We start from the raw sequence: 70,845 nt of genomic DNA on the forward strand, positions 1-70,845 counted from the left end.
GAATCAAAACAGAAAAACTCAAGAAAACACTGTGGGATCCCGGAAGAGAGTCATGAGATGAAGAGGATGCTGGGAGCTTACTTAAAGTTTTTGTCTTTAAATGTAGCAGAGTAAGAGGTTCAGAGGACAGGGACTGGATTCTGGAAGCCCATTGCTGCTGTGCTTCTCTATAAGCCCTGGGCCCAGTGCAGTTGTTATCACAGCCACCTCACTAGTCCTCCAATGTGCCGAAGATGCTCCTACCACAGGGCCTTAGCACATGCTGTACTTGCTATCCATATATCTGCTTGGCTCGCTCTCCTACCTTCTCAGTCTCTAATCCACTCCCTCTTTGAGCATCCCTGAGCAGTCCCTTGTCCCCCTCTATTTCTATTAGTCTCCGTACCAGGGTTCACTCATGACCTGTTGTCTGTTTTGTGAGCACATCCATGAGCAGCCCCAGGGGCGTACAGCAGCTGGAGTCAGATTCTGAGCAATCAGCTCTCACCCCCAGACACAAGCATCATTCTCCACCCGTTAACCTCAATAGCAGCCAAAGATGAAGAGGTCATCGGGCAGGAATGAGGAACCAGCAACAGCTCCTTTTATCCAACCCCTACCTCGTGAGGTCCTACTGTGTGCCAGGCCCAAGCTGGCTGCTGTGGATACAGAACAAACCATGCCTGGAGAGGAGCTGCCCTCCCTCCCAGCCACCCTGGAGCCAAATCTCAGGACAGGGGACAATGGGAGGCGGCAGAGAGGCAGGGTGTTTGCTCCGGGCTCCCTTGCTGACTGCTGCATGACCTTCATCCAGATGCCGGATGTTCAGAGCGACTGTTTCTTACACGTAAAATGGAGAGATTGAGCAACATTTCTGGGAAGTCTGAGGCATGGTGACACATGAGGTGTGCAAAGGCAGCCTTGAGCAATTCCCAGTCTCCCAGCATTGAAGTCACTCCTTTTTCAACCCCGCAAAACCTTTCTACTGCTACAAGGAGAAAGTGTCTGCTCGGTGCTACTCGGTCTTTAACGCTTCTCTCAAACAGGTCAACCTTGTTTTCCAACAGACAGAAAGTCTCGGGCTGGGAGCTTCCATCAGGCAATGGCAGCATTGTCATGCAAGGTGTTTATTTTAGGATCAGGGTAGGACACATTGGTACCTTTCCTCCAGATTCCCTCTGTTCTATTCTATTCTTTGGAGGGAACGCACCAAAACCGCCATGTGACCCCAGCTTAAAATGCATCCAAGAGGCAAAACAGAGTACAAAAGCAGACCCCCACACACACAGTCAAATGATTTCCACCAAGAATGGCTAAGCAATCTCCTTTCTAACAAGGGACTAGAAAGCCTCTTGAACTGCTGGCGCGGAACACCTAGACATTCTAGAAACAAGGAATCCTTACCTTTGCCTTAAACCTAAATCAAAATGTATTGTCAGAAGTTAAACATAAAACCATCAAGCTACTAGGAGCAAGCCTGACCCTAGGGAGGATGCATCTCTTGCCATAAAAGAAACTTGATAAAAGGGACTATGAAATTTTTTGAAATTTTAAAATCTTTGCATTTCAAAAGATCATGACAAAAAGCCACAGTCTGAGAGAAAATTTTTGCAGCAGGTAGAGAAGGGGCTTGTATTAGGCAATGATAAAAGACAAGCAACCAAACTAAAAAAAGGGGGGGGGGGCAAAAGAATTTAACAGACACTTTACGAGAGAAGGCATACAGATAGCAAATATACTCAACATCATTAGGGAAATAAACATCACAGCCACAGTGAGATGTCACTACACTCACTCTACAACGGCTAGAGTTAGAAAGAGATAAAATCTAGTGTTGGCAAGGATACGAAGAGGAACTGGAACTCCCATACATGGCCATTGGGAAGTAGCACAATTTTGAAAAATGGTTTGGCAGTTTCTTTTCTCTCTCTCTCTTTTTCTTTCTTTCTTTCTTTCTTTCTTTCTTTCTTTCTTTCTTTCTTTCTTTCTTTCTTCAGAGGGAGTGAGAGAAGGAGGGGAAGGAGCAGAGGGAGAAGGAGAGAGAATCTTAAGCAGGCTCCACACCCAGCGTGGAGCCCCATGTGGGGCTTCATCTCACAGCCCTGAGACGAAATCAAGAGTCAGGTGCTTAACTGACTGAGCCACCCAGGCTCCCTGGTTTGGCAGTTTCTTAAGTAGGGAAACATACACCTGCTATGCGACCCGGCCATTCAAAAAAAAAAAAAAATTGAGAGCCTAAGACCACACAAGAGTTTGTACACAAATGTTCATGGTACTTCAACTCCTAGTAACCAAAAGTGGAAATAAATGTATATCAACAGGTAAATGAATAAACAGACTGTGGTATGTCCACAGGAGGAAATGCTTTTTAGTGATACAGAGGAAGGGATTCCTGACTCATGCTTCCATTTTTTTTAAAGATTTATTTATTTTATTTTATTTATTTATGATAGACATAGAGAGAGAGAGAGAGAGAGAGGCAGAGACACAGGAGGAGGGAGAAGCAGGCTCCATGCAGGGAGCTCAACGTGGGACTCAATCCCAGGACTCCAGGATTGTGCCCTGGGCCAAAGGCAGGCGCTAAACCGCTGAGTCACCCAGGGATACCCTTGTGCTTCCATTTATAGGACATCAGGATGTAAGGACGAGCAAAGCTAATCAATGGTAATAGAAGCCCAGTGGGTTGTTGCTTGAGGGGTGGGCTGTTGACTGAAAAGGGCAGGAGGAAACCTTCTGGGAAGTGTGTCCTGTTGTATGATCTTGGTTTGGGTTACACAAGTGTAGCCATATGTAAAAATGCCCCAAATTGAACACTTAAGACCCTTGGGTTTCATTGTGTATAGATCACACCTTAATTTTTAAAATGTGATAAAGGGGAGTGGGGAACAATGGGTTAAATAGACAAACAAAAAATCCCTTCCCAAGATGGTAAAATGGCACAACTGCTCAGAAAACAGTCTGGATGGGATGCCTGCATGGCTCAGCGGTTGACCATCTGCCTTTGGTTCAGGACATGATCCTGGGTCCTGAAATTGAGTCCCACATCAGGCTTCCTGCAGGGAGCCCGCTTCTCCCTCTGCCTGTGTCTCTGTATCTCTGTGTGTGTCTCTCTCATGAATAAATAAAATCTTTAAAAAAAGAAAACAGTCTGGTGGTCCCTCACAAAGTCAAACGTGGGGTTACCATACAACCGGGTGATTCCACTCCTAGGTGTACACCCAAGAGGTTTGAAAACAATGTGTTCACAGAGAAACTTTCCCCTGAATGTTCACAGCAATATTATATAATAGCCAAGACATGTGGACATCCCTAATGTGCATCAACTGGAGACTAGAGGACAATGTGGTATATTCATAAGCAGAATGCTATTTAGTCATTAAAAAGGAGCGAACTTGAAAACTTCAGGCTAAGGGGAAGACGCCAGCCCAAGGGACTGCAGGTTGTACCATTCCGTTTACATGAAATGTCCAGAATAGGCGAGGCCATAGACACAGCAAGTAAATTAGTGGTTACCAGGGGCTGGAAGGAGGGGTGGTAATTGGAATTTAATGAGCATGAGTACAGTGTTCATTTTTCGGGTGATAAGAATGTTCTAGAAGTGGATAGCAAGGAGCGTCGTGCAACACTATAAATATACCAAAAACCACTGGATTCTACACTTTAAAATCACTTAAACGGTGAGTTTTGTGTTAGGAAAATTTTACCTTAATAAGAAACTTTTTTCCAAGGTTCCTGGGGCACCTCGTTGGGCCGTGTGACAATTGCAGGATTTGGTACCCACAATCACGTCCACCCCAGGCCAGCCCAGTCCGGGGGCCAAAGCTTGGCACCTCCCACACCCTCTATCTCTGCTACAACACAGTCCTGGTGCTCGGGGTGGGATCCTTCCTGCCCATCCCCTTGTCAGTTAGGGAAACACACAGGTTCACTCTGCCCTTGGAATCTTTTTCCAATTTTTTTAAAGTGAAAGGGTGATGGGGCCCCTGGGGGACTCAGGGGTTGAGCGTCTGCCTTTGGCTCAGGTCTTGATCCCGGGGTCCCGGGATGGAGTCCCACATCGGGCTCCCTGCATGGAGCCTGCTTCTCCCTCTGCCTGTGTGAGTGTCTCTCTCTCTGTGTCTCTTATGAATAAATAAATAAAACCTTTAAAGAGAGAGAGAAAAGGTGATGGGACGTCCTTCTTTGCACTTCCCCCTAGCTCTGGAAGAGCAGAGGGTCCACCTGATGCCTCCTCTGTCCCCTCATCAGAGATGGGTGGAGGAGGTAGTTGGTGGAACATTCAGGTAAAATGGTATCTCTCTGTCAATACAAAAAGAGCAACCTGCAACCTGCACCCTACCCTGGCGTCCTACCCAGGCCCTCCCTGAGACCAACATGCACCCCCATGTGGCAGCCCCCAAGGCACAGGTTCCCACCTACTCTCAACAGCAGTGCCGGTCCCTGGCTCTCTGGTTCTTGGGCCCTCTGTGACACTCCCTCATTCATTTCACACTGACCTGAAGTCTCCCAAACGCCTGTATCCAAAGTTCATCATTCTGTCATTTCTCTTCCCTTCCCTGGGTACTGAACGTGATCATATACCACTGTCACTTTGAGCAGGAGACCTTTAAAGGTTAGAGAGATTTTTAAGCTTCTCCAAATTAAAGTGGATATACAGGCCTGTCCTTAAAACTTCATATTCTGACAAATATGCCTTTGCATGTATAAAGAAACCTTTAAAAGCTGGAGAGAAGAAGTACAATGAGATTTCTGCCAAATCAGGGTCAATTTATATGCTGGGACAAATAAGATGAACTCCTATTCATCCTTCAAAACCCCATCTGGATATAACCTACTGAAGAAAATCTGCCCTAAGCCCCTTATATGAGATTCAAGAATCTCAGATTAACATTCATCCCTTGTACTGCCATGGGTTATTGGGCATATTCCCCTCATTTTTAACTGTCAATTTACTTGTCTATTTCTTCACCCCCAAACCCCTGTTTTGTAAACTAATGTTTTGTAATGACCTAGAGTCTGAGGCTGCAGGTACCAGCATGAAGCTGTTGCCCAAAGGGTGGCAGAGCTTTTACAGGGCCTGGGACAGGGTTGGTATTCACAGTAACCTGCAAGCTAGATGTTATTTGCTCCATTTAAAAAAAAAAAAAAAAGACTGATTGATTGATTGATTTGAGATGAGGAGGAGCAGAAGGAGTGGGAGAGAAAGAATCTCAAGCAGAGTCCCTGCTAAGAAGGGAGCCCCATGCAGGACTCGATCCCATGACCCTGAGATCCCACGATGACCTGAGCCAAAATCAAGAGTTGGATGCTTAACCGACTGAGCCACCCAGGTGCCCTTCTGTGCTCCATTTTTGAGACAAGAAAATAGAGACCAGCTTTAAACCACTTGCCCAGAGCCCATGGTTGTAAGCAGAGGAAGCAGCATCCGACCCAGGACAGCGCAATCCTAAAATGCTGTCAGTTGAGCCACGCTCTGAGAATGATGCCATGCTAGCAATTTATTCACACGGAGCCCTCCCACCTGCTGGGTCCACCTGGGTTGTCCCCTGGAACCCCAAGTTCGACCCATTTCATAGATGAGAGAGAGGAGGAAGTGAGAGGCTACATAGGTAATTTGCAGGTTACAAAGCTTACCGGGATCTGAATTCAGTGCTGGAACCCAAAAGAAGAACCACAGTATGACCACCTGGGGGAGGGTCTCTCCTCACCCCCTCCCTCCTGCACCAATCAGATACCAGTGGTCCTCAGTCCCAGGAGGGTCATGCCTCCTGGGGGACACAAGGCAATGTTTAGGGATGTTTTGGTTGTCACAGGCAAGGGGAAGGGAAGGGGTGCTAACACCCTACAGTATAGGGGACAGACTCCACCAGAAAGGACTATCCAGCCCAAATGTCAGTAGCGTCCAGGATGAGAAACTCTGAGATGACCCAACTTAGAACAGCATCAATACACACAGGTGCAGGTGCACACACATGCAAAGTACAGCCTCCAGACCTGCACTCCCATCTCCCCGCTGCCCCGTGGGATTCCGAACAGACCTATGGAAAAAGAGGGGGGTGGGAAAAAAATAAAGCAAGCCCCACCCACAAATGTACCACAGTCACCATTAACGTCATATTTATTGTTATTTAGCTGCTCAGGAAAACATATACAGGTATATACAATATGCATGAATACAGAAGACTGCACTTTACATATTTTTTTAAAAAAGAAAGAAAAAAATAACACTCAATTTCATGAGCTATTGTCACAGTCTTCCAACCAAGCATTTCAGAAATGAATTTCTTTTAAGAGTCAAAAAAGATTACAGGATTGCCTAACACACAGCAGAGTTAAGATTTCATATTTTACATGTGCAATAACGTTTTCGTTTTCTTTCCCAAAAAAGTTTGCTATGCAGTACCGATTACCAGTGTTTGGAGTCTCGTGAGTTGGGTGTGTTTTTAATTTGCCTTTATTCTTTCCATTAAACCAAATTTAATGAAATAACATCCTTTTGCTTAAGGCTATTTTTAAAGCTGTTCCATTCTAGGGTCGTGGGGAGCGAGAAAGTTTCAAACTTCAGGGGTTTCCGACGATGCTAGGACCTCGAGCTGATGGCCAGGTGCTAATGAACTCAACGCAGGGAAAGTCAAAGACAGAAGTCAAGACGCTTGGCTCCCCGGCCTTAAGCAATTAAGGAGAAATCATTCCTGTTTAAAAAATAAAGTGATAAAGCTCTCAAACAGCTGTACATTGTGGAGTCAGAGGGGGGCGTGGGCTTTCGCTCAGACTATATGGCTGATTCTCCTGCAGCCTGTGGCAGGAGGGACCATTTTCTTTTTCTTTCCTCTGGTGGCAGAACTTGGGGACCGAGTCCGTTCACACCTTCTCACTGCGGACCAATTCGCACCACCTGCTTCGCCTGCCTTCTGGGGGCCGGAGGCCTGGGCCGGGCCCCGAGCAAGGACTGTCCAGTCTCGGACCCGAGCCAAAAGGGCCCCCGCAGGAAAGAAGAGGGAGGGGAAAGAGCGAGATTTTTCAGGACACTCTTCCCCCTTTGCTGAAAAGTTCTTTGAAATAAACAATGTGGGTGTTGTATGGTGAATCCAAAGCCTTCAGATCACTTGCAAAAAAAAAAAAAAAAAAAGAAAGAAAAGAAAGAAAAGAAAGAAAAGAAAAGAAAAGAAAAGAAAAGAAAGAAAAGAAAGAAAAGGAAAGAAAAGAAAAGAAAAGAAACAAAGAAAGAAAAAGAAAAATAGGTCTAGAAACTCTCGGGACCTGGGGACAGCGGGGAGGGGGCGCAAGACTTGCAATTTAACAAAAATAGAAGTAAATGGGGGAGTTATTGATTTGGGTGAAGGGCTGTCCGTCACTGTCACTTGTCTGATCCACCCTGGAATCTGTGTGCCCCTCAGGACCCCCCACCCGAGTCATACAAGCCTTTTGGAGGCGTCCACAGCCCTCAAGGTGCCCGCCCCGCCGACCCTGGGCTTCCAAGGCCTGCCAAGCCAGGTTCTCGACGGGGTCCTGCTGCCCCCCATCTCTGCTAAGAGGTCATTCCTTGGCGAGATGCTTGGGACACGGCTCTGGTTTTGCAACAAGGTGAGATTAAATCAAAAGGTGGGTGGGGGGTTTTCTGGGTTTCAGAAAAAAGGCAGAGGAGTCAAAAGTCCTTGGTTCTGTCCATTGTTTCCTTCCAGTGCCCACCGCACCCCCTGACCGGGAGCCTGCAAGGAAATATACCCAGGTTCAGAGAAGGGGGGCTCCGCAGGCTGGGCCTGGGGGCTCCTTCACTGAATGAGCCCCTGGGAAAAGTGCTGGCAAGAGCCCTTCCAGGGATGGGGGGGTGGGTCGGTTGCCCAGGTTGGATGGTGCAGGGCTGGGGCAGGGGTGGAAATAGATGGGAAGCGGGGACAGAATGGGAGAGGCTGGGTACATACACGCTGTCCCACCTCCTTCCTCCCGTGAGGCCTGGCTGGAACAGCTGTGGGCAAAGGTCAAGGGCTGAGAGTTGATCCTCCCCCAACCTGGGCACCCAAGACCCAGCCAGCCCGGCTGCAGCAGGGCAGGAGCCAGGAGCCCCCCAGAGCCTCTGCAAGCTGGAAGGGCACCATCCCCCACGCACACCAGGGCTGCTTAGCATAGCGTGAAAATTCAGAGCCTGGGCGTTTGCACAGAGGCCCAGAAAAGGAGAGAAAACACCACTGTCGAACATTCTGACTCCTTCCCACTGAGCGGGCTGGACACGTCATCACCTCCATTGCAGAGAGGACAGCTTCCAGCAGAAGACAGAACGGAGCTGAAGGCTGAGCGTGTGTTTGCAGGAACGAAAATATATATCTCTCTATTTTCTCAGGGAACAGACAAAACAAAATCCCAGGCGAAATACCTAAGGGGGGCATTAGTTGTTTGGCTCCTGCCTGACTTGATGACAGTTGGGTGTCAATATATAATATCGTGATGACAATTTGACTTTCACCCGGCAATATTCCAGAACTACTATTCTCCAGGATTTCCATTTTAATAAGCAGTGAACAAAGCAAAAAAGGAGAGAGGGAAAAAAAAAAAAAAAGACGGGGGGAAGGGGCAGAGGAATGAAAATAAAAGAGAATAAAAAAAGAAAGTAACTCTTGTCTTATTACGAAATAACAATGCTTGGACATACAGCAGCATGAAAATAAAACAAGGAAAGAGGTCATCTAAAAAAAAAAAAACGTATGCCAAGGTTACAGAAAAACGGGAATTATCTAGCAGGAAAAAGGCTGAAGCAAAAGTTTGCTAACTGCAAAAGGGTTAACACTGGTAACATACTGTGGCAGACGAGTTTTCTTTTTTAAAAAAATTTTTTGAGGTTTTTTTTTTCCCTTTAAATTAACCCTTTCCGGTCCATATGCCACTAAGCAGGTACCAACCTAGAAAAAAAATCATCCACTCAGCAATAGTGGCCCTTTCAAATTACCAGGAGGGTGGGGGTCAGGGGGAGGAGGGGTTCAGGGCAGGGGTGGGGGGAGAGGGAGGGGGAAGGGGGGAGAGGGGAGGAAAGGGCCTGGTGGGGGAGGGGCGTTCTTGTCAATTCAAGTTAGGGCGGCCACAAATGTCCCGAATCTGTTGGAAATGTCGGAGTGCAGGGACCGCCAGGTGGGCACGGAGGCTCGGGCCTTGGCGTCGCCCACGTCGTCTGTGCAGTGGACAGACAGGCACTGCAAGTGGCTGCCCGGCTGGGTGGCTGAGGCCTTATTTGCAGGGAGGTCGTGGGCTGTGGAGAAAAAAGGAAGAGATTAGTTAGCAGCAGGCTCAGCCCCGCGGAGGCCCTAAGGGGGGCGGAGTGGGAGAGGCAGGGGAACGGAGGCGCCGTCCACGCCCTCTTTTCATGCCCAAGACGGTCTGTGGAGATCTAGATACTTCGGTTCAAATCCCCCTGCCGTTGCCTCTGATGTGGCTGTGAGACCTCAGCCAAGGGTAGGGCCCCAGCTCACATGTCAGGTTCTCCCCCCTCAGGAAATGGGAGAATTGGGCCGGGTTGGCCCATCTCTCTGATGGACTAGAGCTCCCAAAAGATTGCCTGGATGTGAAATAAGTTGGGAAGGCTTCCTGGAGGAGGGGCATCTAAACTGGGCATTGAAGCATATGTAGGAGTTTGCCAGATGTAATTGAAGGGCAGAGGGGAGGAGTGTCTGGGTGTAGGGCACAGCCCATCCTCTTGTCATCCTCTGGACAGACATTTGCTAGAGGCCTATTATGTGCTGGGAACTTCCTAAAACAGTACCACACTACTCAATAACGATAAGGAGCCCAGACCCCCCAACCAGACCAGTGCCCTTTGCCCATTTCCAGCTGCTTTACCAAGGGACTTTCGGTGATGGGGGTGAGGGAGTTCCTTTCCTCCTCTATACCCTCAATGAAAATCCCTTCCATTTCCTGCTCACAGCACCAGAAACCCCAAAGATCACAGTGATGTCTGAGTTAGACTTGAGGGGAAAGGAAGTCTGGCAGCCACTCACACCTTAGTATGAAGTACACTCAAAGAGAGTAAGAGCTGGGAGTTCTGAGGCAGGAAAGGAATGGCAGAGACATTTCAGGGGGCTGCTAGTTTATTGCTGCCAAGTGACCAATGGTTCTGTTCTCAGACCTACTCTATGTCCATGAGTATTCTCATCCTTCCTCCTTTTTGGAGCCTGACTCAAGAGAGGAGAGGTGACCTGCCCAAGGTCACACACCCAGGAAGGGGCAGAGCTGGGCTTGAACATGGACCTAAGGTCAGTTTCTAACTCCAAAGAAGTGAGAAAAGCTGGCATTGGGGGTGGGGGCCCAGCTCCGGCTGAGGGAGCACACCCAGATACTGAACTCCATGACCGGCCCGCCCTCCTCAGCAGGGCCAGGTGCCAGGCAGGAGTTCCCCGCCCATCCCTCCCTCTGGGATGAAGGGGGAGGCCTCCCCCCCCCCCCCCCCCCCCCCCCCGGAGCTGAGCCACCGCCTGCAGAGAAAATCCTCCCGAAGGATGGGCCAGGCCGTGTGACTAACGCAGCTCCCACCCTGGAGCCCCAGGGACACCCGGCTGAGGACCTGTGTGCCCAGAGCAGCTGGGGCGGGGGGCGGAGATTCTCTCCCTTGCTTCTTCCCTCAGTCACCCAATGAATAAGCCCTACTAGGTGAGTCCCTACTACGTGCCAGGAGGGGCTCTAGCCCTGCAGATCCAGCGGGAAGTACGGCAGGTGCCCCCTTCGTCCTCCTCCTGGAGTGGACAGTGAAGCCAGGAGACAGCGTCACACCGGTCATTCTGGAGTCACAGACCCCACGGAGCTTGAATCCCAATCCCAGGCCCACCATTGCGTGGCACGGGGTCTGCCACTTGCCCTCGCTCTGAGCTTCAGTTCCTCGTTGCTAAAGTGGGGGTGACGTCCTCTCCCCCAGGCCTTATAATAGCCTGGCATACAGAGAGATCCCCCAACGGGGCTGTGGGCGCTGTCATTAGTCTCCGGAGAGGTCAAGAGGCGAGGGGTCCTTGCAGCCATTTATTTAGAGACCCCCCCCCAAGCCTCGTCCCCTCCTTGGGACTGGCCAGGTAGGCACGTTCCTGCCTAAGAGACTGGAGTCTGTGCTCCCATTGCACGGAAGGGAAAGCTGAAGTTTCAAAGCCGGTTAGCAGCGGTGGCGCTGGGATGCTGCTAGTGCCACACCCAGGGCCTCCCGGGGAGAAGGTACCCCAGGAAGCTAGGGGCCTCAGATTCAGCCCCCACATTGCTGCTCTTGAGCCCAGGCTTGCCTTGTTCCCAGTGACACCCCACTCCCTAATCTCCCCAGAAGGAATCTTGTTCCAAGCATTGTGAGATCCGGATTGGGGAAGCGGAACACCTGCCACAGAGAGGATTCTAAGAAGGGTTCCTTACTTCACTTTACGGCATTATCTCACGGAGCAGACGCACAACGCTGTGTCCATCTTATGGACAGGAAACCGAGGCCCCTTGCCAAAGTTTGCACAGCTAAAGAAAGACAAGACCCAGGCCCCAACTCCTGACCCCTGGCTCCCTTGCTCTGAGGCTGCAGCGCCAGGGAGGGGAGGAAAGTTGGCATTTCCCAAGTTCTGTGCTCAGAAAGAGGAGGCCTAGGGACACTTCTGGGAGCTGGGTTTGCTGAGTGATGTTTCCAGACTGATCCAAAAGGGCCAAATGTCCTCAAGATGCCATATTCCCAAATTATAGACGACTCCTGAGCATGCCGTGTGCCAACACCAGAGGCAGCTGCTCTTCTTGCCCAGGGAGGACTTAATCAGGGCACGCCAGGCACACAGCTAACATGCCCGTGTGTTATCTCACTGCATCCCCCCGCAAGCCCAGCAGCTGGGTGCCCCTCCTCCTCAGGTGAGAAGGGGCACCTGGGGCTCAGAGAGGGTGAGGGGTTTGCCCAACGTCACAGAGGATGGGTACAGGATTCCCCAGCCTCTGCCTGGGATGAGCCAGAGACCCTGGTATCCACGGGGAATATTTTTAAGAGAGAATATTACCCTTCAGTTCCTGACAACCCAAGCATGACCAAACTCATCCTCCCGCCAGATTCATTCCAGCTGGGGGGACCCAACACGCCCTAGGACCGCAGCTCCTCCCGGGGCTGCCGAGCGGCTGTGAATAAATCAGTCCCATGGAAGCCGCCTCAAGTCAGGGCCTGCCCCTGCTCCAGAGAGGCCCTCAGTCCCTGCTCCCGGGATGGGAGGGCGGCATGCTGGCCCCCCATGCCAGGACCCAGAGATAAAACCATCCCTCGCCGAGCTCCCAGGATTGGGGGGAGACCCTGGAACTAGTGCACCAGCGACACCGACGCAGATTGCCACATTTTCCAGTGAGTGGCCGGCCTCCCCCGTCAGACTGTGGCTGCAGCGGGGAGGGCAGGTTTGTCTGTTTGCCACGGCTCCCTGCACACGGGAGGCACTCACTTGGGGCCTGTGGGCTGTGGAGGGACCTTCGTCCCTATTTGACAGATGGGAAGACTGAGGCCCTCGGGGGCCCTCTCCTTTTAGGCCAGGATTCTCAGAATGTCAGACAGAGGTGGGAACCTGGTACCCCCCAGACCTGGGCAGCTGCCCCTCAACACCATCTGCAACTTGGAGACAGGGATTCCTGGCAGGCTCATCTCTGAGCAGCTTGGGGGGGACCAGATGAGAGAAAGAAGCGATGACAATGTGCATGTGGGGGGATCAGTCCCTGAGGCAGGGTGTCTGCAACTCAAAACCTATCACCTGGAATGGGCCTCACCCACTCACCCCATGCAGACAGCACAGGGGCTTCCGGTTCCCGGGACCCAATGTCACACCTGCCCTGCAAGGAAGGGCTCTGGGGCCAGTTTTGAAGGACACTCCCCTACGGGCCAGGACAGACCATCTGAGTCCCCACGCACAGGGGCAGGGCCCGGAGAGGGGCTGCCCGGCCCCTCCTGCCCGCTTTTTGCATGTGCACGAACAAGTCGTGGCTGACGTGTCCAGCACCCCAGCACGTCCCCAGCACCCCTCCCGTACCCACACAGCACGCCAGCGACTCGGTCACGTCTGCCACCAGCTTGGCACCGCAGTGTGGAGGTACCGGCTGCCTCCTGCTCCCCCCGCGGTGACCGCGAGACCTGCGTGGATCAGCCCACGACAGGGACAGTCCATCCCACGCAAGGGACGAGAGAGGACCTCGGGGCCGTGCCAGGAAAGCCACCGCACGAGTAACAAACGAGATGCTGCTGCTCTTCCCGGGTTCAACCGTGACAGCGCCTACCATTTGCGGAGCACGGGGACTTTCTGCGAACATCACCTCAGCTCCCAGAACCTCAGCCCTAGAAAATGGGGGAGATAATAGGACCAGCCGTCCTGGAGGCGGTTAGGAGGATTAAATGAAATGATCCATGTAAAGGGCTTAGCCTGCTGCCTGGCGCAGAGCAGCTCCCGCCCCGCGGTCCAGAGCGCACACCCGCGCGGCCAGCCCGGGGCCCCCATCGCCAGCCACAACCGGGGTGAAGCGAGAAGGGGACAGACATGCATGTGTCTACCTGGGGGACACCTCGTGCTTAATTTCAGTTCTGGAGATGCCGCCCACGGAGGGGGCCGAGTGTTCTTTCTTTTTTAAAGTCAGCGAAACAGGCCCCGTCACCACCTTGCTCTGCACTCAGTGTCCCTGGGACTGGGTTCTGATTTGGGTGAAACACGTGTTCGGGAGTCACGAGCTTGGTGGGGGCGGCCGCCACCCCCGCCCCTGGCAGCACCGCACTGCTGTGTCCTTGAACCCTCAGGAAGGGGACCTGCACCTGGCCACCTCCAGTCCTTCACCCACCCCCACCCCCTGCTCACCACAGGGAAGGCCAGAGGCGCGGGGCCCGTGGGGGTCAGGTGGCCTCCAGCTGGCGCCCAGGTCAAGGGCCCTGGCTGCTAATCCAGGCTGTGGCCTGCGCAAGGTGTTCACCTGTACTGTAAAATAGGAACCACGTTCACAGGCTGCTGGGAGGGTCCATCGAGGTAACGCGGGTAAAGCGTCTAGCACGTGATGAGCCTCCCGAAGCGGTTAGCTGCTGTTCGGGTTGTTACCCTCCTGGTCTTCAACAGCGCAGTCGGAGCTAACACCGCCCCGTGCCAGCAGGGGAGCCCCGCCGGGCGACAGCCCCTTGGTCTCCGCGGGTGCCAGGGGCCGGCCCACCAAGGTGGGGTGCGGAGGGGGCACCCAGGCACAGCAGGTAAATTAGAATTCCGTGCGTATTTTTAACTCAAAGCTTATGTAAGGAGCAGTGTGGGCCCCTGAGCACAATAGCAAATGACTCTCGCCCGACTCACCCTCGCCGGATTCCAACAAAGGGAAGTGTATTTTGGTTTTTCCTTTATTTGGACCTGGCAGGGGGAGACGCTGGTGTCTGACAGCTGCCACTCAGCTGGGGGGGGGGGGCGGGCTGGGCCATTGAGGCTGGAAGCAGAAGCAGGCCTGGGAGCCACCGGGTGGGGTCACACCCTCCTGGAGAGTCAGGCCTGCGGCCCGGGAGTCCTACAGGCCCCCAGACACATCCCTGAGTCTCCCAGCTCCTGTTCCTCGTCCCCCCGAGAAAGGCCAGGCCATGGCACCCAGACTCACTCTAGGCCTCGAACATCACTCTTCTCTCTCACATGGGCCTCACTCAGAGTCCAGGCACCAGGGAAGGAAGAGGCTGCCTCCAAAATCCACCTGCTTCTCTCCTGCCCCACTGCCTCCACCCTGGTCCTGGCCCCCACTGCTCCCGCCTACAGCAGCCACGTGCTGCTTTCTGATTCCACGCTGGCCCCCAAGCCCCTCTCCCCCTGAGTCAGGTGACTCTCCTGAAGCACCAACCAGAGCAGACCTCACCCCTGCTTAAACTTCCATGGCTCCCCAGTGCTCCCAAGATAAAGTTCCCAGCTTCGTACAACCTGGCCTGCCCCGCTCTTGGGCCTCCAGGCTCACCGCTCCATGAGCCAGCTACACAGTCTCTCGACAAGGCCCTGATCCTCCCCGCCTCCACACCCCTGCTCCTGACGCTTCTGCTGCCTAGAACACCCTCCCCTCCTCACTCCTGCTGACTCCCACCATCCACCAGGCTGTCAGCCACGTGGCATACTTCCTCCGACGCCCCTACTCTGAGGTATGTGACCCCTCTCCCTGCTCACAGAGGCCACCCCTGCCCCCAGCCACCAAAATGGCAATGAAGTGCCAGTGACCTCCTAGCTAGCTGCGAGGAAGCACTGACACATGTCACCCTGGCAGAGGGGGGAGTCCTGAATTCGGGTCCCTTCGACAATAAGCTAGCTGCAAAAGATGAAAAACATTATGGGGGGGGCGACTTTGGAGTCAGACGACACTGGCACTTCCCCAGCAGGTCAAGTCCAATCACTGTCCCTCTCTGGGCCTCAGCTTCCTACCCCGTGAACCTGAACCAGGACAGCACCCAGCTCCTTGCAGAGTCCCACCAGGTTCTATGGTGCCTGGCGCATCATGGCAGGGGCACGGCCACCAGCTATCACGGCAGACAAAAGTCACAGGAGAGTCCTGCCGGGCGGTAAGCAAAGTCACAAGAATTTTTAAGGCAATTGAAAGGCCCATCTCCAAAAACCCATCGCTGGGGGCATGGGGGACCCAACCCCACTGGAAATGATCCCCACCAGCCAACTGGAATCCTTCTGCAGAGCCCCACCACCCCAAAGCAGACCCCTTCTCAGCTGGCTGTCCATATCAGGTCCCAGGCCACGTCCCCTCCCTCCAGGGAGGTGCACAGGGGACTCACCCCCGCCCCGGGCTCAGGGCGGGAACAGCACATCTAAGCCAGACAGTGGGCTACACAAAGTGGGTCTATAGAGCCACCAAGGAAGCAGGGAAACAGCACCCCAGACCCACACACACATCCCTTCCCCACACTCTGGGGGAGCCCCAGCTCTGTGCTCTCAGAAGCCTAGACTCCAATCCCACCCTGGTCTCCATCTCACCAGCTCCACGACCTGAGGCAAGCTCAACTCGCTGAGCCTGTTTCCCCGTACCCCTCCGAGGAGCCTGGCCTGGGCACCCTGAGGGGAGACACACCCTTGAGGATCCCAGAGGTCTCTCTGGTCCCTGGCACACAGCAGGCACCTGATGAGGATTTGCTCAGTATTTTATTTGGTTTTTAATTTTTTTTATTTTTAAATATTTCATTTTTAAGCAATCTTTTAAGCAGAGCTGAAACCTACAACCCTGAGATCAAGAGTCGCATGCTCCACCAACTGGGCCAGCCAGGCCGTCCCCAGGATTTGTGAAATATTTTAAAGAATGACTCACGTGCTCATCCCAGGTCTTCACCCGCTTGCTGTGTGACCTTGGGCAAGCCACTCCCCCTCGCTGGGCCTATTTGGTCCTCTCTGAAATAACTGGTGGTGGGGAAATATACAACCTCCCCGACTCTTTCCATTCCTTTGGGGAAATTAGATTTTACATTTAATGCAGGAGCCCTCCCCAAGCGAGGGACACTAAGATACCCTAGCCTAAGTAAGCCCCAGGAGCCGGCTCCCACGGCCCGAGGGATCACGGAGTGAGGGCTGACAGCTGGCAGCCTGAGTGACACTCCATCCGGGTACCTCCCAGAGGCCAAGGGACCAGCCCTCCTCAGCCCAGCCCTCTGCCTGCGTCCCCACCCTTCAAGGACAACTTCTAGCAGTGGTATCACTGTGACAAATGAGGAAAGGAAAAAGGAAAAGGAGCCCCGTCCCTACTCCTGTCAGCCCCTGGGATGTTAAGCATGAGCACTGACCTCAGGCTCCCTACGGGCCGGGCCCCAGCCTATCTCACTGGCTGATAACACATGGGGAGAGAGAGGATCTGACACTCCAGCCCATCTCATGGGGGGACACTGAGGCCCAGAGAGGGGACATCACTGACCTACAGTCACACAGCTAGCCAGCGGCACTCCTAGGCTGGCCTGATGCCAGAGGGTGTGGGTTTATCAAAGTCACATGAGAAAGTAAAATATCCCGACCAAAGAGGCAGGCTACCTCTCCCCCCACCCTCGTTCTCTCTCTCCATCTCTCTGTCATCACCCTCCCCAATTCTTTCTCAATGTCTCTGTTGTCTCTCTCTCTCTCCCCCTCAACTCCACACCCTGTTGCCCCTCGCTTCCCTGTCTCCCCCTGAAACCAATGCTCATTTTTTGGGGAAGGGCCCTGATGCTCACAGATGGGATGAGAATGACCCAGGGTGACAGGACAAAATCTGAGGCCCCCGCTCAATGCCTTCTCCAGGGACAGCCCCATCTCACGGGGGCGATCCAAAGCTTGCACGGAGGGAGAAAGCCCCCCCCAGGGATCAGGAGGGACCCTGTGCGGCCCGCCCTCCCGGCCCCACGAGGGTGAGGAAGGGGCCTCGCGCCCGCCGCCGGGGCAGCCGGGTCCGCCGCGAGGCTCAGCCAGGCCCCTGGAAGCCTTGGGAAATTAATTGGAGTTGACTTGGCTGAGGGCAGCTGTCATTTAGATGGAGAACTGGCTCAGGGCTCCACTGAGGCGAAGCAGCAAGGGCATCGTGGGGACCGGGCGGCCGTGCGCCGGCGATGGGGGCGGGGGCCGGAGCCGGGGACCTTCCCGGGGCCTGGAGGAGGAGACGGGGTGACGGAGGGGGACCGGAGCCCGCGGGACGGCCGGCGCAGGCCCCTCACCCCGGCCCGAGCCTCCGATCGGGCTCCTTCTCCTGGCGCCTCGGGCCACACGGCCAGTGACCTGTGACAGATGCAGCCCCGCGCACCCCCCGGGCCACTCCCGAGCTGTGTGCTGCCGAGACATGACAGGCCGGGGTGGGGGGGCTGCAGGGCGACCCGTCGGCCTGCCCCTTCCTTCCGACAGGGCCCACAGCCGTGCGGCAAGGGTGCCAGCGCGGGAGGCCACCGCCCCGAGAGTCCAAGTGCTTTTGAGAGAGCCACCGGGAGGGCCCAGTGCTAGCGCGAGCACCAAAGGTGACCCCACACGGCAGCCGCTGTCCGCGTGTAGGATTGCTAGTGGGATCGTTACACGTGAGATCCTCCTCCCGCCCCTCTGTTTCCTCACCTCCTCGCTCATGATTCATTCCCTGTGGCATCAGACCCTGTGCTGGGTGGCCCTGGACAGGACACTGGCCCTCTCTGCATCCCAGCATCCCCACCTGTTTATGGGGGACAACCTAGCACCGGGGCAGACACCTCACTGAGCTCCCAGCACTCTGCTTGGCGGCGGTCAGCCGTTCCACAATTGTTTTATAAAATAAGACAGAGAGACACGCACATCTCTGTTGGAGTACAACTCGTTGCTCCAGCCCGCGGAAGGGAAGACGAGCTCTGGCGACGACTCGGGATTGTACAAAGTAACTTTTCAAAGTCTGATGCTTTGCGAGGCGGTTCTTGGGGACGTGTGTCCTGCTCGCCCGCCCATCTGAGGGAGCTTTGGGATTGTCCCACGAGGGGTCAGTGGGACTGCAGGTGGCCTGCTCCCCCAGGCGGTTTCCCATACCACTTCTGCATCCCCGAGGAAGGGCTCTGGAGTGGGGAGTGGTCCACTGTGGGATAGTCATGTGCTTTGCCGCTAGAGGCTTGGGGTCAAATCCTGACCCTGTCACCGCCAGGCTGCAGGACCCCGCATCAGCTACTCTGACTCCCTGAGCCTCTATTTCCTCACCTGAAAAATGTGTTTGGTCATCCCTGCCTTGCAGACAGGGGCAGTGGACTAGTACCCAGGGGCCTGGTACCCAGGTGACCCTCCATATCCTGTTCCCAGAATGGCTTCTCCAAACCTGAGCCTTCCTGGGGCCAGCCTGTAAGAGGGGGATCTCGAGGGGCACCTGGGTGGCTCATGTGGTTAAGCCAACTCTTGACTTCGGCACAGGTCATGATCTCAAGGTGGTGAGATCGAGCCCCGCGCCCAGCTCTGCACTGGGCATGGAGTCTGCTTAAGATTCTCTATCTCCCTCTGCATCTGCCCCTCTCACCCCCACTCTCTCTCTCCCTCCCTTAAAAAAGATAAAAAGAAGGGGCCCTTAAGACTACAATAACAGCAGGGCGATGAGCCAAAGCATCCCAACTGAGCAGATGCTCCCACCAGCATGCTGGGTGCTGGACCAAGAGGTGACCCCAACACAAGGCTCCCAGCCAGCCTGCACCTCCACCCCGGAGTTTGCAGCCTGGTGGAGAGATACTCGGTAAACACGTAAGAGTAAAACAGTGCGCCGTCACTGCCACACGCAAGGCTGCCCTGTGTTGCAGACCCAGGGGACAGGTGGGGATCTGGGGCAGAATTTGCAGAGGAGAGGACATGCAAGGGGGCGGTGGGGCTTAAGGATGAATATGACGCTTGGCAGCGAGAGAAGCAAGAGGCAAGCTCCAAGCCTTTACTGTGACTGGGAAGAACAAGGAGCCAGCCCAGGGGCCCTGATTTGGGGCCAGGGGGAGAGGGAGGAGAAGGAGGCTACAAAGTTGAAATGAAGTCAGTCACGGAGGCCTCTGGAGGCCCCAGGAAGTGTTTGGCTTTGTTCCTGAGAGCAGAAGGGAGCCAAGGAAGGCTGGTGAGCAGGGGAGGGGCATCGGGAAGCTGTCAAAATGAATAAGAAGCTTGTACCTCATCCGTTCCAGCCTTGGCACAGTACACCTGATTTAGAAACACATTCCAGGGGGACAAGGGCCTTTGGGTTCCACAGCTTTAAACAAGTAGGGGGATCCGATCCCACCCCCGAAGAGAATGGTATTCTGAGTGAGCGCTGGTCTAACTGGACGGGCCATTCCTCCCCAGCGGCTTCCCCAAGAAACCCAGCTCAGGCTTGCCATGTCTCAGCTGATGGGCCCTGCAAGGGACCCCACCTCTCAATGGACGTGAACATCGTGCCCTGTCCATTTACATCAACAGATCCTCTCTGAGGATACAGGTAGGGAAACCAAGGCACAAAAACGCACGCCCCAGGATATCCAATGGCGAGCAGAAGGGTTGAGGGAAAGAAAGTTCCTTACCTCTCTGCATCTGAGTTTCCCCATGTGTTAAATGAGACCATACACCTACTCACCGGGCTGCTGGGGGAATGAATAGGGTGATACTGACAATAACACACAACAATTAGGGTTAATACCTGTCACGCGTTCATTCATCTCAACTAATTCCTCACCATAGCCCCGGAGGGCAGCTTCTCATCTCCCAGCCCCCTTTCACAGGTGAAGGACCTGCCAGGTCAGCATCCTATAGCCCGAGGGTCAAATCCGGCCCACCGTTTGTTTTTATCAATAAAGTTTTATTGGTACATAGTCACACTTGTATATTTACATTTAGTGTGTGGCTGTTTTATGTCACACAGCAGAGTTGAGTAACTGATGGAGACCGTATAAGCCACAGACCTAAAATATTTACTGTCAGGCCCTTTACAGTCAAAGTTTGCTGCCCCTGAACCTGATGCTCAGAGAGGCTGACGTCACTTGTCTAAGTAGGAAGGAGCCATCAGGCACCCAGTTGGCGCTCCATACATGCTCCCTAGGAACATGTTTATGTGTAAATGACATTGTTGATCCACACAGACTCACACAGGGGCCCTTAGGGAATCAGAAATGTCCCTCCCATTCACCGTGTCCCTGTTCTTCCTTCTCAGGCTACAGTGGAAACCTCTCTGGCTTCCTATTTAAAAATCAATAAAACATTACAATGTTGGGGGGCAGAACGATGGGGTTGTTATTTTTTTTAAAAAATCCTTCTTAGATGTGTTTACAATGCAGCAAAAGAGAAAGGTGGCTCTTGAAGGCAGAACAAGTCAGCCACGTCAGGCCAGAGGAGATGGGTGCCCACCCCCACCGCCCCCCTGCCAGAGGTCACCCCTGCACAGACTCTGAGAACCCTGTCACAGCTCCACTCGACGAAGGACGGAATAATGGGCGAAGTGGACAGCGACAGGCAGGACACACAGGCCAAAGCGGCCGCTGGTGGGCAGGCCCGGGGTCTTCTCTCTGGCTGAGCTCATTTATTCCCTCAGCAGTCGTATCAGGGCCAAGGTCACACAGCGAGAAGGTGGAGTCAGAACTCGAACCCAGGTCTGTGTGAGTCCAGAGCCTGTATCTATCGTCTTAACCACCCTCAGCATCTGCCTGGCCTGGAGGGGAGAAAGACAGCTGGAACAGTGGAAGCTGGTCTGGGCTTGGGAGGAGCCGGTTGGTCACTCCCATCAAAACAACAGGGAACAGACCCCAGGACTGCCCGGCAGCTGGCACACGCGTCCTCAGCTCCCATCCTCCATGGGTTCCGGAAGGTCCGGCCTAGGCTTTTGAGGAGAAGCATACCTGCCACATACAACCCCAACCTGTTGTCCCTCCAGGTGGGGCCATCCGTCCCCAACTCTGGGAAACCAGGGCCCAGCTCCGCCAGAAGCTGGCTGCGTGGATCCAGGTGTATTGCTCACCCTCTCTGGGCTGCCGTCGCCTTTGTAAGTGGCAGGAGTCCCTACAGCCAAGCCTGTGACTCTGTGGCCCAAGGAGGCTGCCCAAGTACCTCCCATCCCAAATTATGCTGTGGACTGATGGGAACTGTTGGCTAAGCTGTACCTCGAGGATGGGAGAGGGGATTTGGCTCGGCCCTCCATGTCCCTCCTGGGGCTTCTGATGCCCAGAGTGAGTCTCTGGGGTTGGCTTGGGAAGGTAGGATGTGGGCTCCCAGCGGAAGGCAGGAGCCACACTCCTTCCATGGCAGAGGTCACACCGTCTGGTCCCTGCGATTTTCTGAGGAAGGCAGACCTGGGCCCTAGGAAGACGAGGCTGGCAGATACTGTAAGTTGGGGAAACTGAGGCCAGAGAGGAGTAAGTCGGGCAGAACTGTGAATAAATCAGAGAATTCTTGCCACTTGCCTAAGCCAGTGATTAATCCTCTCCTCATTCAGAAAGTTTGACAATCGGGACGCCTGGGTAGCTCAGTGGTTGAGGTCTGCCTACGGCTCAGGTCGTGATCCTGGGGTCCTGGGATCGAGTCCCACATCAAGCTCCCTGCAGGGAGCCTCCTTCTCTCTCTGCCTGTGTCTCTGCCTCTCTCTGTATGTCTCTCATGAATAAATAAATAACATCTAAAAAAAATAAAATTAAAATTAAAAAGTTTTGACAACAGAGTTTGCAGTATGCTGTCACCAAGTGGTGGCAACACTACTCCTGCCCGCTCTCCCCTCTTTCTGGACCACTGTCACTTCTTCTTTCATCTAAGCAACTCATCTCTCTCCTCCTTAAGGAGGTCTTTCCAAGGCCCTCAGTGAACTCCAATGGGCACTGTATTATAATACCTGATCCTAACCCCGACCTCTCATAATTGTCCTACTCTCTACCACAGCCCCTAGAATATGAGTTCCATGAAACTGGAGCCTCATCTCTCCTACTCGCTCCTGTGGCCCTGGCACCCGGCGCATGGTAGCCCTCAACCAGTATGTGCTGACTTGATCAGTTCCAACGGGCAGGAACAAACCCTAAACAATCACTAAAATAAGGAAGATGAAACCACATCACCTGGGCCTCCAGACAGACCTGAATAGGAATCCTTCAAGGCTTCCTGGTGCCAACGAAACAAGACTTCATTAGGAGTGTGGCCTACTGACCCCATCCAAAATTTACTGAGCGGGACCACACCCCCTCACAGACTATTCTCCAGCTGTGGAGGAATGATAGGCACTTACACCCACAACCCCAACCCAGCAACACACTTCCTTCCAAGTCTGGACACTAGAATGCTCCCAATTTATTTGAGGCCCTGCTGGGGTGTGAGGAAGCCACAAAATGCAGGTGCCTTTTCCATGGGAAGAAAAATTGGGGGAAGGCGGGGGTCAGATAACAAATGCTAGAAATCTTCCTCCCAGCTAAGGAGGACGACTCAGGAAGGCTCCATTCCCAACAACACCCCCACCCAGCCCACTCCTCCTGCCTGCTGGCCCCGAGCCCCTGAACCCACTCAGACAAACCCTGAGGTGAACTTTTTAAGTTGACAGACACCAAGCATGGGAGTTGGTAAAATAACCATCCAACACTGTCACACCGTCTCTGTTTTTCCTTCTTCTTCAGGAAAGGGGACCACATTCCAGATCCTGTTCTAAAAGTTCCATGTATGGGACGCCTGGGTGGCTCAGCAGTTTAGCATCTGCCTTCGGCTCAGGGCATGGTCCCGGGGTCCTGGGATCAAGTCCCACATCAGGCTCCCCAGAGGGAGCATGCTTTTCCCTCTGCCTGTGTCTCTGCCTCTCTCTGTTTCTCATGAATAAATAAATAAAATCTTTAAAAAAAATAAAAATAAAAGTTCCACATATATCACTGCACCAGGACCTCCCAGCAACCTACACCAGGAGAGGTTGTTATTCTCCTCTTTAAAGGACACAGAAACAGGTTGAGAGCAATGGGTGACTCGCCCAACACCACACAGCTAAGGAGCAATCGAGGCAGGATGAGGTCAGGTCTGTTTCCAAAGGCTCTGCTACTTTTACTGCATGCCAGAAATAGGAGAAGAGGGAGAGAGGAGGAGAGAAAAACTAACAAAAAGATTCCTCTCTCTCCCTGCCTTCCCTCCCCGTCTGTCCACTCTGCGTCAGGAAGCACCTGCCAGTCCCTCAGGGGTGCCACAGGGTGAGGAGAAGCTAGCATTCGTGCCATCTGATAAGGGCAGCTGATCCAGGCCAGGCCTCACACACTGCAGGATGTGAGTCCTGGGGAATCAGGCCCCCAGGGAGGGGAGCGGGACAACAGGGAAAAGCCTTTACCCTCAGGTGTGCAGCTCATCCACCTGAGCTAAACTCTTGCAGAGGTGGTTTCAGGCTGCCCGGGGGCGGTGCTCTACTGCGCGTCTGTTGCTAAGCAGCAGGCTTGCACCCAACAACCTACTTGGAGTTCCCGACCTGCTTGGGATATAACAAGCCTGTGATCTTGGGGGCCCCTATAACCCATCTCGGGTCTAGGGCAGAGCTGCCCAACATGGCATCCACCAGCCACATGTGGCTTTTTAAATTTAAAAGTCCATCCCTCATTCACAACTAGCCACATACACTGCAAGGGTTCAGCAACCATCTGCGGCTCGTGGTTACTACTAGACAGTGCAGATACAGGACATCTCCATCGTCAAGGGGCGCCTGGGTGGCTCAGTGGCTGAGTGTCTGCCTTCAGCTCAGGGCATGATCCCGGGGTCTTGGGATCGAGTCCCACGTCAGGCTCCCTGCATGGAGCCTGCTTCTCTCTCTGCCTGTCTCTCTGCCTCTCTCTCTGTGTCTCTCAAGGACAAATAAATAAAATATTTCTTTTTAAAAGAAGAAAGGACACCTCCATCATTGTAGAAAGTTCTATTGGACACCACTGGTGTAGAATTATAATCTACAAGTGCCAACCTATGTCAGCGGCTGCCACGTCAACTAGTTTTCTTAGAAAAGGTGAGCTCCGTCATTTTTTAAATGGAAGGTTCCATAGATGGAGGTAAATTGGGGGCCGGAAGGAGCCACTGGAGCCATCTTTTCCAGGTTTATCAACGACCAGGGACTCCCACCAAAACGTATTTCCTCGTGAGCCCAGAGCAGAGCCCCAATCACCGACCACCCACAGCACCAGCACCCACGGAGCCCAGACTCGGCCTCAGAGTCTTTCTCAACATAATGTCTAAAGCAGCCAGAAAGAATCAATCTGGATTTGCAGCTGACACTGAAGCTATAAATCTGACCTTGTGCAAGCACAGAGATGAGGAAACTTAGGCCCAAGGAAACCAAGCGACTTGCCCACAGTCAGGCGGCAGGTCTAGGCCGGGCCAGGCCAGGGGGAAAGCTCCCGTCTCGCGCTCCTGCTCTCCCCAGCGCATCTTCCCCATTAAGGCTCTGGAGAGCAGAAGGTCACCATCCTCAAAAAATGCCTGGAGATGTAGTGTCTGAAGACAAAGAACGAAGAATGGCTTTGCTCTATCAGCGTAACAGCAATACTACCAACAGGGGGGCCTGTGTCCTGATCACCTGCTGCGCGGCCGGCCCCACAGGCCCACTCACACCAGCCCCTCCTTTATTCCCATGACAACCTGCAATGCATGATTATCTCCATTTCCCAGATGAGGGAGACTGAGAGGCCCAGGGGGACTCGCCCAAGGTCACACATTCACTCAGGGGTGAGTACAGTCTGCCACTGACAACTGGCATCAACTCCCAGGCAGGCCCAGGGCTGGGGGCCCGGCGGAGAACCAGGTGTGCCTTCAGGTCCCGCCCCTGCCTCTTCCCAGCTGTGTGACCTCAGACAAGGTGCTTTCCCTCTCTGGGCCTCGTCTGCCCGCAACGGGGGTAATAGGTCCTGCCTCGGTCAAAGAACTCAAAAAAAAAAAAAAAAAAAAAAAAAAAGTCCAGATGCCATATGAATGGTAAAAAGGGATGATCACCATCCCTTTGTCACCCATACTTCATAGCACAAAAGTGTTTCTTACTTACTCTTCCAGTTACCAGAAAAGGTATTTCGAGCCCAGGAAATAGTCACAATAACCAGTTGCAATTACTGAGCAACCTCTCCGCGCCACGCATCACAGCGGCTTTTGCACAAGAGCAAGGTTAGGTAGAAATGACGCCGAGGAAGTGGCCTGCACGGCCCAAAATATTTAGCATGTGGTCCTCTACAAGGTGTGCCGACCCCTGCACTAAGTCACCAAACGGGCAGGACTGCCCCCGTTACACAAATGAGAAAAATCGAGGCTCGGGGAAGGGAAGTGGTTCGTCCAAAGCCCCACAGCTGGGCAGAAGCTGCCGAGTGTGGATTCCGTGCCTGGAGGTGGACAGCAGGGATGTCCCGGAAAGCCTGGGGGACACGTGTCCGGCCAACCTGCGCGGAGAGGCGGGCCCAGGGCTACTTGCCGACGCTCCTCCTGGCGACGGGACATTCGCGGGCAGCTCACACCCAGCCGCCAGCAGGCCCAGCGCCCGGCCCAGTGGGCACCAACTCAGCCTGTTTTCATCCCATTGCTTCACCGCCTCTCGGTAGAGAAATTGCCCAAGACTAATTGCAAGTAATATTTAATTTTATCAGCGATAATTACATGAAATTAATTCAGCTTCTACCTGGAAGCACTTTGTTACCGTTCGCTTTCCCGGGGAGGCTGGGGTGGAAAAGGAGGCAGCAGGAGAAGGGAGAGGGCCGAGATTGGCCCCGAACAGGCAACGGGCAAAGTCATCAGGTGACGATGACATAAGTGAGCACCAACTGTATGCGCGTGGGAAATGCCTCACAGCATGACAGTCATGTCACCTCAGGACAAGCCTGCAGGGAAGCATGTCAGACCCCCACCCCACCCCACGACCACCACTTTCCAGAAGAGGCCACCAGGTCCCAAAGGGTCATGGGCAGCCATCTGCATGCCGTCAAGGAGAAACCCCGGCTCTGCATGAATTCCCACTTGGCCACTTCCCAGTGACATGATCCTGGACAAGGCAGCTCACCTCCTGGGCCTCGGTTTCCTCATCTGTCAAATGGGAATAAGGAGGCTAAGCTGCCACACTGGTTTTTGGGGAATCAGTAAGAGGACACAGACAACACGCTGAGCATGGAGTTTGGCACTCAGGAAGTGCTGGAGGGGGACAACACGATGATGCACTGTGGGCCTCAAGTAGTACTGCTTGCAGGCTGGGCCTCCTGCCTCCACTGGACCCAGTTTGAGCCAGGGGTGGGGGAGGATCAGAAGGAGAATTTGGAGAAGGCCTGGATTTCTTAGCCTCCCTGAGGAGCCTCACACAGGCCAAGAAGCAGAAATGAGGGCCCTAAACAGGCCAAGAAACCCAGGCTGCCCCTCCCTATGCTCCAGCTCCCCACCCGGCCCTTCAGGAGCCCCATTTGGGGGCACACGCTCCCCCAGGTCACCAAGAAGAAAAGGGAGCCCCTCTCCCACAGCTGCTGTGGTTGCCAGCCTCCCAGAGGTCTGGGGGATGCGGTGGGGGGGTCTGGAGCCGCTCTGAAAGGCCCCGGGCGCCGGGGGTTCATTCAGCTGTTTTCGGGTGGCTCCAATGAGTTCATTTTACCCCAGCAGAATATTAAACAGCTCCTGGGGAAGCAGATGCTGGGCTTCGGTTTCAGAGGGAGGGAGGGAGGGAGGGAGGGAGGGAGGCCACAGGCTCGCGAGGGGAGAATTCAAGTTCCGCTGCAGGCAGCTCCAAAGACCTTTCTAGGCTCGGCTCAGCCTGAGCCGTTGCCACAGTGACCGGTGACCAGTGACCAAATGCATGGCACCTGTGGGAGCCCAGACTGGCACCCTGAATACCTCTGCCCCCCTTCACTGAGTCCTCACGGCCACCCTATGAGGCAGGAACTCTGCTGTGCCCATTTTACAGATGAAAAAGGTGAGGCACAAAGTAGTAACATGACTCACTCGAGGCCACACAGCAAAAGGGGCTACTTTGCTCTCCCTACCCCCACAGTGCCCTCTGGGAGGCAGAGGCTGAGCTCTAGGTCCTGGGGCAGACCTGGAGCTTTCAGGTGCACCTCCTGTGGGCTCAGACTTTCCTCCACCTGACAGAGAAATGATCCCACTTTATATAATAATCTCTGATGTCTGAACAGCTTCCTTGGAGGCTACAGAATGCATCTGGGTATGTCGCCTTCTCTAACCCTCACTGCAATTTACATATTCCAGACAGGGAAACTGAGGTCCAGCCAGTAAAGTGGACCCCGGAGCCACCGCCCAGTTAAGGGCCAAGCCATGAAGCAAACCCTCCTCTATTCCCCCTGCAGATTCAAGGTCCAGCCTCATGCCACCGCTGATGGAGGAAGCTGGCATTTCCTCCCATCTCCGGAGCACAGAGAGGTGAGGTGACTTGCGCAGGGCCACATGGCTGGGTTCTGAGGTCAGCCCCTTGCATGGTTCCCCAGCTGCCTGCTCCCACTGGCTCCCCCAGGGAGCCCTCAAGCCTGGCTACCCACCCAGGTGCCATCACAACGTGGGGCTTCTGCTCTTTAGGACTTTGCGGCTCCCCCCACAATTAGGAATAAATAACAAAGGGGCATTGTACAGAAGCTTGCCAGGTGTGAGCCACTAATCCCAAGGCTTTATGGGCTTGAGCGAAGCCGGCTCCCACAGGAACCCCCGAGTGGACGCTGCCATCATCCCCTCTCCACAGATGAAGAAACCAAGGCTCACCCTAACGTTGGAGATCATGACCATATGGGCCCCATGTGCTGAGGACAGCTCTGCTGGGTGCTGACCTAAGCCACTGACAGACTGGACCCCAGCCACACAAGTCATCTCCTGAGCCCCGGGTCACAGACCAGGAATCGCCCCTGGAATACTCCTCAGGCGGTGGAGACCTCGGTACTGTCTCTCCTGTCTCCATGGACCAGGTGTCCTCCTGCCAAGGGGGCAGCTTGGCCCAGTGGGCAGAAAGATGGAGGTGCAGATTGGGCTTTCCCACCTGCCACACCCACCTCTGCATCTGTAAAATGGGTCCAGAGAAGTAGCTGCTTCCCAGTGGTGTGAGGATGCGGTGGGTGCCTCAGAGAAGGCACTGGTACATGCTGGGCTCTCAAGGAGTCCAAAGGCCATCCCTGAGTCAGGCCTGTCCTCCTACCGGGCCCCAGGGAGCTCCGGAATCAAGGGTTCAGGACAGGGGCCCCAGCCCCATCCCTGCCGGTTACCAACTGGGAGACTCAGCACATCACCACCACCACCACCACCCCCGGGCCTCAGTTTCCCTATCTGTAAAGTGGAGCATGTCCTGGGATGCTGACAGGCCTAAAGCAGTGGATGTGACCAAGCCCGTCCACCAACGCCATCCAAATGGGTGGCAAATGGAGCCCGTCCCCGGCACACGCCACAGCACAGGTGCTCAGTACCATAAATCCAATCTGACATTCTTCTAAGGACTGCTGCTGGGACTGTCCCCGGCCGGCCTGTCCCTCACCCCCTTGCCCCCTCGCCCCCTCCAACAGCCCCGCTCCCACCCCCAAAACCCTAAAAAAAAAAAAAAAAAAAACAGTGACCAGGTCCCCTGACCGGTGAAGAAAGTAGGAAGAAGCACCCAAGCCCCCAGGCAGGGGCTGGGCTTCAAAGGGTTAAGCTCAGCTCTGATTTCTCCCAAATGGCAAAGACAGAAGCTGAAACTGCCGGCCCTGCTCCCTGCTGCCTGAAGCCTGACCCCTGACATTTCCACTCCCAGCCGCACTTGCATTTAAAAAAGGGAAGGAAGAAAATTTAACCATCCGCACAAACAGGTTGGGGAGAAGTGGGGAGGGGGTGGCAAGGAAAGAGGGGGGCTGCAGATTTCCTTTTGTGGAGTCCAGCTCGCCCTCCTCTCAAAAAAAAATTTTTTTTTAAAGAAAGACCTGGAAAGGGAGGCAGAAGGGAAAACGGGAGAATAAAAAGGTGGCAGACAAATTCTCCGGAATCACCGGGCACCACTAAATTTTCTGATTAATTAACCCTGAAAGGGGCCTCTCTCCCAGCCCTTCCTGGGGGAGGTTCTGGCTGGCGGAGCCCCGGAGCCCCGTTTGTGGAGCAAGCAGCCTCTTTGGGGGGATTCACTCCGAGGTCCTGGGTGCGGGGGTGGGGGTGGGGGGTTCAATCCCCTCTCGAAGCCTCGCTATCGTTAAAGCCAAAGATGATAAGGAATTTATCAAACGAGATTTACACAGGGAAACCCTAATTAAGAGGTTAGTCTCCGGTTTAATTGCCTTCAAACCTAGGCAGGCAGGCCCAGACAGATGGATTTTCAACCTGACCTCATTAAAAAATAATCATAACCAAACAGAATTCTGAGCAGAACCCGAGGTCCACAGCGTGGCTAACAAGTGGGGGAGCGGGGGGGGGGGGGGGTGCAGGGCCGGGTCCTGGCCTGACCCACCATCCCCTGGCTCCGTGTCCCTGGGCTGGCCCCAGACCCCGGAGCTGGCCCACACTTCCCTCGCCCTCTCTCTGTCCTCTCTGGAAATCTGGGCGATTCTGGACTCCTTGCTCCTTGAGGCCTTTTCTCCTCCGGCCTCTGCTCCCCTGGAAGCTGGCATGCTGGAATATAAATTGGAAGCATGCATGCCCCCCCTCAACCCCAGGCGGACGCCACATACCAGACAAAACGACTGCAGGCCTGGTCATCTGGGGTTAAGAATGGTTTTTGTTTTTGGCAGGGAATGTGGAGGAGCCCAAAGGAACTGGCCAGGGACATTGTTCCAGGAATGAAAGGGGGAGGGGGAAGGGGGGAGGAGACAGAGCAAACACCTGGGGAACCACAGTGGGGATGTTTTTCTGTCCTCCAGGGACTAGCATGCAAAGAGTCTTTGCACCAGTCTTTAAAATGCAAGGGAGACACGGATGTACCCCACTCTGGGCAGAGAGGCTTTAACTTCCTAACTACCCTCCTCTCCAGCCCCACTTCTCTTTGATGAAACCATAAACGAATGCTCGAATGTTCCAGGCAGACGCCACCTGCAAACGGGCTTGCTCACCGTCCCACGGATCTGGGGAGAAACACAGGATGAACGGTCCTACAGGGTACACATCTTTGCTGTCCCTAGTCGGTGACCCAGGCCATGACGAAGCAGCAGGTAATAGTGACTGGGGCTTCCTGCCAGCCAGGCACAGTTTTTAAGGGCCACTCATGGTGTCTTCTAACAGCCCACGGAGAACACGTCACTGTCTACCTACAGAGTAGAAATGTGATTAATATTCTTCACATTCTTTATTAGCACTGTTACCAGGATTGTTAGAAAAGTCTCCTAACATGAGCAAGGCCCTGATTTTCTAAACCCTACACCAATAGGGAATCTAAGAGGCGGGTATGGAAGGACCAGGATATTGAAAATTCTTAAGGGGCTCCAGAAAAATGCACGATTTTTACCTCGGATCGGTTTTCTCAGTGACTTGTGTTCTCAAACACCTAGCCGTCTGGGGAGTTCCCGCCAACAGCCGTGGCCACCATCTCTACCCTCCTCGGCACCCAAGATCACCCTCCAAAACTCTGCGGGCAGATTTCCCACTGCCTGCTGGGAACTGAGCGATCCCGTGGGGCGGCCCCCACTCTCCCCTTCCCCTCAACGGCTCCTAATTCTTCCTACAGGGAGGTTGGGGGGAGGCACCTATATTTATATCAGGGTTTAGGGACCTCTGTGATGTGCCAGATGCTGGGTAAGTTCATTATTTCCTGTAATCCTCCCTAAGACCCTGTTTAACCCAAAAAACAGATGAGGAAACGAAGGCCCAGGAGGCCAAGAGATCAGACCAGGGGGAGGTGGCGCTGCTACAGCTCTGGCCCAGACTTCCTGCACCATCCTCCTCCCCGGGGTCTGGGGCGTAAACACCAGCTCCAATGGCCAGCTCTAGGTGAGTAATGGAAGAGATTCGGACACCCTCTGATGACCTACTCGGGTCAGACGTGCCCTGGCAGCTGGAACAAGCCTCGGCTGGGACGGAGGCTGTGTCCTGGGCCGCTGGGGCTCAGGTGAGCATGGACCAGAGATGGGGATGGAGACGGGAGGCGAGCAGGGCAGGGATGAGAAATTCTAATGTCCGCCCTCCCCTCCTCACCCCATCCCTCTGCAAGAAAAGTCCCATCAGCCCTCCTAGGTCTCAGGACTGTTGGGGCAGCACTCAGCTCCCAGACCTGGGACCAGGCAGGGCTGCACCCTACATCTGGCAAAGCCCCTTCCCTCCTTCATTCAATCACTGGGCACCTACTGGCTGCCAAGCCAGTGCCAAGTGCTGGGAATAGCTGCCACTTTGTCTTCATTGTGGTCTCGACTCCTAAGTCAGAGCTGCCCAGCCACCCTGGCCAGCAGGCCCACCCCAGACCCTCTCTCCTTGCATTGGCCAACTTCCTGTGGAACATTAACGCCACCGTCCTTTCTACCTGTGTTTACCAGGTAATTCCCGCTCCCAACAGGCATGGTGCAGGGCACAGGGGAAGTAAGTTACAGCTACAACGGGCAGGTGCTCCCTGCCTATGGGGGTCCTAGAAGAGACCAGAACTGACCCATTTGACAGGCAGGAAGACTGAGGCTCGGCAAGGCTGCATGGCCTGGCCCAATCACACCAGGTCACCTCCCCTCCCCCAGGCCCCGGGGCCCTGACCGCTGCCCCTTCAAAGGTGGGGAACAGATGGTGAGGATCTCAACAGTCCATGCTGTGGCTGACATTTGCCAGAAGGGGGCGAGCCCAGGAGTTGGTTTCTATCTCCAGCATCTGTTGGTGAGAATTCAGCTTCCAGACTCATCCTTAGCGGTCCTGAGCATGGGCTCCCAAGTCAGACGGGCCCAGGTATGGATATGCACTCTGCCCCCCACTCCCAGCCAGCTGGCCTTGAGCAGGTCAAGTTGCCTGTCTGAGCCTCAGCTCTCTCATCTATAAAATGGGGCACTCATGGACTGTGGCCTCAGTGACTGGCACTCGAGGACTGTGGCCTGTTACAATTGCCTTGCAGCTCTGAGAGTCAGAGAGGAAAGCAAACGAAAAGCTTCCAGAAGGTGGACGCCAGGCCCGGGTCACCCAGAGGCTCAGCCCTGTGCGCCTCCTCGGGCTGGCCCCAGCAGGGCCCGCTGCCTTCCTGTCCCGGTGACCTCTGTCAGGCGTGGAGAACAATGCCTGGGAAAAGAAGGAAACAGAGTCTCCCTGGGCCGGGACATAAATCGTGGCCTGCCCAGATCGGGGAGCGGACGGACATCCCCCACGCCCCCCACCTGTGGCAGGCTGAGCCCTCCCCTTGGGCTCTGAGTGCCTTGTTCTCGAGGAGGGAGGGAACACCCCCTCCCCAAACCTGCGGCCCAGATGCCGGCCCAGACGCCACCTAACTAGGGGAAGAGAGTTTCTGCCTCCCCAGAAAGAGCCAGACGTGAAGAAAGAAAAGGGAAACCGACATTTTCTCAGACTCTGGGCTCAGATGCAGCCATTGTTCATTGCACATCTACTATGTGCCATCAGATCCCGTCCCTCCTGTGATCAACACCCTCCCCAGGCTCCCCGTCACCCTTGGAATAAAATCCGCACTCCTGACTTGACCACGGTGACCACACGCCTGCCTGGACCATCTCTCCCTCCTCGCCAGCCCCTCCCTGCTCCTAGAATATGCCAGCTCAGTCCTGCCCCAGGGCTCTTGCACTTGCTGTGCCCTCATCTCAAAGCCCATTCCTGCAGACCTTGACGTGGCTGGCTCCAGGGGGTGGAAACTGTTAAATATTCAGGAATTCTGCAAGCTGGGGGCTGAAACGGGCTATGGTTGAGAGAAGAGTATTTACGCCAGGGGAATCGATTCGGCCAACTGCTACAGAACAGAAAACTTTCCTTCTCCTCCAGAGAGCCAGTTGTTGGCCGGCTCGCAGCACACCACTGGCTGGTCCCTTCTCATCATTCAAGTCTCTTGCTCACCTGTCACCACCCCACAGAGGCATCCCTGGTGGCCCCGTCTAGAAACTCTCATTGCACATCCCCTTCTCCTAAGTCTCCGTTCCCGGCCATGCCTGCTCTGTGTCACTTTCCTTGTTTTTTGTTTTTTTTTTTTTTAAGACTATTTATTCATGAGAGACACAGAGAGAGAGGCGGAGATACAGGCAGAGGGAGAAGCAGGCTCCCTATGGGGAGCCTGATGTGGGACTCGATCCCGGGTGTCCAGGATCACACCCTGGGCCGAAGGCAGGCGCTAAACCGCTGAGCCACCGGGGCTGCCCACTCTCCTTGTTTTGCCGCTTGTCCGTCAGTCTGTCCACTCTCCTAGAATATAAACTCTGTGAGGGCAGGGGCTTTTGTGCGTCTGGCTCCTCGCCGCATCCCAGCACCCAGAACAGTGCTGCCGCGTGCTGCGGGCTTCCTCCACGTTTGACGAATACCTGCACAAGCCAGGGGCTTGCGCATCCAGACTGTGCTATCGCATTTTGACTATTCCAAACCCTAGCCCCAGTCACCTGGGGTTTCTCCAAACCAGCACTTTTGACGTTCTGGGCTTGGAAACTCTTGGTTGGGGAGGACTGTGGCCTGTTTAGCAGCAGCTCTGGCTTCTCCCCCCTGAACGCCAGTAGCGACTTCCCTGTCTGCAGCTCTGACAACCAGAAACATCTCCAGACACTGCTAAGTGCTCAGCCGGCAAGGGGCAGGGCGGGGGTTGGGGGGGGCAGGGGCAGGATGTCACGTCATCCCTAGGTGAGGACCACAGCCGGGCTCCTGAGGACCACAGCCAGGACCACAGCAGAGGATACTGAGGCTGTGATCTGGCCCATCAGATCACAATGAAGGACCCCCTTCCAGTTGATTCCAAAGGCCCTGCTCTCACCAACCTACCCCACTGCTCGCTGCCCCCAGGGCACAGGGCTCATCGACTCCCACAGCACCCATCTTAGAGGAGACAAGAGGATCACAGCCAGTTATGGGTGAGGAAACAGAAGCTCAGCTGGCCACACAGCACACAAGCAGCAGAGCTGGGATTCGAACTCAGGCCTCGACAGCTAGACCCTCCCACCCTCTCCATGGCAGGCAGGGACGTTCCCTTCCTCGCAGATGTTAGATGTTGCTCACTCGCTCGCTCTCTGTTCAGTCCCCACCTGAGGTGCCAGACACAGGGGTTTAATATTTTATTGCCAGCTTTCAAATTGTTTATGGCTGGCGCGGGCTCCCGGCAAAGTGCTCAGAGGCCGGGGACCGGCTCATCTCATGAATTCCTTCAATGAGAAGGCTGACCATTACTCACGCATATCAGGGAACCGTGCCTTCAGCGCACAGGGAGAGCTGTCAGGAGGAAGAAAAATATCACGGCGCTGCCATCCTGCCGCCAGCAATCCATGCCTGACCGTGGCTGACCGCGCGGGGCTGGGGCCAGCCCACCCGGTCCACTGGGGGTCTGACCGCCCCACACAAGGAGGGGGTCCGACAGCGAGGCCAGAGATTGTTGCTGCGGGAGCCATGGGTACCGGCCCAGCCCTGCCCTATGACACCATGACACGGTGCCAGGCGCCCGATGCACAGCCCCGTGCAGTTCCGCTCCAGCCCGCAGCACCAGGTAGCAGAGGACAGTTGCCACGGCCTCCCTTGATGGGACAAACAATAGCGGCAACACCGTCCTACATCTCAGAGGATATGTATCGGAGGATACACATATGCATATGTGAAACATCTGGCATACAGCAGGCGCTCAATAAAAGCTGGTGCTGGCACAGAGCTTCCTTTGTGACAGGCAGTCTTCTGAGTATCTGCTCATGTATATACTAAGTCACTGAATCCTCCCAGCCCCGGGCAGTAGGAACGATTATTGTCCCCTTTCACTGATTAGGAAAAGGAGGCCCGGAGAGGTTAAGTAGCCTACCCAAGGTCACACAGCCAGAAACGGAGTTGCTGGAGTTGGAACCCAGGGAGTCTGGCTCCAGAGACTAAGCTCTTAACCACATCATTATTTTCACCCTATTTAGTCCCGTTTAGCTAAATTTAGTCCTCACAATACTTCTAGGAGGTTAAGCACTATTTTTTCTCCCCTTTTTCAACGTGATGAGGAAACTGAACTAAAAGCACTCAAGTGGCTAAGGTCACACAGCTCAGAACAGTCTCGGGCCAGGCCTGAAACCTCGACCACTCTTCGGGTAGGATCTGGTGCTGCTGCTGCTTCCCCGAGGTCAGAAACTGTCTCCTAAACAACATCCACTTCTGTAAGAGGAAGGGGCGTAAGTGCTGCTGTCACCAGGAACGTGTGTCACGGTGACTCTCTACGGGAGGTCTGGAGACTTGTGGTTTCAGAAGTTCCCCGGCCCTGGCTTAGTTAGCCTGGGCAAAATCAGATCCTGGCTCGCAGGTGAGGAGGTCAAGAGGTAGTAAGGGAAGCTCGAGGCCAAAGGTCTGCTTTAGTCCGATCCTTATTCTGCAGCTGTGCTGTGTGACCATGGCCAAGTTGCTTGCCCTCTCTGGGCCTGGGTCATCTCAGCTGGGAACAGCTGTGGAGAAGGGGCACGAAACCTGGAGAGGTTCTTTCCCCGCCTAAATTGCAACCTCAACTTTCACTTCAGTGCTGTTTCAATAGTGAAACCTACAGGCACGCGCTTCAGGACAATTTCTCTACAGCAACACGGCAGCTCTGGCTGCTGTCACGTCTGCACAGCAAAGTTGCCAACACAAGTCTACACAGTATCTCCACATATGCACACCCGGGCAGGAAAAACTGGGTCAGCAGACACCAGCCCATGGCAGCCAGAGCAATAAGCTCTCAGAGACTTTCCACAACCATGCCGCCGCAAGCTCCTGCTGGAATGCATGCAGCAGGCCTTCTAAGAAGTTCTGAATTTCCACTCCCCCCACCCAAATGGCCACATAGGCCCTGGCAGAGAGCTGGGCCACAGAACCCCTCCTCAGTCGTAGGCAGGGGCTGAGAGCATCCTGCCACATAATAGGGAGCCGGGAGCAGACACACCTGAGCATCAGGGAAGAGAGGATGGTAGGAAACTGCCTGGGGAGGTGAAGGCAGGTAAGGGGGTGAGGGGTGCTGGGGTGCCGAGGACAAACAGCTCCAATTTCAAGACCAGTTTCTGTATTTGTAGAAACCACCAAATACCACCCCCCACACACCGAGCCTACCCAGGAAGAAGAAAGGGGAAGAAAAAATGTGAGCAAACCCAGCCCCTCTCCCTATGACAGACTCCATTTCTACCCATCCTCTGCACGATCTAACTTCAAAAAAACCCTGGGCGCAGGGTGGGGAGGGAAGGGGCCTACTGAAAACCGGGACGCCCGTTTTTTGCAGGCTTAAAAACAGATCAATTTTACTCTAAAGTTTAAAATGAAACATACCCCTGTTTGGGAAAAGAATTTCATTAGGAGGAAAATATAATATAAAAATACCCATTTAGAAAGAATGTGCTATTAATTCTTAGCACTCTATGCAGAAGGGAAAATTGCATTTTTATCTAAATGGTTTTTCTGCATAAGCCATTTACAATATTCTTTGCCTCTCTATAATAGGCCCCGCTACCATTAGTACTGGGACGACCAGGCTGAGGGCTGAAATCACCCTCAAACACATTTAATACATAACCCCTGAAAATCTATTCCAACAGGGACCTCAGCAAACAGGCCCGGCATTCCTTTTTTAAGGAAGAAATAAATATTGCTGAGGGAGATGGGGGGGGCGGAGGTTGGGAGTAGGGTACTGGTGGGGAGAGAGGGGACAAGATGGTTTAAGTTAAAAGCAAACGCTCTGTGTCTCTTTCGCCAGCTGTGAAATTGCAACCGATTTTTGGTTGCCCGGCTGCAACCATTTGCCTGCCTGCGTGTGTACACGCATAGATGTGTGTGCTGGTATCACACACACAGGCACACGCACACACTCTCTCGGGTTTCCACCAGACAAGCAAACAAGGAAAGGATGAAATTCAGGATATGAAAACAAACTATTTTTAAACGCTAAAGCAAACACACCAAGATAGTAATACTGGTATTTTCCCATTAAACTAAGTTTCTCTCAATTTGAAAAGCGAGAGTAATCTAAACAATACTTCCAAACAAACTGCATGGAGTTTGGGGGTTGTGGCCTCCTCCGCTCCTAACGACGGAAAAAAACCCTCTGTAGAGAAGCAAAAACACAGCGGGGACGGGGGCCAGCCCGCTTCGCCACATTATGCCACGTTCCACCAAACGCGTCCTCCTCCACAGCAGCATGCCTAGATGCTCCGGCGTCTCTAACTTCAAAACGCAATACTTTTTCCTTTTTTCCAAACATTTTTCAAAAAAAAAAAAAAAGAAGAAGAAGAAGTCTTCTAGTTCTTTCTCTCTTGGAGTCCCAAAATAGCTACTTACTTAATACCAAATGTCGGGGAGCTAAATTAATTCATTAAAGAGATGCAGGGACTGTGATGGGCACAGAGCTGGGGGAGGAGGGGGGCAGGCAGGAGGCAGCGCGGGTAGGGAGGTGGCTGTGATTTTGCTGCCAGGAGCCAGAACGCCTCGGGCCGCTGTCTTCCGGCATGGCTGTGTCCATAAATTCTCCTTTTCAAACCAGGAGTCCAGAAATGTCATAATTATAGCCGATACAGGTAACAGGTGTGCCCCCTCTGTCCCTCCCACCCCCCCTGCCACCATGTTCCAGATGAGCTTCTGGAAGATTTAGTGGTCTAGCCTGGGGTGTCGTAATTACAGGAAACGACTCTAGTTTTAAGGGTTAGATAAAGACCCTCTCCAAATTTAAGGCCAGACACCAATGTCCATTAGACTTTAACGGGCCCACATAAAAAAAGAAATTGTATCCTCATCTCTCCAAATGCCTGTTTCCTCAGTGACTCAGGTTCATTTCAGGCTGGCTCAGTGCCGAAAATATTCCGTCCTGCCCTCGCTCGGCCAAGGCAAGGCCTCGGTGCAAACTAGATGTGTGAGGAATTAAGCACATGGGGTGGGGGGGTGGGCAGTCTCGGGAAATCATTCGCTCTAAAACCATGATGGCCAAGACCTGTCTTAAAAAAAAAAAAAAGCTCATCATAATGGAAGTGGAATTTTAACCCATTATCTGATTATCTGGAAGCAGAGAGAGACAGGAAGGCTGCGGGGGAGCCCCAGGAGGAAGAAGGGGGTACCCAGAGAAGACAGGGCCAAAGAGCCCGCACCATCAAGATGACACATGCTCCCCTTTGGAGACTCGGTGTTCGGAAAGGCCAAAGCTGCGGGCTGTTTGGCTCTGTTTCCCCAGCTTTCAAGACTTATGCATACTTTTTCTTCCTTCTTTGGAAGTCAAGCCATGCGTTTCTCTAAAAGTGACGCGCGCGCGCACATCCCAGCACCACCATTTGTCAGGCAGAGGCAGGGAGGGTGCTCCAAAAAGGTTTATGATTCTTAAGTCTTCTCCATGTCAGTGCTCAGCTCCCAGTCAATTAAGAAGTAATGCTCGAAAACTTTCCAGGGGCCAAAAGCACCAGGAGGAAACCCACGTTCTTTGGCTGTCTCCAAGGCTCTGGGAGGCTGGGTTTGCTGGACAATTGGGCTTTCTCTCCCTCCTCCCCGACAAGCGATGGCTAAAGGGGCTGCTAGGCCTCTCTTCCTGTCCTGGGGAGGTGGTGGGAACTGCAACTGGGGGTCTTTATTCGGGCTTGGGGGAGCCGGGGCCCCTTAGGGTACCCGGTCCAGCCTCATGCATGTGCATGCGCATACACAAATGTACACGCACACCCACAGTTGTAATCCCAGCAAAATGCTTCTCACACTGAGCACAAAATAAATGCTTATTAACTAAACTGACCCCAAATAGTGAAATGTACAAGTAAATTAATCATGCCTCTCCCGGAGGCCTAACAGGATTACAAATTCGGCAAAAATTGACCACAGTGAGATCAATAAGCTTCTACTTAAAACTGGAAGGAGCCAAAACTTTGTACGAGTTTCTTTTTTGGGGAGTGCGGGGGGGAAGGAAGAAACCCATTTATTTTTTCATTTCTTATTAAGACTTCTCAGGCCTGTGTGTGTGTGTGTGTGTGTGTGTGTGCACGCACGAGCAGAAACCAGCAAAAGGCATCCAAAGCTTTATGCCCAGACAATTTAGAAATAGTCACGGCATAAGGATCGTGAAATTGCTCTTGTTTAAAAAAGCCAAATTTTGGTCCACAGCCTCCCTTCCCTCAAATGCTAAACAACCACCAAAAGTCACATTGCAGGGGATGAAAATGGTCAATTTGTTTTGAGCCAATTAGGCCTCCCTACAAAAAAGCCCTACAGGCTGTTGATGGCTGGACCATGGGTCTCTCGAAGAGGAAGAGAAAGGAGACCCAAATCTGCAGCTCCTTTCCACACTTGGCTTAATCTCGCTCAAGTCAGGGAAATCTTCCTATTGCTGCATTCATCACTTAACTTTGTTCCGTTTTTGCCTACCATTCAGAAAAAGGAAAAAAAATATACATTGTGTAGGAGGGCACTGCTTGCGTTTCAAAGCAGTGGGACCTGCCTGCGAGGTCTGTGAAAGGCAAGATTATCCCCAAAGTGGCTGAGTGCTGGGAGGGAAGCCACAGTGGTCACCTTATGGGGTCACCAGGGGAAAGGTCACTGCTTTTTCCCACCCCCCACCCCCATCATCCCTCTTTCACGGAAAGGTCTAGGCTCATCTGCAAAACTTGGTGCACACGGGGCCAACCCCTCTGCAGGAGAAGGTGGCCACAGGCACATTACAAGGCTTTGACCCACCCAGGACCCAATTGGGTCTTCATCCTCTGGCTCCCCCGTCCCATGCTCCTGCCTAGGCCACTATCTAAACAAAATTGGGCTCTGATTGCTAACAGACCCACCATTCAGTCACCGGTCCCATGCTGGGTCCTCCACATCTATATGCTCCCGCAAAATCTGCAGTCATGTGGAAGCTCAAACCATAACTTTGCATGCTTTCGCGATGGCCAACGACAGCCCCCAAACAATTCACTCACCCCCAGCCTCGCCCAGGAAGTGTTATATAGATGACTTCCACGTTTAGAAATTATTTGCCACTCCTGAAACCCCAAGTATTGGTAAATAACATTTTGATTCATATGGACACACTTCTCCCCGCTTCACCCACGCCTCTACTACCCACCCACCCCGCTCCAAGAAAATAAACTGCACCCCAATCTCAGTTCTTCCCAACCAGGGGTGTTTTTCTCTCTGCCTTCCAGCTCACAGGAAAAGAGAGCGGAATCCACACGCCAGGCCTCGAGCCCTAACGTTCGCAAGGAGTTTTCAAACAGCCCACGCGGACGGGGTAGATAGAGCCCACTTACTTCTCAGTGAGTTCCCAACCAACCCTCGCATCCTCTGGAAGGCTGAGCTTTGGAGATTTCAAAGCAGGCTATGTTTTCTTCGGACTCCCCACCCCCTCTCTGATCACACGATGGTCCCTCAGAAGTATTTTATTCCTGGTGGTCGTTGCCAATCACTCGACAATACTTGTGTTCCTAGATCCAGGGGCGTTTGAAAACACCGCCTCACAGTAACTGGAAAGGGTCATATCTTTTTGACATCCCACCCTGCCTTGGATGACTGGATGAACAGGGAGCAGGGTATTTATGTGTGTGTGTGTGCACGTGCACCCGTGCGTGCATGTGTGTGTGCAACTGTATATGGAGGGGTTCACTCATTAACTGCCATCTCATGTTCCAGGAGCTCCCAAATACAACCAGGAACCCCAACCTGGGGCCCTCAACTTTGGGGCAAACAGATTTCACCCCCCCGCACGCCACGCAAAGCCAGCAGCATCAGAACCGCCCAAGAGCCGGGTTGCTGCAATGACACTTTGGACACAAGCTCTAAGATCAAATGAAATCTTGGTGCCCAGACACGTTTTAAAATCATCAGCAGCAACGACAAGGAAAACCTAATTTTAAATCCTCAGAATCAAACGCATCTACAAGCCACTTTGTTGTCACAAGACAGGCTGCTGGAAGAGGGAAATGGGGAATGTGGGTGCCACGAGGCACCAAAGTTAGTCCCAGGCTTCCTCCAAGGGCATGACAAAAGCCCTCTACTGCTGAGTAACCCTAGAGATAGTTTTTGGGACAAGCAGGATAAAAGCAAGACCTGGTTGCCTCCTCGGGGCGGGGGGGGGGGGGGGGGGGGGAGGATGGTCTTCAAAGTACTCAATTTTCCAAAGAACGTCCACAGCAATGGGCCCCAAATACAGCTCTGCCAAAAGGTCTCCCTGTTTCCCTAAACCATTGTCCAGCACGTTTCCTTTGCCCAAACCAAACACTAGCACAGAAATGTCAGCCTACACCCCAGAAAACCCAGGGACCGCTGGAAGGATCGGAATCCCAGGGCCAAACATTTCAAGAGGAACCCAAGATCTTCTACAGAGATGGGGGAGGCGGGAAGGAAGACAGAAGGGTTTGAGTCACTCGGTGGACCCTACCAGCAATTAGGGAAGAGGGGCAGGCTGAGTTTGCTGGACCCCTGAGCTTTAAAGTTCAGAACACTAAAAACCTGCTTTCTTACAAGGTGAGTTTGTGTTAGGATGTTTGCTGAGGGTGTTCCCCTTTTTTTGGATAAATCTATTCCATATCAGATGTTCCTTCTGGGACATGCAGACAGAGCCGATTGGTTATTGCAAATGCACTCAGACCTCCAAACTGTTCCATTCAATTGCCTTTATGTTTAAAAGGGCATTTGGGTCCACACGATGATGTGTAAATCGAGAAAGGATACTGCGCACATGATAGCTATAAAGTTCTCTCTCCAAGCCAGCTTTGCAAGGAAAGAGTTTTCTCAGCCAGGAGGGACAATGAGAATTTGGGATGCTGTAGCTATGACGGGCCTCCACTCGTCGGGACCAGGGGTGCCAGGCCACCGTGGCCTCGTCAGGCCAAAGCTCAAAGCTCTCAAGGACCCAGAAGAGCCCCTCGGACTTCGAGGCACAACCCGTGGCAGTTTCTCCACTGCCTCCTCTCCCAGGTCCTTTCTGGGCAAACACCATGTTGGAGCAAACCCTTCATCTCCTTCCCAAACCTTGGATGCCGCTGATTAAAATGCAGGCCAGCAAACAAAGCGGCCTCGGCGTCCTCTCAGAATTACACCCCAGGAGAACGCTGTCCCTCAAACAGCCGTCCTCGCCCAAATGCGTTGAACTGTACCCTGCTTTTCCATCCTGCTCCCAGAGTAAGTTTAGAGCTGGTGCCTCGTGATGTGCACGGCACAGGGCACCTTCTCTCGTACTCTGGAGTAACTGGCTGCCCCGCCGCGGCTGGGCATCGGGGTGCCCCTTGTCGAGTCGCTGCAGGGCCATCAGAAAATGATCGGGGGGCCCCCTCCTCACTGGGCTACCCACAGGGCAAAACGTGCCAGGGTCCCAGAACCATCTCTTCCTCCGGGTCCCCATTCCCAGCTTCTAAGGGCCCCGCGTGGCGCTGAGTTGGGGACCGTCAGCCGAGCCGTTGTGCGTCAGGACACAGAGGGTCCCCGAAGGCAAGGCTGTGACTAATTCAAAGCCCGGCGTCGTCTCCTCCATGTTGGTACCAAAAGATTACAATGAAGGAGAGGAATTTCCATAAATGAGAAGCAGCGTCCGCTTCCCACAACGGGGAGGGGGAAGGGGGGAGGAGCGGGGAGGGGGGTGGGGGGGTGGGCACCGATTCAAAGATTCCTCTCCTGGCTGGAGAGTGGTGTCAGCTGAACTCAGCCAGCGAGACACCTCCACGCACGCTCACGCACAAAACCCAGCAAGGGGCGATGTGCGTCTGCTACCAAAATACTCCAGATCAAAGTCACCCAAGCCCAGGAGGCCCGGGAGGCCGAGATTTCGTAATTAGGATCTTCAAAATCCTCCGTCTATTTTTAGGACTTGCGCTCATTCAGTCCTTTACAGAATCAGAACCTGTCAGCTAACGCCATTGAGACAAGGTTTAGCTCCTTTCCCCACTTGCCTTGGGAAAGCAGATTAAGGGTAAAGTGGAGGAGTGGCTGGATGATTTGATGGAAATACACTTGGCCATGCATATGTATATGTGCATGTGCTGGGGTGGGGCGTGGGGGACGGAGGAGGGGGGCTCCCTCGCACACTGAAACGCAGGGGGCCCTGCCTTCCTCTCGTGGGCTCCAAGCATCCCCAGACCCGACACCCACTTCGGCCACACTCTTTCAAGCCGTCCCCCAGACCACTTCCTCTGGCTTCCGTGGGTTCGAGAAGGTGAGGAAGCTTGAAAATTTTCCACCAAATGTCTCTCTTCTCAATCACGCACTCATGTATATACCAACATCTCTACCACCAGCAATCAAAACCCACACTCAAATCTGTCCACCCAAGTCGGGCCTAAAAATAGACATCGTCCTAAAACAAACACATCGCTCGGCAAGTCAGAATCCCGACTTGAGTCAAAATGATGAAGCTGGTTATTGCAGACCCTCCAGACTGAATATTTGGGTGGAACAAACAAGGGGACAGAGAGGGAAGGACAGAAGGTACACCCACTGGTTACACCTTGGACAGACCCAGGTCCCCTCTGGCGTCAGAAGGTTTGGGGTTTTATGCTGCAATCTGCTGGGAGGCCTGGTTGCCCCCAAACACTCCCCGGACATTTGATCCCATAACATAAAAGCTATAGGTTCTTATTCTCTAAAATTAACCAGACGGAAATACGGTATTCCTTACCAGGAGTATTTATCTCCTAAGTGCCTTTGGCAAAGCAGATCACTCCCTGGGCAAAGAACATGACCCTACGTGATCGTCGCTCAAGTGGAGAGAAAGGTGATTTTGTTCAATCTTCCAGCGTGGAGTGAGTTCAGGAGATCCTGCGAAATCCCAAGGATACACTCAAGTTTGTCCTGCCAGAATATGGGAAGAATTTCCCTCCTCCAGTTTCACCTGGTCCTCCCGGGCTGTTTATTAAAGATGTATATTTTATATCAGCAGAGAGTATCAGATAACTTCTTGGCAAGGGCAGGATCTATTCTTCAGGACCTATTAAGATTTTCAGGGCCTATTAAGATTCTTTGTGGAAATTTAAATACCTCTGTCAGGCAAACAAAATCATATCGGGAATCACAGAATCTCATTGCTAGAAAGAGATATTAGATTAACCAGCCCTCACTCCCTTCCTAGAAACCTCAATAAAATAGAAGTACATTTCAACAGTCCCTTACTTCCGGTCTGAAGGGCCTCACAAGAAATGTAAATGAATTTATATTAAAGAGAGCTATCCTTGAGGGAAGCCCTTCCATCCACAAAAATTGTACATATTTATCTATTTACATATATACATATACATATGAAAGAATATGTGTCTGTATTTTATATCAGAAGGCAGGGGCTATTTAAAATCAAGACAGTCCTGGAAAATCCAGTGGTGGAAGCCATTAACAAGTTTGACAGCGATAAGCTTCAAACCCTTAAAAAAAAAATCCTTGTCCTTTATTAATATTTAGTAGAAATGTATAATTGCAGATGTGCGCTATGTTGGGGTTTTATGTCGGGAGGCGGGCAAAGGAGACAGGTTTATTACAGCCATGAAATATTAAACAACCACCAAAGAACAGTAGTAGTATGTCCCGGACTAGCCAGGGACGAGGCAGGCTGGACCGTCAGCTGCACAAAGGGGGATCCTATCTGTTTACATTACCCCTGATTAACACCTGCGATGTCTTGGGTTACGTCTTCCGGAGGCGCAAAAGTCATATGAAGGCATGCAACCCGCGCTGGGTGATTTCGCAGGGAAATGGGAATGCAAGGCTCCTCGCCTTCCCAAAACAAGTCTGAGTGAACCGAAAAAAAATCCTCTCCACGCCATGGGGAGTGGGGGAAAGTACTCAGGAAAGCAGCCCTAGGACCTCCTTCCTCCCCGCCCTGCAAGCCTGCCCCCACAGCTTAGGAAACTCAGTGTCCCAATCCTGCCTGCCTACTATTTCTCAGCACTGCTTACTGTGTTCCGACCGGCACACTCAGAGAAGCATGAAATTCCAAAAATTTCTCCCGCATCACTGTAAAAATATCATACTTCCAAAAAGGGCAGGATTGCATGCACGGCGTCCACAGAGCCCTCTCGTATTTCTATGTGTGCAAAGGAACGTTTCTAGACTGCTCGGGATTTCAGGACAGACAGCAAGCCACGGAATGGAAGTTTGGCCAAGAATAAACTTATTGCAGTTAATTCAAGTTTTGAAAATCGTCAGGGGCAGGAGGGGGCGGGTGGTGAACCTACTTTTTCAGACTTAATACCCTCTTATCAACAGTTTATCATTTTTTCCTCCTTCTCTGTCTGTTCTGGAATTCCTCCTCAGCCACACACACCTATTACACAGAGAAGTGGACGATTTTGCAAAATCATCTCAAATTCGTGTAATCCTCGCTGATCTAAGAGATGTCTGGATAGGTCCAAACTCAAGCTGTTTTTCTCCTCGCTCTGCACACCCTCATCTTTGGCGCCCACCCGCCCCCCACCGCCCCCACCGCCCCAACTTTGTGCAAACAGAATCTCAAGATGAGATGAGGAATTGCACTATGTAAAAGAGGTTTGGTGGGTTAAGAAGTCAGGAAAAGCATAATTTGGAGACACTCGCTTACCTGGTTAAAAAAAAAAAAAAAAAAAAAAAAGCCATCATCACACGTGATTCTGGCCTGGACTTTGCCAGAACTACAACTTGCCATTTGAGCTCCCTCCCCCTGCCAAAGGACATCTAAACCCCATAAGACAAGCTGGGCACGTCCCACTGACTACACGGCTTGTGCAGGTCTGAAGACTTAGCCGTTCTCACCAATCCAAGCACAGATCATTTTGTTAAATACCGACTCGTATTTTGTCATCGGAGCGAAGAATTTCAGAAACGGTGTTAATATTTAATCACATTAGTACTGGCGTGTTTTACGGCGTGACAAAATAAAATATCATTACAAAAACGGGCTTTGCCTGAAAGGGGGTAGGAGAAAAGGTGCTGGCCGGGGGCTGGGACCCACAGAAGGTATATTCAAAGCTGCTGGACACTCCGCTTCATGGCTGACGGGCCCATGGGCATGTGTTTAAGGACAAGCAGAACGTTGTACTTTAGAATTTTTTTTAGACTCTATTTTGAAGTGGCACACTTCACTGATTTTCAGCCAGGGGACTCGGGGGCCTGTTCAAGGCTCTGTGTACCTATTTATACAACATGTGCAGATGGAACTGCAGGGTGTTATCATAATGAAAAGTTTAATCATCCTTATTTACTACCAGTAAGGGAGCAGGAATCGGATGCAGATACCTTATAAAGCCTTAACTAGCAGCCCCAAGGCTGCAGAAGCTGTGAGTGACCTCAATTCGGGGCTTTATCTAGGAAACTGTCCTTCCCACATCACAGAGTGGCAAACAAAGGAGGTCAAGTGGGTGTCCCTGCGATGCTGCTAAGGAGGCCAGCCCCACAGCCCATCCCCGAAGGAAGTCCCTGTCCCCCCTCGCCTCCCCCCTGTGCAAGGGAGGGCTGCCTTTAGCTTACAGGGGAAACCAATCCTTAAGTGACTAGCATCTGTTTCCAAAAAAATATTTTCGCTCCTCTGACTGTGATAATGCAACAAACAAAACAAAACGTATCTTTAATGACATCTCTTCATTCACAGCCTGCATTTTTTTTTTCTGGAAAGGAAAATTAGGGGGACCGCCAAGAGGGCTCTGCGACACCTCCAAAAAAAATGTTAAAACCACTCTATTCCTCTTTACCCAGTCTACGAAGGCCCTTCAGAAGACTCGCAGGCCGAGGGCTACTGCTTTTTTTTCTTTATTAATTCTCAGAATCAGGGGTTTAAAAAAAAAAAACTTTTCTCACCCTATCTCAGCCAATATGTTCTTAATTACTGAGGGGGGGAGGGGAGAAGGGGGAGGGGGGAGGGGCAGCCAGGCCAAGCCAGGTAGAAGTGACAGGGGCTGGGATCTGTGCTAACCAGCTATCGATCGGGCAGGATCGAGATGTTGTGTACAAGAAAATAAAAGAGACTGTTGGAGTGGGGGGAGCGGGTGCGCCCGGGAGCCGCGCAAGCAGGATGCTGTGTCCAAGTCCATTTTAAAAAGGAAGGGGGGGGGAGGAAAAAAAAAAAAAAAACAGGGAAAAGGAGTGGAGGGTCCCAAACTAACCAATTTATGGCCTTGCCTGAGAGAAGCCTGGAGAATGCTGATGCTGGCCGCAGCGTCTGCCGTGCATGCTAAACACTCGGCTTCAAATGAGAGAGCAGCGTCCCGGGCTGGGCAGTAGGCGAACAAAGAGAAAAGCAGGGAGGCTGCATTCATGAATTAGAAAAACCTAAGCGGGAAAGCTACCAGGGACGGCAGGCAGGCAGCGCTGAAAGCCCCGAGTTCTGAGCCACCCAACTCCGGGCAGCACTTCCCCTCCCCCTCCTCCTTCCTCCTCCTCCTCCTCCTCCTCCTCCTCCTCCTCCTCCTCCATCACATTCTCCTAAAATCTATCCACACCTTAAACCGAGGGTCCGGAGGCCCAGACAAACGAAGACAAGAGGAGAGATGAACTCTAAGAGAGAGCAAGGATCCGGGGACAGATTTTTTTTTTTTTTTTAAAGACAGGGTTCAATCAGCAGCCGCTACCTCCATGGCAATATTCAGCCCCCACCCCGTGAAACCTAGGGAAGGCATCTAGGGTTTAAAAGCAAAAGGTAGGAATTGGGGGTGGGGAGGGGAGAGGAACGATGTTACCTCATTTTAAGAAGCAATTATCTGTGAAAAAAAGGAAGGCCCTGTTAAAATAAAACGGTTCTCTACCGCAGTCTAGTCCTCTTCCCGTTAAAAACAAAACTGTTATGACTTTCACTGCGATGGCGGGCCCTGTGCTAACCCCCCACCCCACCCACCTTAAAAGGCCTCCGGGCCTGGTGGGGAGGGAGTGCTCAGAATGCAAACAAGAGCTGGGACTAGACATCTGTCACCAAAGCCCGGCAAGATATTGACAAACGCGGGTCCTTTGTGTCTTAAGAATATATACCCACACCCCATACGCCAAGGATGCCCTGGCTGAGTGGTCCACTTTCGGCCGAGCAGACCCCACCCCAGCCCCTGCACCCCCAGCCAAATATCAAGGAGGTGCCACCAGGAAAAGCCTGCCTGCCTCCTACAACCAGACAGGTCTCCAGGTTTCCAATGAAACCCTAATAGTTAAGAAGAGACAAAACAGCTATTCATTAGGAACAAATGTCAAATTAGGCGTTGCCTCTGAGTGATGCTGCTGACACCAGCGTCGGTAACTTTTTTTTTTTTTTTTCCTTCTAAAGATGCTGGCACACGGAAGAGAACTCAAGCTGGAGGCTGCCTGACTGGGAAAAGGTGGGAAGGTTATTAGCGCAACTTCCCAGGTATCCTGCCAGGAAAGGAGGGGGTGGACAGGTACACAACTCCTACAAAGTGGAACCAGCCAAGGAAAGGGGCCTGCCTTGTCCTCTGGGCACCCAGCCACTCAGTTAAAACTTGGTGAGGGGACTCTGAAATAATCCCCAAAGGGCTACCATCGAAGTTCCTACCTCTGTATGTGACTCTCGAATCCACCTGGCAGCACCTGGTGGGGGGGCGGGAGGGCGCGTGTGTGTGGAAGTGGGGAATCTGCCCACAGGGCCCCCACTGTAAACGGAAGGGAGGGTATCCAGCTCTGAGCTGGGCGTTAGGAGGGCCCTGCCCTCCTAACCCCAAGGGATGATCCCCTCTGATGGAGCACTCCAGGCTTGGCTAAGGCCTGCAGTGGGGGTGGGGACCAGCCTGGGGGAGATGAGAAGGGAACAAGCGCGTATACCTTCTTTGCTGTTGGGGTTCTGGGGTTTGGCCTTCTCCCAAGGTGCCAGCGTCTTGTCGTCGTCCGCGCCGTCCACCAAGGCCTTGTCAGCGGGCATGTACCAGGTGGCGCTGTGCTCTGCCATCAGCGAGTCCAGGTCGATGGTGCTCATGGCGCTCTTGACGGCCTCTGAGCAGCAGCTGCCCAGCTCGCTGTCACCATTCTGCGCGCCCGAGGACCCCACGGCGCACTCACCCTTCTTGCCACCTTTGAGCCCCAGGGGCTGGTCCTCAGAGATGCTGAACTGCTGCCTCTGCAGCTGGATCTGCGCCTGGAGGATCTCCAGGGGGTGGATCTCGTCGGGGGGCGGTGCGCCGCTGCTGCTCGTCGGGGTCCGGACCTGCTCCAGGCCCGGCGTGCCAGGATGGCCCGCGCCCCCGCCGCCGTAGCTGTCAGGGGTGGAGGTAGAGGTAGACATGATGCCCAGGCCGAGCGGGGGCGGGGGCGGGGGCGCCTTAGGTCCGTGCTCCCCAGCGCCCACCCCACGGGGAGGGAGTTTGGGCGAGCCTGTCACCAGGGGGCTCCTACTCGCTTTGGCCAGGGCTGGGGGGTTGTCGGAGCTGGACGACACCTCGTCCTCGTTGGCGTAGCTGGTGCTCACCTCGTCCGAGGCGAACTCGCCCACGTGCGGGGAGCTACCGTCCGACTTGGCCCCGCCGTCCAGGGAAGCCATGAGGTCCGGCTGGTCCCCCAGGAGCAACTCGGCCCCCTTCCCCCACGACGGCGACGTGAGCGCTTTCTCGTGGGGCGTAGGGGCCCCGCGAGCCTCGCCGGCGCTGGCGGAGCTGCCCCCGACGGCCGCGCCCTGCGCCGGCTGCTGCTGCCCCGGGCTCACCCCGGGCGCGCCCCCGCTGTCGGGCGCCGCCGGGTACTTGTCGAAGAAGGTCCCGGGGCTCACGTGGCCGCTGTCCCGTTTTCTCCGACCCCGGCCCCGGCCGCCGCCCCCGGGGACCGGCTTGCCGTCGTTCCCGGACGTGGACTCCAGGGTGTAGTTGGGGGACAGGCTGGTGCCGTCCCCCTGGGCGGGCGGGTTGGGCGGCCCCGAGGCCTTGGAGCCGCCGCTGCCAGTCCCGGGCGGGCCTCCGGGCCCCGGGGCGCCAGGCGCGGCCCCTCCGGGGAAGTAATCCGAGCCCGGGTTGCCGGCCGCCGCCGCGCCGTCCGCCTCGTTCTGGCTCAGTTTCCTCTTGCCCTCGGGCGGGTTCTTTTTGTTGAAGGTCACGTTGAGGTTAGGGGCTCCGAGGCTGGCGATCATGTTCTGGCAGGCGGTGGAGAGGGCCGCCAGGCAGCTCTGGCCGAACAGGTTGTCCTTGGAGCTGGGCTTGTTGAAGGAGCCCAGCGACAGCGCGCCCAGCTTACTGGCCGAGGCGCGCTGGCTGGGCTGGAAGTCGGGCTGCGGCGGGTAGGCGCCCCCTCCGCCGCCGCCGCCGCCCCCGCCCGCGCCCCCGCCCGCGCTCGGGGGCGAGTTCACGCCCGGGCCGCTGTGCGGCGTGGCCTGCCGGGTCGCCGCGCCGAACGGGAAGCCGGGCTGGCCCCCGAGCGCCGCCGGGGCTGTGAAATCGGGCGGCGGGGGCCGGCGCTCGGAGGGAGCGCTGGGCAGCCCCACCCCCGCCCCGGGCGACTGCAGCTGGCCCAGCCCCGCCAGGCTGCCCCCGAACTGCAGGCCCGGGGAGGGCAGCGCGGGCACGTGGCCCTCGCCGGGCATCCGCAGGGGCTCCTGCAGAGGGCCCCGGAACAGCACTCCCGAGCCCCCGGGGGGAGGGGGCGGCGCCAGGCCCGGGTCGTGCGGGCCGCAGTCGGCCGGCAGGCCCGAGCCGCCCATCCTGCGGGGCAGCAGGTCCCCCGGCGGCGGCGGCGGGTGCGGACCTGGGAACCACGCGCTCTCCTGCGCCAAGTGGGGCGCCTGCGGCTCGAAAGCGCCCAGGCGCCCCGCGCCCGCGCCCGCGCCCTCGCGCTCAAAGTTCGGCTGGGCCAGGCCGCCCACCGGGCCGCTGTGTACCAGGCCGCCCTGGCCCACGTCCCCGGGGTGGCCCAACTGGGCCAGGTTGGGCTGGCGCAGCCGCTGCTGCTGATTCCGCGACGCCATCTGCTTAATCATGAGGGCCGCGTTTTGGCGCTGCTGCTGCTGTTGCTGTTGCTGCTGCTGCTGCTGCTGCTGCTGCTGCTGTTGCTGCTGCTGCTGCTGCTGCTGCAGGGACTGGTGGTCCGGGGCCGGATGCTGCAGGGGTGGCCCTGAGGGGAAGCTGTCGGGCACGGGCGGCGTGAACTCGCCGGGTAGGCCCGAGTAGGCGGAGGGCGAGAGGTGGTTGTCCAGCGCGCCGTTGTGCATGTTCCCGTTCCACGAAGCGCAGCGGTCCACTCCCGCGCTGCCCGGGAAGTCAAAGCGCGGCCTCTTGGCCACATTCATGTAGGGGGGCGCGTCGAAATGCTGCAGCCGCTGGTTGGGCGCCTGCTGGGGAGGGGGATGCTGCATGTTGAACACAGGCTCCGAATACGGGTGCATGCTCCGGTTCTCCAGCCGGTGGATGGGGTACTCGAACTGTGCGTGCTGGCTGGGCAGCATGGGGCCCCCGTCCTGCAGGCCGCCGCTGGGCGTGCCCGCCTCGCCCTGCTGGGGCCGCGGGAGCGCAGGCGGGCACGAATTTTGTCGGACGAGAAGCCCGGGTGGCGGCGGCGCCGGCGGCTGCTGCTGCTGCTGGGGCTGCGGCGGCTGCTGCGGGGGCTGCTGTGGAGGGGGCGGCGGGGCCTGCTGGGGAGGCTGCATTAACGGGTGCCTGGAGCCTACTCCCGGCTCCAGCCCCACGGGCATCTTGCGGGCCCCACCGAACCTCTCGAAGAACACGCCGTGCTGCTGCTGCTGCTGCTGCTGCTGTTGCTGCTGCTGCTGCTGCTGCTGCTGCTGTTGCTGCTGCTGCTGCTGCTGCTGAGCGTGCATTTTGGACAAGCCCACCATGCCTGCAGCTCTGGGCATGGCCGAAGCACCGGGGAAAGAGCCCCCGGGAACCTGGCGCCCCGCCGCATAATGAGGCAGCTGCCCCTCGGAATCGGAGGGCGAAAACATGTCGAAATGTCCCGAGGGCGCCTCGCCAGGGTAATTGTATTCCAGCGAGTCGACGGCTCCTTGGTTCGCCACCCTTCGGGGCTCCAGACTGTGGGAATCGGAGCCGCTGGGGGCGGGCAGGCCGTGAAAGGAGGCGGCTCGGTTAGGGCTCTGGTCCAGCGGCAAGCATGGGGCAGGCACCGCATGACCCGAGGCGCCCGAACTGTGGAAGTCCGGGAGGTTCCCTGGTCGCTGCGGGCCGAAGCTCTCGGGCCCCTGGCTCTCCGCCATGTGGTCATAACCCTCCGCGAAGGGCGGCTGGCTGCCCAGGCCGCCGGCGGCGCCGCCGTACCCAAGTAGGCGACCCCCGTGCAGGCACGAGGCCCCCGGGTCCGGGCCGCCGAAGTTGCCCCCAAAGTGGGGGTGATGTTGGTGGGGGTGGTGGCCTCCCGGGTGGCCGTGGTGCGGCTGCTGGCCTCCAAAGAATCCGTGCACCGGCTGCGCCTGCAGCCCCCCCGCGTGCAACTCCGAGTGGCCACGCGCGTGGAAGCCGTAAGGCTCCATGTTCATGCTCAAGATCGGGGGCTCGCCCAGCGCGCTCATGGCAGGGTCCACCGGGCCAGGGGGTCCCCCCGCGTGGAAAGCCGGGGCCTTAAAGTGGGCATTCATGCTGAGTCCGGCCTCGTTAAAGTTCCTCTCGCCCTGGCCAGCGTTCCTGCTGTTGATCTGGGGCTCGAATTGGTCCAGCCCAAACATACTTGGCAGGGGGCGGGGGGATCAATAGGGCATGACAGCCTGCTCTCCGCGGCGCGCCTCCGGCCAGCTAAACGTTCCGGCCCGGGGTCGGGCGCTCCGGGACGCTCAGCACCGCGGGGGCGCAGTGCGCACCGCCACCTCGCCGGGCGAGTGGAGGCTGGGGGCAGTCGGCTCCTCTCCCGAAGCTCTGGCTCTGCCGGACCCGGGCCTCTCACATCCTGCGGTGCCGCGGGGCCTCCGGGAGCCGCGCTGGGGGGCCCATGCCCCGGCGGTTGGCACAGCCGCGGGTGGGTTTGCGCGGAGGGGACGGAGCTGCGGGCGGGTGGAGACAAAAAGTTAAGTGGGGGGAAGGAGGCGGGAAGGAGGAAGGAGAGCGGAGCGATCACCTTCTCAAGTCCGATCGGGTCGGGTGGGAAGCCCCAGGACGTCCCCCGAAGCCTCCCGGAGTCCGTGGCGGAGCGGCTACGGGGCCGGGCAGGGAGACCCTTCAGCGCCGTGGCTGGCGCCCGGGCACGGGCCGGGCGGTCCCTCCCCCCTCCCCCCGGAGTCCCCGCGCTCCGCAGCCCGAGCCTCCGCCGGGCACGAGCCGCTCGACAGTCTCCGGCGGCCGCGAGCAAGCGGCGGCGGCGGCTTCAGCGGGGCGGGAAGCTGGAGGCTCCGCTCGGCATCACGGGTGCGGGCCCCGAGCCGAGCGCGCCGCGGGGCCGGGGAGGCGGCGGCGCGCGGCGGCCGGGTGGGAGCGGAGGTCGGAGCGAGGCGCGGCCCCCCGGCGCCCCTGCTCCGCGGCCACGTCCGCCGCCGGCCGCCTCGGTCCTCGTCTGCTCGGTCTCGGAGTTCGCGGGGGTCTCGGCGCCGGCGTCCAGGCGCGCGCGGGCAGCGAGGCGGGAGGTCGGGGCGCTCGGAGGCTCGGGCTCCCTGCCTCCGCGCCGAGGTGCTCCCCGAGTCCCCCTCGGACCCGAGGAGGGGGGCGTACGCGGGCCGGGGGCCGGGCGAGGCGCGCGGGCTGGGGCGTTCCGGCTACGCTCTCGGAGCCCGGGCTGGGGGGCGGGGGCGGTCCTGGGGGGGTCCGCGCGCCCCTCTGCTGGCCGGCGGGGGGGCTCCGCGTGGGGCGTTCCGAGGGTCTCGGCTCCCCTCTCGGCGTCTGCCGCTCGCCCGGCGCCGGGAGAAGCAGCAACAAGTTTTGCATTTCAGCAATCAATTTCAGCCATTACATTTGCACCAATCAGCGCAGCCCGAGCTCCGGGCCCGGGGCGGGGCTCGCTCTTAAGGTGGTCCTGGCTGCTGGCTGCTGAGGCCCCCGCCATGAGCCCGCACCCGGCCCGCTCCGGGGTCCCCCGCGCGGGGCTTGCCTCGGGGTCGGCGCCAGTGCGCTGGGGGGCGCGCCCCGGCCTCTCGGCGCCCCGGGCTGGGGAGGGCGCAGGCGGGGAACGGCGGGAGCCTGGCTTTGTTCGCCCCCCTTCCCACTCGCACAGTTCCCAGCTCCCCACCCCTAACTGAAGCGAGACCTGCGGGTTGGGCAGGGGGCGGGGAGCTGGGCGGTAAGCGGTGCGGGGCGCTCAGACAATGGGGTCGCCAAGCAAAGCTCTGGGACTCGCCACGGAAAGTCACCAAGAGTCCACTGCGCTTCGTCCCCGGGGCGAGCCCGCGGTTCTCCGCCGCTGTCTGCTTGCTAGTGGCACCCAAGTTGGCCGGCCCTCGCATTTTTCTGGAGGTGGAAGCAGACGGGGAACCCCGAAAGTTGGGTTTCTGCTCGAGAGACCCGGGCGCTTGCTCACTCCGCCTCAGTAGGGCGCGCACAATTGTTCCCTATCCCCACTGTCTGGGGCTCCCCGTTCTCAGTCGCCGGCTTTCCGCCCAGAGGAGCCGTGACCACTCAGCTACTTGGGGGGGGGGGGGGGTTGGGGGGTTGGGGGTGCACCTCGGATGCGCGCAGAGCCGGAGCCGCGAGGCCGCTGGGAGCTTGGAGCAGACCCGCGCTCCGAGGGCGCACCCGCCCGCCGGAGCACCCCGCTCCGGACACTGGGGCCAAGGCCCAGGCCCTCCAGGGGCTCGAGGTTGGCCTCCTTAAGAGATCAATTAAACTGAAGAGGCCGAGGAACCGAATTGGGTTGTGATACCAAAATCAATAGGAGTAATTTAATATCTGCCCTGCTCTTTATGAAATATTTATCCCAATAATCTTAGTTAAAATGTTTAGATCTTTCTGATCCCCACTGAGGGCTGAAATCTATCTTGCAATTAGAAGTTGGGAGTCCGAGGGAATGGAGGGTAGAGGGAAGGTGTTTATTCTATGTGCCTGCGCGTGTGTATTTTCCTCCCTAAAGTGCGTGTAAGGGAGGAAGGGGGAGAAGGCCTGTAATTTCCCTTGCCATAAAATAGCACGAGGCGATTTTGCTAGCAGACCAGCATTCTTAGGAGAAGGGGACGGGGAAGAAAAAGAACTTTCTTTGAAGTGCCCCTGATATCGCTATTAAATCTAAATAAAATTAAGCATGGTGTATAAAAATGCCTTTTCCCCCCACAAAAGAAAAGTGTTTATCACCCAAGTCTGTCTAGCGTTTGCTAAATTGCGCATGAAATCTGAAATGAAATAAACGTTATAATAAAACCAACCCCTGAGCCCTTTTTATTTAAAAACCTCAGATTAAGCACTCCACCGTCGCGGGCACGAGTTAAAAAGTTACCACGTTGTGTGTGCACACCGATTCATTGCTCCCGGGAGTCGCTGCTGGGAAAGCAGCTCTGGGTGTTCCTGAGCCAAAGTGCCAGGAAAATGGGTTCCCCTTCGGGTGAGGGGAGGCGGGAAGCAGGGTCTCTGGAGGGACTCCTGAAGGAAATCACACCCCTCCCCAAAAGAATGGTAATGAAAACAAGCAATAAAAGCCCGCAACTTTGAAACTCAGGGAGCTGAAGCCAGCTCAGATCCCTGCTCCTTCCCGGGACCTTCCTGTTGTGGATGTCTACAGATTTTTTTTTTCTTTTTGAAATTAAAAATGAAAATTACCCCCACCAAAAATGGGGTCCATAAATAAGCATCGGGAAGAAGTATTTGTACAAGGCGGTGGAGTTTTAAAAGGATTTTTCTGCAGGATCAGGTTGTTGGTCTGTGATTAAATATTGATTTTGTGTAATTAGTTTTCATGTGAACTATCCTCTTGCTGATAGCTTAGAGGTTTCAGAACTAGAAAGAAATGGAATCGGACATGGAAATTATTACTTAGCAAAGTGACAGGGAAGTGAGAGCCGGAAAAGACTGGGGCTTGGCTGATTTAGGCACAAAGAAATAAAGGTACTGGGTAGGCCTCCCATGACCCCCACACATACACCATCCCCCACCCAGGGCCCCAGGCCGGGGACTGGGACACCCTGAGCCTCCTGGTCAGGATAGGGACCAGTAGGGGGAATGTCACCACCAGGAAGAGGACCCCACAGGAGCAAAGTCCTATGCAAAGCCCATGATGGCTGGTGGCGCACCTTGTCCAGAGCCATGGGTGCTAGGAGATGGGTATCTTGGGAGACCGTATGTGAGGAGCATTACATCTCTGTGTGTGTCTGGAGGGAATGGGGGAAGTTGGGACCTGTCTGGAGCCCTGGGTGGGCCAAGGGCAGTGGGAAGAATGGCCCACAGATCTGCAGTCTGGGGAGAGCGGGGTTGGGGTGTGCTCTAAGCTGAGGCATGACTTCACACAGGGGTGGGGGTCCCCTGAACACCTGGACAGGTTTCCTGTGGAATAATGCTGTGTGCTCCAGGGAGGGGGGGAGGGGTGTGGGAGTATTTTTCTGGGGCTGTTTCCAAGAGTTCAGTCTACAAGGTGTGTGAGTGTCTGAAAGGAGGGTGTGTTTGGGCCTGGCTGGGTTTCTGTTCAGGATGTGTCTGGGTCACCTTTCCTTCACACTCTGAATGTTGTGCGGGTGTGTGGCGTGTGTGCATTTGTGTCTTCGCCCCTGTGGGAGAGGCAGGGCATCGGGGTGTGTTTGCAGGAATGCTTTCATGTGTCTCGAGGTGTCTTGGGGCGTCTGGAGGCACCTCACGAGTGTCCCTGGGGTAGGTACTATCTATCCCCCAACCCTAGGCCTGTCTGCGTGGACGCCTGTGTTTGCACCTAGGCGTGTGCGGCTGCCTCACACCTTGTGTGCCCATATCTCTGCTCAAGTGTGTCTGTTTTCCCTGTGAGTGTGAGAGTGGGCTCCCGCCTGTGTCCATATGTGCTCATGGACACGCGGGTGTGTGTGCCTCCAAGATGTGGGCGCCCCTGCGCGTGCCTGGATGCGCACTCGGCCTCCCAGGGCCCACAGCTTCTTTGAAACAGACACATTGCCCCCTAGTGCTCAGACGATTCAAAGTCCCCGCCCGCCGGCACAGAGCCGGGAGCAGCGGGAGCCGCGGGGAGCCCGCGGGGTCCCCCCACCCCCAGGTCCTTCCTTCTCTTTTCGGTTTCCCCTCCTTCAGCCCTGTCCTCCAGGGATGCTGAATGTGCGGGCATCCAGCGCAGGCCTCGGGGATGGAGAAAGGAGACAGCTGGACCAGGGCCCCAGCTAAAGAGGGATGCTCCCAGCTGGTGACAAGCAGGGGGCTGCCTGGAATGGCCCCCAGTGAGCCACCAGAACTCTCCCTGCTGGGACCGAGGGCCTGGCATATTCGAACCAGCCCAGGAGCTCCAGTTTAAGAGGGAGCCCCCCACTCAGTGAAAACACCACTCAACAAAAAACACAGAAAGACCAACCGACACTCAACACCCTTCACCCAGTAGACACACGGCCCTCACACCTGCCAACACCAAGACAGGCACACACGACCACACACACCTCCAGAGTGGACATGTCTGTACACACTCACATGCATGCATTCACGCACACCTCCATAATGGACATGTCTAAACACTCGCAACTGGGTATGGAAGGCTCATTGCTAATCGCTTTACATCTGGGGGCCCATTTCTTCCTCACAGGAGCCGCCCCATGAAGTTGGGCTCCATACCCATTTTGGATGAGGACGTGGAGCCTCCCACTGGCCAAGTGACTTTCCCAGAGTCAAACAGTGACAGAGCTGGGATCCCAAACCAATCCACTTGACCCTGAGACCCGGCTCTTAACCACGGCTTGCTCTCCCTGAATGTGATCCTTCGGGTGAAGCACTTAGCACAGTGCTGGGTACATGGTAAGTGCCAAGCAATGTTAGCTGCCTTTATCGTTACTGCCACTATTATCACTGTTAATATGATCGTGGCCATCATGAGTATCCTGAGGCTCTGTGTGTTCCCCCTTCATGCACAAACAGGAGAGAGTGCCTTGTGCATGTGCACACACACGGGTGTGCACACACATACACATCCATACATCCTCAGCCTTTTCTCCCTTAACCCCCAGGCCCCTTAGAGCTTGGGCACTCACAGGAACCACAGCAGCCCCGAGTCTCTGTGCAAGCGGTCTCCTAGGAGCCCCGAACGGGACCCACTTCCCCTGATGCCAAGGGTAGAGCATCCACGCGATGACTCTCTCTCCTGAGTCAGTGGTGGAAAGGGTATGATTTTGGCATTATGTAGATTACAGATTCAAACCTTGTCTTCACCCCTTTTGAGCTGTGCAGCCTTGGCCAAAATATTTCCCTCCTCCTGACCTCAGTTCCTCCTGTTGAAAAGGGAACTCACAGCCAGTGCATATGGAGCATGAGGATTAGAGACAATGCTTAAAAAGTGACATAGAGCATGGCATATGGCCTCTCTTATTACTATTATTATCATTATTATTTTTGCTGTGTTTGGATCCAGGGAGGTGGAGAGCAAAATAATGATCCCAGAGAAATGGGATTTATTTGACAAATCAGCCTTGCCTCACTAGCCAATCTTTGAGAGAAAGGATGATTCTCATAGGTGATCACCTCAACCTCCCTGACCTCAAAACTGTGCTGCTATAAATGAGTGCAGGCCCGTCACCTGTCCAGGGAGGACCTGGGGCTGAAGCCTCGGGGAGGGCCTATATGGCTGAGCCAGAGGATAGGAGCTGGCTAGAGGTTGCAAGGGATGAGACCCTAATGCAGCCACAGGCTGCCAGTTGCTAAGCAACCGCATCTCCTCCCACTCTCTCTGCACATGATGCCTGATATTTTGGGGGGGTCTGTCCTCCATCTGTCCATTGAGTGCTTGGCACAGCAAGGGCACAGGCTGGGAACTCAGGAAAAAGTGGGAAGTTGCAGTCCCAGCTCTCAAGCCAGATCAAAGAAACCACCTCATATTATATACTACATTACACACTGGAAGGGATAAAATAATTGCACTGGGAGGGAGGGATAATAGAGGGGTTCCTAGAGGTGGGTTTTGAAGGTAGAATAAGAGTTTAACAACCAGAACAGGGTCAAGGGACTTTCCAGGCAGATAAATCAGGTTAGAGTGCATGGGGGAGGGTCTTTGTTTAGAGCTGGATGAGGGAGAGGCAAGACTCAAGCTCAAGAGATCAGGAGGACTGGGGGGTCTGGGGGGCCACAAGACAGGTGAGAAAGTCTAGATATTGTCCTAGGGAGCCGCGAAAAAGTTTTTAAGCAAAGTCAAGTGCCTTTCAAGGTGGACCCAAAAGCCATCTTCACTGGTTTCCCTGGAAACAGAGCCCGGGATAGGAGAAAGCCCCAGGTTTGTCCCCAGGCAGGCAACACAGAGCGAGGCGGTGCCCGCTGGCTTTCCCACCTCGGGGTTGTTTGCACAGTCAAGGGTCCCCTCACCTCACTAACTATGGATGCTGCTCTCTGTTGAGTAGGACTTCCCACCTGGCCCTGAGCTGGAGGAGGCCAAGGGACACGTATAAGATGTCCTAGGTTCAAAGCCCAGTTTTGCCACCCCCTGACCACATGCCCATGGACCAGACCTGGACTGGAGCTCCAATTGCCAGCTCTATAATAATACCTGTCCAGAAAGCATGGGAAAGCACCCATCCTATACAATATATAACATACTATTATAATATATATAACATATAACATACTATTATATCATATAACATATAACATCTATATATAACATACTATTATAATATATCATATATTAAATAGTTACCCTGTGAGGTAAGTTCTATTATTTTTCCTATTTTATATTAATTTTTTAAAAGATTTTATTTACTTATTCATGAGAGACACACAGAGAGAGGCAGAGACACAGGCAGAGGGAGAAGCAGGCTCCCCGTGGGGAGCCTGATGCGGGACTCGATCCCAGGACCCCAGGATCATGACCAAAGGCAGATGCTCAACCACTGAGCCATCTAGGTGCCCCTATTTTAGCTATTTTATAAAGGAGGAAACTGAGGCACAGAGATTTGCCCCAGGTCATCCTGCGAGTGAGAGGCAGAACAGGACTCACACCAGGGCTGGCTTGACCCTTCAGCACCCCCACCAGCCCACAATCTATGCAGCTTGGGCCTGGGTCTGAGCTCCCAAGGGGAATAAGGGGGATTGTCCTAGCCAGATAAACGCCTCCTTCCTCTGCCCCTGGAGACTCCCAGCCTGGGTTGAGGGGGCCCCCTACTTCTCTGCTCCTTCCTGCCTGTTCCCAGAGGCCTGTAGGGCTTGACCACAGCATTTCAATATGACAGAGCCAGTGAATTTCCCCTTGAGCCATACCTGGGACAAGACCTGGCCACTTTGCTGCTCACCTGGCTGGGCAGGGCTTCTTGTACAGGAAAGGAGCTCTTGCCGCCATAAGCATTCCAGCTTCCCAGGGACCTGGACACACAGGGGCCGAGTCAGTAACTGCTTCCAGCATCAAGCTGTCCTTGAAACCTGGCCTTTCCTGGGGCACACCCCTTTTTCAAGAGGCTAGCTCACACCCAATACCAACACGCTCAGCTGTGACCTAAAGGACCAGAAACGGGACCACCACTCAAAAATATGAATAGTAACACGGATAAGAGATGCCTCTTTTTGGAGCACAGAAACTCCCCTAGACTTCATTTAATCTTGAAAAAGATCCTAGGAAGTGGGTGCCTACATCATCCTTGGGTACTTGCTGGGCCCGGCCTGGTGTCAAATTCCGGGCTGTAGGATTCTCAAACTATTCGGCCGACCTCTCCATCTAAGAGGTTTTCTCTTCCCCAGACAGCATCCAGCTCTGAGCTTCTATTTTCCATTCCCTAAGCGGAGTGTGCTGAACCCAGGCCCCAGTCCCAAAATAACTCAAACCAGCTCCATGGGCTGGAACTGAAGCCTCGGCAACTCCATCGTCTGGTCCAGCCTCCCTCTGAAAAACTTCTCATTCAGCACAAGAACAGGCACCACACATGAAGCGTCACGCACCACACAATGAGTCAGAAAATGCGAAAGTTCAGCAGGGTTCATAATTATTCAACAAACCTATTTAGCATGATCCCCCCGCCCCCACCCCTTCGTTCTCTCCCTGCAGCAATCAGCAAGGCGAGCTCATTACCACCGAGAATCTAGCTGGCAAACCAGCTTCATAAACGGAACCAAACAAGCATATATGATGGGAAACCTTTGGACCAGCCAGTCATTAGCCAAAGCCTTTGCAATGGCTTTGTCTGTTCCCTCGTCCCCACCCTCCGCTGCTAGGGGAGGCTGCAGCGTGGTGGTGTCTCCCCAGGGGCTGGGGCGGGAGGGGGGTGTGGGGAGGTGAGCAAAGCAAGGGGAAGGTCACCCAGACTTGGTCTAGCAGCGCCTGGGGCGGAGGACTTGTCTCCTGGGGAGGATTCTCGCGAGGACCTGGAGTCTGAAGCCTTGCTCTGTGGGGCAGCGGCAGCCACAGCCACATGGGGTTGCCAGCCAGGACCCCCTTAGATTTCCACTGCGGAGGGACATGCGGGCTGGCACGGCTCTGAGCATCCCACAGATGTGATATCTGTGACCTTGGACAGGTCATTCTCTCTGTGCCTCAGTCTCCCCATTTGTGAAAGCAGATCCCAGCATACCTATGTCAAAGGATATTTGGGGAAGGTGAGTGCCTGGTTGGCCCCTTCAGTTAAGCGTCTGCCTTTGGCTCAGGTCATGATCCCGGGGTCCTGGGATGGAGCTGGGGAGCCCTGCGTGTGGCTTTCTGCTCAGTAGGGAGTCTGCTTTTCCCTCTGCCCCTACCCCCTGCTCATGCTCTCTCTCTCTCTCTCTCTCTCTCTCTCCCAAATAAATGAAGTCTTTAAAAAGGTGGAGGGGGTGTTTGTGAGAATAAGATGAAATGATGTCGGTTGAGTGAGCCTCCTCTCAGAGGTGAGCAGAAGCCAGGGTAGGAAATGGGGGGAGGGTCCCTCTCAACCCACAACAGGAGGAACATGTTCTGTTCCAAGCCGTCACTGTGTGGCCTCTGTGCTGAGTCCGCTCTATAGATTATTTCCAGTTCCAAAGGCAAGAGTACACGGGGTTAGGCATGTACCCGTTTTATAGAGGGGAACATAGAGGAAGGCACGGAGCTTTGGGAAGGAGTGTGGGGAGAACTCCCTCGAAATAAGAGCCTTCACCTTGTCACCCAAAAGACCCGGGTGGGAGGTAAACAGAGCTCCCCAGGGAAGGCTCAGGCAGCCGCCCCCCACCCCCACCACTCGGCTGGGCAGTGGCCCCAGGGCTGGCGGGCCTGGAGTGCTCCTCCCCCTCCAGTGAGGCAGTGGCGCCCAGGCAGAGTCAGCAATGTGCTTATTGGAGTCAGATCCTGGGAGAAGTTCACAAATTATCACTGTTTGGCCCGTGACAGGACAAACAGCTCTTCCTCTGCACATGGTTTTGCAAGGAAAGAAAAAGGTCAGGACAGTCTGGAGGTGAGCAGGATGGGCCTTAAGTGCAGCCACTCACAGTCACTGTACCTCTCTGAGCCTCAGTTTCCCCATCTGTCAAATGGGGAGAATAATCGTCCTTTGGGTTGTCTAGGGGCGGGGTGGGCGGGGGGAGCGAGCCCGGCACAGAGTACTTAGCACGTAGTTAACACTCAATAAACGGCAGTGCTACTACTCAGAGCAAGGGCCCTGCAGGGCGGGCCTGGCTCCCATAGGGCGGCCCGAGGAGGATTGATGAGGTGCCTGTATCACACTTTTGCTCCCTCTCAGACCCTTGGCTGTGCCGTTGGAGGCTTCCAGCTTGTATCCAGAGGCCTGGCAACGCCAACACACCACCAGCTCCGAGGAGGGGCAGCAGGCGGGTGTCCCCACCCCAGGGTTCTCTGGGCCAGGCCCCAGCGGTGCAGGCCCACCACCCACCCCCACCCCGGTCAGCCCCCCACCCCCAGCTGAGGCCCAGCCACCGCTGACATTTGCCACCAGGCCACCTGGTGAGCTCCGGGCAGGCTCAGCCACACCAGCTGCCCCCACCTCTGGCTTAGATGAGCTCATCTGGGTTTGGTAACTTCCAAAGCAGCCAGGAATGTTAGCTCAAATGTTCCAGGCCCAGGGAGCAGAAAGAGCAAAATGGTGCCCTCCGCCCCGCTTGCGCATGCAGAAAGCAATCTGCTATAACTCAGACAGGCTGGCTTCACCAGGCCAAGGAGATGGATGCAGCATTTTGGAAGCTATATCACCCAAAAGGAAAATGCCTCTTAAATCACAGGGATTTCGAGGGAGAGCGGGGACCTGATGTCACTCCAGAGGCGGGGCTGTGAGGGAGGGACCACCTCCAGGCCCTGGACCTCCTCCTGCCACCGGTGTCATGCCTACTCCTTTGGAAGGACCTCAGGTGGAGGAAGGGAGGTCTGGAGGGGCTCATGCAACTTGGACCTGCACCAGGGGGTGCGTGCACGTGTGCACATGCATGCACACACACAACACACACACACTCACATGCTCAGGTTCTGTCAAAATCTCTCCTGGCTCCTTCCTTACCTGGTTCTGGCCACTACCCTCCCCACCCAGAGTGTAATCAGGATCTAAATCTGATCAAATCAGATCACACACATCCCTATCCACCCCACCCCAGGCCCCACTACCATCCTATCTACATCCTTAAAGTGTATGGAAGATCCCAATATTTGGGAATCAAATTCCTCCTCAGAGTCTGCCCCGGAGACCTGGCTCAGCCCACCCCACTCTCCCCAGCCACACCCCACAGTCCCTTCCCCTGTCCTTCACCGAACTTTGCAGGTGCAGCGCCCACAGCTGGAGAGGAGGGCTCTTTCCCGCCCATACCCCTTTCTGCAGTGAGGCATAGCCATCCCACAGCCAGTCCCACTAGAAAAAGCTGGCTTTGGGATGCTCTCCTCACCCCAGGACTGGGTAGTGTGACGTCCATTACCTTGGACATCCACCCAGCATTAGCTCGTGGGAGCCTTTAATGAGTCTCTGTCCACTCTCACTTAGTAGTGAGTGCCAGGCAGGCAGGGACTCTCCCTGTATCTGGGTCCCTATTGTTTGCTGGCCCCAGGTAGGTGCTCAGTATACATTTACCAAATGAATGAATGAAGACATTGTGCCATCCAGAGAAAGGGGCAAGGTTGGTGGGCAGAATGACATTTCTAAAACCTATTAGGTTAAGCCTGGGGCCCTTCTCTGATCTCACTGTTACTTGCCTTTCCCGGCCTGGTAAACTCCTATTCATACCGCAAAGCCCCACTTAGTGCTTTTCAAACTGGAGGTTGTGCCCAATTAATAGCTTAAAAATCCATTCAGGAAGTGTGATGTATCCATACAATGGAATATTAGTCAGCTATAACAAGGAATAAAATTCTCATAAATGGTACAACATGGGTAAACCCTGGAAACGTTATGCTAAGTGAAATAAGCCAGATAGAAAAGGACAAATATTGTAGGATTCCACCTACATGAAGTGACTACAATACACAAAGTATTAGATAGAAAGTGAGGTGGAGATTGCCAGGGGCTGGGGTAGGGGGCAGCAGGGAGTTATCATTTAATGGGTACAGAGTTTCCTTTTGTGATGATGAAAAAAATTCCAGAAATGACCAATAGTGATAATTGCACAACATTGTGAATATACTTAAAGTAGCTGAACTGTACACTTAAAAATGGTTGACACAATACATGTGTATTATTTGTATTTATAATAAGTAATAATTAAAGCCTTAAATTATCTGGGTAAGTACCCAAGTAAGAATTACCTAGTGAAACTTTTGTTTCATGTGTGTTTTTGTTAGAGTGTTTGTGTAACGTATATTTTTGACTTTGGGTCAAGGTCAAGTAATTTTAAAAAACACTGCCCTCGGGGGTCATGGATGCTCAGAAGCCTGCCCTGACCTCAGAGAGCATGACGCGCTCCCCACCTTCTGTTCTCAGGCTCCTTGGTGCTGACTCAGTGCTCAGCAAGCGAGCCCTGGACCCTAACCTCATGTTTATCTGACGGTCACCAGAATCGGACCACGAGCTTAGGAGGTCCCAGGGCTATGTCACACTCATCTCCGTGCCCTCAAGATGCCACGCGAGTGCCAGCGCGTGACCAAGATGTAGGTGAGTCTGATAGTCCCAGATCTGGATTTGCCCTGATTTTAAGTCCTGGCTCTGCCACCTTATATGCTGTGTGAGAGCTCAAGCAAGTCACAGCCTCTCTGGACTTCTGTTTCTCATTAATTATAATAACAAAAACCACTGTAATTTATTGAGCACTTGCTATATGGCAAGCTAAGTGATTTATAAACATCGAGTCACTTGCTCAACGAACATTTAAGCAACTACTATATGCAGCCTGGACATTAAAAGGCTACCAGGACAAGCGGGTCCTGGATCTTTATCTTTATGGATCTTTATCTCATCAAATCATCCCAGCGCCCATTGCACAGACAGGGAGACAGACGCCAGAAAATTCTGACTTTGAGCCTGGTCTCTTTGCTGCCTCTCATCACCCTATGGGGGTCACATGGCTGCAGAGCCCAGACCTTGAGAGGAGCCCAGTTCTTTCTCATTCCACAAAGTCCTCAGCAGCCCTACTGTGCAGCAGACTGGCCCTGGCTCTGGCCCTGGCTGGGGAGAGAAAGACAGGAAGAGTCACTGAATGCCTGAATGAAGGAAGCTCTAGATCTGCAGGAGCAAAGAGGAGACCCTGGATGGGAGAGGGAATCAGGGCAGGCCTCCTGGAGGAGGTGACATCTGAGCAAAGTGTGGCAGGAGAAGTAGGGAAGAGCATTCCAGGCAGTGGAACGGCAAGCCAATAGGGAAGAGCTCCAGAGAGCTCCCAGTTTCCCGTTTAGAGGGCTGCCTGGGAAGGCTGGTCCTCTCTACTTTGCATAAAGGAAGGTCATATGTGTGTGTGAGTCTTGGATGCAGAGATGGGGGCAGCAGCATGGGGTCAGGGGGGGATTCACTGTCGCTGGAGGGAAGACAGGAAGGCACAAACCCTGTCTGGCTTCGGGCAACCCAGAATCTGCATTCAGGACACTACTGTCCTCTCCCTCCTTCCAACCCCCCTCCTTTCTTCCCTTCCTTTCCTGCCTCCTAACTTAAGCCATTCCTCCCCAAGAGTCTCAGTGCTCATCCTTGCATCGTGTCACCAGCTGCAGAAAACTCCTCTTTAAGCGGCTGAAGCTAGAGGGCAGTGACCTCCTGTCCTAATAGCCTAGGGCTCCTATGCACGGGGTGCCTTCAAACACCGGGAATGGACTCTCACAGTCCTGGATGATACAAGTCCAAAATCAAGGTGTTGGGGGGCCAACCCCCCCAAGGTGTTGGGGGCCACACCCCCTCCAAAGGTGTTAGGAACTTCCTTGCCTCTTCCAGCTTCTGTGGCCTCCAGCCAGCCTAGGCTTCCCGGGCTTGTGGACACATCCCTGCAATCTCTGCCTCCTCCTCGTGGCCTCCTCTTGTGTGTCTCTCTCTTCAATTTTCCCTTTCATTCTAGAACACTGGTCATACTGAACGGAGCACCCACCCTAACCCAGCACAGCCACATTTTAACTTGATAACATCGGGAAATAAGACCCTATCTCCAAATAAGGTCACATCCACAAGCTCTGGGTGGACCTGAGCTTTGGGGGTACACTATTCAAGTCAGTACAATCTGGTTCTTTTTTTAAAAGATTTTATTTATTTATTTGAGAGAGAGAGAGCATGAACAGGGGAAGGAGCAGAAGGAGAGGAACAAGCAGACTCCATGCTGAGCACGGAGCCCAACTTGGGCTCAATCCTGGGACCTCGACATCATGACCTGAGCCAAAATCAAGAGTTGGACACTCAACTGACTGAGACACCCCAGGCACCCCTACACTCTGGTTCTTTTCAATCAACTAGAATGTTTTCTGGGGATTTTTCCAAGATAAACTAGATAAAACCCATAGACAAGAATTGTCCAGAATTGTCAGCAGGTGCAATTCAATTAGGTGCTAAAATATATTTTGTCAGATAATATCACAAAGCACTTCATTCCAATTATAGTCAATCTGAATTTCATCTCATATATTTAATAGGTTCAACCAATAATTAACAATAACAACAAAAATTTTAAAGAAGCTAACTGCAGACCAATTAGACATGAGCTTTTATCTTTCACTAGAGGCAGAGGAAAAGTTTAATCGTAATTCACCTCGTTACGGAATACATTCCCCCAAACAGTTAATAATAATCATCTCATAAAATAGCGTTGTTTTATAATTATATTATGATGACAAATATTTTATAACAATTTTGTTATGAAAAAAAATTTATAATAATTTTATAAAAACATATCATCTATTCCTGTTACTTTGATCACCTGTGTGCCAATGAGAACTATAATAATAACTCAAGCCAGAAAAATAATACTGTAACTCTTAGAGCTTTGGAGTCACAGAAAGTGAGACAAATATTTAAAAATTAAAAACGGGGGATCCCCAGGTGGCTCGGTGGTTTAGCACCTGCCTTTGGCCCAGGGCGCAATCCTGGGCTTCCAGGATCGAGTCCCGCTTCGGGCTCCCAGCATGGAGCCTGCTTCTCCCTCTGCCTGTGTCTCTGCCTCTCTCTCTCTCTCATTCTGTCTATCATGAATAAATAAATAAATAAATAAATAAATAAATAAATAAATAAATAAATAAATATTTTTAAAAATAAATACATAAATAATAAAATTTTTTAAAAAAATCTGCATGCATTAATTTGGCCTGAAGATGAGAACCACATCTGGGTAGTGAGAGCAATATATTTTTTTAAGATTTACTTATTTTGGATAGAGAGAGATGACTGGAAGGGACAGAGAGAAGGGGAAAGAGAATCCGCAAGCAGACTCCCTGCTGAGCTCAAAGCCCAAAACGGAGCTCAATCCCATGACCCTGAGATCAAGACCTGAGCCGAAACCAAGAGTCGGACACTTTAACTGATTGAGCCCCACAGGCGCCTCTGAGAATAATATTTCTATAGCATGGAGTATGGGCTTAAAGAACCCACTGAGATCCTACTCATGTTTCTGGATCCTTCTCATGCTCCTGCAAGATGTGGATGGTGAGGAAGATACAGTGCAGACTCCAGAGGATGTCCAGGGATCAACCAGCAAGTCAGAACCCTTCCCCCTCCACCCCGACCTGGGCTAGAACTGATCTCTGACCCCTTTTGTGAAATTCTTTAGAGTCAGTAAATCAGAACCCCCTGCCTTCAAACCCCCAAAGGACAAATGTCAGCACAACTCCTCCAACCAAAGACAACTACTTGAGAAGGCCCTGAAGTTCTGCGGAGCCTAATTTTGCCTTGGAAGCCACCAGAGCAGGGAGGTCCCTCCCACACTTGCGTGGAGAGCCCGGGTTCAACCACAAGAAGGGGTTCTGCTCCCTGGTATGTGTCTTGGCCGCCAGGCCTCCACCACCCTGCAGGACAAATGTCAATACCCCAGGCACGGAACTTTGGGTGTCTCCTGGCAGTTCGAGGAGCGTGGGAAGGCGAGCCGGTGAGCCGTGCTCACCGTCCCCCTGGATAGAGCTCTCTGGGATCCCCATTGCTGAGCCAAGTTCCCAACAGCTCCCTACACCCACCCAGCCCTTGGGCCGTTTGGGAAACCAGAGGGCTTGACACTAGCACTTGGGGAAGGCAATGCAAAATCCCCTTCCAAGGCCACTGCAGGGGTATGTGGAAGACAGGCCTGTGCTGCCAGGAGGCCGTGGGCCAGCTCCTGGGCACTCAGCAGACCCCACACCCTCCCGGAGCCTCTACTTCTTCACCTGTAAAATGGGGCTGTCAAAATCCTACCCCTACAGAGTCTCTGTGAAAGCCCCCCTTGTTTCAATGGAGGTGAAATTCACATAATATAAAATTAACTTTAAAGTAAACAATTTAGGGAGCCTGGGTGGCTCAGTTGGTTAAGTACGTGCCTTCGGCTTGGGTTATGATCCCAGGGTTCCGGGATCGAGTCCCACATCAGGTTTCCTGCTCAGCGGGAGTCTACTTCTCCCTCTCTCTCTGCTGCTTGTTCATGCTCTTTCTCTTTCTCAAGTAAACCAATTAAATCTAAATAAGTAAATAAACATTCAGTAGCAATTAGAACATTCACAATGTTGTGCAACCACCATTCCTCTCAAGTTCCAGACATTTCCATCCCCTCAAAAGGAAATCCCATTCCCATTGAGCCGTCGTTTCCCATACCTTCTTCCCCCAGCCTCTGGTAATCACTAGTCCATGTGTCCTGTCACTCTGGATTTGCCTCTTCTGGCTATTTCATATAAATGGAACCATACAGCATATGACTTTCATGCCAGGCTTGTTTCACTTAGCATAATGTCTTTGAGGTTCATGTACGTGTTAGTACTTCATTCCTTTGGTGGCCGAATAATATTCCATTGCATGGATGTATATTTTGTGTGTTCAGTCACCCATGGATGGACACTTGGGTTATTTCTGCCTTTTGGTATTTGTGCATGGTGCTGCCGCAAACATGTGTGTTCATAAAGCTGCTTCTTTCTGAAGCAACCTACTGTGTGCCAGGCATGGTACCTGGCATTGGGAAGGCAACAGGGAAAAAGCTAGGAACTCAAGCTGCTCCCTTTAGCTCTGGATTTGTGCAACACGGCAGATGAGGTATGTGAATTATAAAGTAGATGCCCTGGGGCACCTGGGTGGCTCTAGCTGAGCGTCTGCCTTCAGCTGAAGTCATAATCCCAGGGTCCTGGGATAGAGTCCCACATCGGGCTCCCCACAGGGAGCCTGCTTCTCCCTCTGCCTATGTCTCTGCCTCTCTCTGTGTCTCTCAGGAATGAATACATAAAATCTTAAAAAAAAATAAAGAGGGGACACCTGGGTGGCTCAGTGGTTGAGCATTTGCTTTTGGCTCAAGGCGTGATCCTGGAGTCCGGGGATCAAGTCCCACATCAGGGTTCCTGCATGGAGCCTGCTCCTCCATCTGTCTATGTCTCTGCCTTTCTCTGTATCTCTCATGAATAAATAAATAAAATATATTTTATTAATAAATAAATAAATAAATAAATAAATAAAATAAAATAAAATAAAATAAAGTGAATGTCCTGCTGGACAGTTCCTCTTTTGGTTCTCCAGCTTCTGGCACATAGTGGGAGCTCAATAAATATTAGTTGTATGCATGCATGCATGAATGAATGAATGAACTAATGTCTTTGTCTAACTCATTACTGGACCCCAGTGCCTAGAACGGGAGCTATGTGTAGTAAGTATTCAACATATTTGCTGAATGATTGGACCTAAAAATCCAATGGTTGGTCCTCCCAGAGGAGTGCAGGGCCTGTGTTCAGATCCTAGTCCAAATCCCAGCAGGGACCTTGGCCAAGTCCCTCACCAACTCCTCATCTGGAAAGCAGGGATGAAGCTCATGCCTCTCCTGAGGTGGCTGTGAAGGATCACCAAGGCTGGGAGACCTCAGGGAAGGAGGGGTCGATGGCTCCTGTAAGGTCAAGGCCCTGCTCTGTCACATGGCTGGTGGCCCTTCCCGCCCCAATAAAAGGCCCAGTTTAACCCAGCCGCAGCCGCCGCGGCCCCGGCTAGAGCACAATACAGCAGGTTTACGGCCAGCGTCCGCCGATCAGATTTCGAGTGATATCCCCGCCAGGCTGCCCAGGCCAGCAGACAAAGGCCTCTTTGTTGCAAATATATTTTTTAAATCCCTAAAGATATTAGCAGTGAAGGGGAGATCAC

General features: G+C 54.1%; 1 protein-coding gene across 1 annotated transcript; it reads right to left on the minus strand.

Moving 5' to 3' along the window:
- Positions 1-7,142: 7,142 nt before the first annotated feature.
- MN1 (MN1 proto-oncogene, transcriptional regulator) lies at positions 7,143-53,827 on the minus strand. The gene is made up of 2 exons (XM_025474403.3): positions 49,041-53,827; positions 7,143-9,217 (listed from the first exon to the last, which is right to left on the minus strand). Exons 1-2 carry the CDS (start codon positions 52,870-52,872, stop codon positions 9,036-9,038), a joined length of 4,014 nt encoding a protein of 1,337 aa, XP_025330188.3. The 5' UTR covers positions 52,873-53,827; the 3' UTR covers positions 7,143-9,035.
- Between the last annotated feature and the right edge of the window lie 17,018 nt (positions 53,828-70,845).

This window comes from Canis lupus, chromosome 26 (assembly GCF_003254725.2).
Source record: "Canis lupus dingo isolate Sandy chromosome 26, ASM325472v2, whole genome shotgun sequence".
Taxonomy (NCBI): domain Eukaryota; kingdom Metazoa; phylum Chordata; class Mammalia; order Carnivora; family Canidae; genus Canis; species Canis lupus.

Coding starts and splice junctions, on each gene's coding strand:
- MN1 (XM_025474403.3), bottom strand. CDS start 52,872: ATGTTTGGGCTGGACCAATTCGAGCCCCAGATCAACAGCAGGAACGCT. Junction 9,218..49,040: donor GAACCCCAACAGCAAAGAAG/GTATACGCGCTT, acceptor TTTTCTCCACAG/CCCACGACCTCCCTGCAAAT.